Source organism: Molossus molossus, unplaced genomic scaffold (assembly GCF_014108415.1).
Source record: "Molossus molossus isolate mMolMol1 unplaced genomic scaffold, mMolMol1.p scaffold_m16_p_4, whole genome shotgun sequence".
Taxonomy (NCBI): Eukaryota; Metazoa; Chordata; class Mammalia; order Chiroptera; family Molossidae; genus Molossus; species Molossus molossus.
This window is the reverse complement of record NW_023425377.1, coordinates 118,179,958-118,252,046: the sequence shown is the minus strand read 5'-3', so window position 1 is coordinate 118,252,046 and position 72,089 is coordinate 118,179,958.

The window sequence follows — 72,089 nt, the reverse complement described above, 5'->3', positions numbered from 1 at the left end:
TATTTGTGGAAGAAGCTGTTTATTAGAATGAACATCAAACTGTTGCTTTTCCAGGATAAATTTTCTTTGTAATTGCTACTGGCATTAACAGTCTTCTTTGAAACTGCGCGTAGAAAACTGACTGATGGATTGATATGCAGAATAATCAAAAGAGCTACTGGAGATAATGACATTTCTTTATAAGAAACTGCATGAGGAAGATTTTCCCTTTGAGCAAGATGATGACTAACTACGGCTAGAAAGTTTCGAAAGGGTCTTCCTTCCCCTTTTCCGCCTAAGGCAGAATTATGAGCTCAAATGGGCTTTGTCCCTTGCAAGATATTTGCTTTCCTGAGCAATTCTTCGTTTAATGGGCATCACAAGAACTGAATTCTATCGTGGGAAACAGCAGCTCAGCATTTGCTCACGTTCTGACTGCTCTGGAAAACAATCAGATGTTCTTGCACACAACAGTCACAGCATTTCCTTTCACTGAGTATGTCGGTCGGCGTTTTACAGGCTGATGAAAGTGATGGGATTGGAATGGTGGTTTTTGCACGCACTGTCCTCCATTCATTTTTACACGTTCCTGCGAGTGTAACGTGGCAGTAAAAATAAACCCACGTTCTTACTGCGACAGTGTGTGAGCTTAAATAGCTCCTGGCACTACCTTTTTCTCACGTTATTAGCATTGTCTTTGTAGGCATTTATTTAGGTTTCAGGTCTAATCTGATGAAGAAATAGGTCAAAAAAATATATGACTTACTCAAACAGCGAACACCCATATTGATTAGCATTCTTTCTTACCACTTGCAAACAGATTTTTCCCTTCATTTCTTCTTTCTTATACCTTTCGGTGACCTGTTCCCTCCCTGGGTTATCCCCAACATCCATCTCTTTTATCCCTGTATTTACCTTCCCAGGCAGAATCAGAGTTTAGGATGGTAAAACTGATGTTGATTAGAGGAAAAAGATGATCTGATGCTATAGATTAATGCTATCGTCAGTTTTTTCTCAAGTACTTGTTGGTTTTTTCCTAAACACACACACACACACACACACACACACACACACACACACACACAAGTGCACAAGACTCCAACTAGCCTTCTCGAATGGTCCTGACCAATAGACACATGAGACACAAGCCACACATCTCATTTTAACATTGCTAGCGATCACATTAAAAAATAAAAAGTAAAAAAACAGGTAAAATTAATTTTAATGATATACTATTTAAACCAATAACTTCAAAATATTATCCTTTCAACATGTAACCAAGACAAACCATTAGCGTGATATTTTTACATTGTGGTTTTTTTTTTCTGTCCTGGGTCCTTAAACCCAGTTATTTTACACTGGCGGTATTACAGGGCAAGTGTGCGGGAGGCCCGGCGGGCAGTACTGACTTTGCCAGGGGGCGTCTGAAGAGCAGCCATTCCGGGCCCTGTGCATTTTCCGAGTCCATTTGTCCAGCACACCTCTCAGCTCTGTGAACCACTTCCTATCAAGCCAATACACGTTTTTTCTTCTTAATTTTTTTGTTTGTTTGTTTTATTTAGCATTGTTTTGCAACTGGGAACCCTGATTGATATGAACTTGTATCTCTTTCAACTCGTTTTTTCCTGCATACATTTAAAGCATCCTTAATGAACAAAACTATTATTAGTTTGTTCTAAATAAATTGTAGTCAGCCATGCTTATCAAATTAACAGCCCAATTAGCTAGATATACTGCTGCATGCATAATACACGGTTGAGCTGAAATGCAATGATAAGACTCTAGCTTTAACCTTACCCTTTATTTCTTTCCTTAGCAGATTTCTTGATGCTACCACATAAGTTTTGCTCTTTTCCAGGCTCTTCTCTTTTTTACACTTAATTTGACTTGATTTTCGTGTGCATAATGGTAAAAAGGCACTCTTAATAACTCTTTCCAAGATATTCTTTAAACAATGCTGGGGATTTATCTGCAAAGTAAAAAGTTGTTTATGGATCCACCTTGTCTAAAATTCTTTCAAAGCCCACATCCTCCTGGCCTTATAAATGTTCGGGTAATATCCAAACTCCTCGGAGTGAGTCTGCGGCTTTTCAATTTGGGACCTTACCTTCATATCCAGAATCATGTCTAAGTGCCCCTCATTTCAAAAATGACAGTCATATGAATTTTCTGTGACACATTCTTGTCACAGAGCAAGACACACGTCTCACATTCTTACAGCTCAGGTAAGCACTTAATTTAAAAACTTCCACAATACCTTTATCACAGTATTTCAGTATTTATTATATGGTACTATAATTCTTGATTCATTTTTATGTCCTCCCTTATATATATTAAAATTTCTGGAAAATAAACTCAGTAACTGTTTATTGAATAAACTGAAAGGTAAATAGGCAAATCAGCAAGAAAACAAATGTAACAAAGATATACATATCTGTTTTAAAGTTCATCATAACTGATGAGATCATTGTTCCACTCTGTGGCATTCGTTGGAGAAAAATCACTTGCACTTTGAAATTGGACCTGAGTCAGAATAATTGTTCTGTCACTTAGGAGTCTTATGATTTCAGGGATGTTTCATGACCTCTCCGAGGCCAAATTCCATGATCTCTGCCATGGAGATAAAATTAGGAGAGACATAACAAAATAGTATATAGCATGCTCAATGTAACACTTAACTTTAGTCAATTTGACTTTGTGTCCATTTTAATATTTGTTAAGAATATTTAATATTTTGATTATGTAATAAATCTTAGTTCATAATAAATATGAGTTCTTAATGACAACTTTTTGTTTGATCATTGTAAATTCTGTGAAACAAGGTGTCAATACCTAAATTTGCATTTATTTTCTATATATCCACTTGTCTAGAAGCAGTAAGGCCCGATTTGCTCATTTGCACTAAATTTGGTATTTTGATCTTTTCAATAACTCTTTCCACTTAGGCATCTAATATCTTTGTTCAATTTTTGTCTGTTTTCATATATGTATATGTGTGTGTGTGTTTGTCTAATGTAAATAAATCCACTTTCCTTTCTCATTGTTTAGTATTGTTACCTTTCATTTACTTAAGTAAGTGCTAAGAATGTATCTCTAGAAGCACTTATTTGAATAAAGAATAAAATGCCATGACCTTTGGTCTTAATGACATTTTCTGGCACAATGAGAATCACACTATCTCCTAGAGTTAGACGAATTTTTAAAACTTTGTATGAACATGTGTATGTTCATTTAGATGCTAATTGGTAGTGGCCAGGAGGGCCTAATCACTTAGTTCCACTCCTAATTTCCGGACTTCTTTGATAAATCTCTCTAAATTCTTAATGTCTTTAAAGCAAACAAAAAGATGTTTAATATTCTAATTAGATGCTTTCCTGGTGGTTCAAAGAGGAACTGTCCTGATTGAATTCCTTTTATTTGCTAAGATTTTAGTCATTTTCAGAGTATGTTTTCTATTATTCATGCATAAATGAATTTGAAATATTTTTCCAACTATGACTTTAGTATTAAGATCACGCTGTGTTGTTATTATACATTATCATGGCTTCACCACTGCACCTGCTCTATCTCGCAAGTAGTCATGAGTACAGCCATGATCTGACATTCAATTTACTGGGTAAAAAGGGTAAATTTTGGGTTGTTCTTTCTCTCATGTTTGTTGTATAAAATCATATATGTGAGATTAAACATGTTTGATTTTAAAAATACTGAACATGTTGGTAATTGAATAATAAATTATGCCTGATTATAAAGAAGTAGATGGATTGTCAAAATATTCATTCCTTATAGGTGCTATGTGTGTTTCAATATCATCATATGTTACAACTTTAATTCTTATTAAATTTTATAAAATATATTGACTTTAATGTCATTTCAAGAATGAGTTCCTATGAGGGGACATTGATGGCAAGTAATGTCACAGAACTGACCAAGTGCAATTGCCAGGTATTGACATTTTACTGAAAGTAGCAACTTTTATGACAATAGTAATGTAATTTACAAAAAAACAAGTACCTGAGTTAATTTAACTGAGTAATATTCTGTGCACAATGAAAGAGGAAAATAAATTCCATTATATTCATGGACTTCTGAACATGTTATGACATAAGATAATTGCATTTCTTGAAACAGTCACTTCAGTTTTATCCATTACCTATAAAACCAAAGTCTATTGCTTCTTAGCATTTTGTCATATAGTTAACTTACAGAGGTGACCTTGAAATTGAAGAAATATAAGAACTACAGGTATAAAATTCAGTTTTTCAGCAATTTCTTAAAATTGAGGACTCATATTAATATTATTGTTCTGAATATTACTATTGTACATTTAAAAAATCCATGAGTAACACCACATGAATTAGGATCATATTTTCATTCAGAAATATGAAAAAAAAAGACTATTTGGGTTAATTAAAAATCAAACAATGATCTATTGTCTTTCGGCATAGGACACAGAGGCCTTAAATCAAATCTCTCTGAGACAATACTTCTTTCTCCTATATTTTCAAATTAAACACTGTTAAAGCCCAAGTCTTTCTTTTTTCCCTGTTATTATTACTCCTCATGCTAAAACTCTTATTAAATGAGTAATCACTAAAACAATAACATGTTCACAAGCAGAATTCATGCTAGGGTAGAAATAAGGGGCTTGGAAAGTGGAAAACAGAGGTGCGTGACCCAAGCTTACCCCGAGAAACCTCTTCTACGCTGAAATGGGAAGATGCGTACATGTCCACTAGGTGATGAGGGAGGATCGAAACATAACAAACATGGAACATGCCTGTGTGGAGGGAAGCGGATGGGGGCACAGACCAAGGACAAAGTCGAGAGTGGTGGGAGAGACAGCTGGAGGGGGGCAGGGAGCAGACCCTGGAACCGCGGGTCCACCATGTCTAAGACTGCACATTTTATCCAAGGACAAATGGGGACCTATTGAATGCTTTGACTTTTTAAAAAGTAGTGGGGGTTTCCCAGGGTATATTTGAATTTTAAAAACCACTTTCACTGCAAAATAGGGAAGTATGAGAGAGGAGGTTAAGAGGAGACCCACCGTTCTCCTATCTTCCATGGATTTATCTAGTTTCACCTGTATTCCTATTCCCTAGACTGTCTTCCTTCTAAAAGGTTCTTGGAATAAAATGTAGCACTGATATAATATTTATCTTTGCATAATGTTTTTTATGCTAGGCATGGAGAGAGCACATATGAATCTATTGTCTTACTTCCAGTATGTAAAAAGTGGGTAGATTTATCTGGGGACATTTTCTGGAGTTCATAGGTAGATGCTATTGATTCCAAGTTGCCAAAGACTATAGAAACCATATAAAGTTACCAAATGCCCAAAGTGTGCAATTATTTCGGATTTGAGAGGTAAGGTCATATCTTCAGGCTTTACTGTCTAAAATATTTACATATTTCAATATTTCTTGTCATAAGGGATGGATTATGATGTTGGGAAACTGCAAGCACTGACCCTTGTTATTTATTTATTTTATCCTCACCCGAGGACATTTTGCATTCATCCTCAGATAGAGAGGGAGGGAGAGAGGGAGGGAGAGAGAGAGAGAAACATCCATGGGAAAGAGACACATTGACTGGTTGCCACCCACAGGACCCCAACCGGGCTGGGGACAAACTGCAACTGAGGTACGTGCCCTTAGCGGGAACTGAACCCAGGACTCTCTGGTTTGCAGGCTGACGCTCTAACCACTGAGCCAAACCGGCCAGGTTGCAAGCACTGACCCTTTTTAAATGTTTTTATAAATGTATTCATCAACTGGCCTTGTGTCTCTACATGCCTGTCACCTTCCCCCAATACTGGAATTTCCAGTCAAGCCAGATTTTCTTTGCCCATTTTACATACTTACAGTGAAACTCAGGACACCAGAACTACAGAAGAGAAGCTGTATCACCTTTGAAAATCACTGATGAATTGCAGCTTCCTAAATATCATCAAGACACATAGATATTCCTTCTTTTCCTCTAAAAAATAAAATTCAATCAATATGCATTCTGTTTGAAAACTGAGTCCCAGGTGTGTGTGCATATGTGTTTTATCTAACTATATATTTTTTCTGTTAGAAAGTTAATACTCATTAATGTAAACAAAAACATAAAATTATTTAAAAATACTGAAACAAGATAGAGGAAAGAATTCTGATCAAATTAACGCTTTAAAGAGCAATTCAAATAATTTTGTTGAAAAGCCAATAAAAAAAGTTTGGCATGCAGCAAGTTAACAAGGTAGAAAGAGGACCAGCAGGGAGTATCAAAAAACACAAAGAAATACATTTTCATGGAAAGGGAAATTATTTTATTTAACTGTATACCAAATCATGAAAAGAAGAGAGAGAGAAGGAGAGAAAAATTTTATTTATTTTTTCTATTTTAGAATATAGATTTTGATCTGTCCTTTGGAGTGGGCATTGATACTTCCAGAGAACTCAGGGAAGGAAATTATTTCAACTGCTCCCTTCGAGGCTAAACCATCCATTGTGTTTCAAAAGACAAAAGCTCTCTTTTCAGTAGGATAAAGCCTTCTTGTGTTGTTAAGAACTGGGGCTGATTCTTTCCCTCAGAATCTTTATTGTGTAGGCTATGTTTTAATTGATAAAGTCCCTGTTTTTATAAAAGTTAGAGATTACTAATCACAGAAGTAGGAATAAAATTCCAACTATGGTAAATTCCATAAAAAGAAGTACACAGTAAATTAAAATGTTTCAATTCTGTTATGAAAAGTTATAGAAAGTATAGATAAGAAAGTATAGACTGAGCTGAGAGATGAAAGATGAGAGAGGTCAGATCATTCTGTTATCAGCAATTAGACATGGACGATGAGCCTGGTACAGAAACTCACCAGGATAGAAAGCCCCGAAGTCTAACAAGGGGTAAAACTGGAAAAGCAAGAACTCTGCCCCCAGGGTAAGCTATCCTCCTCTAGCATATCACTAGTCATGCAGTTGGCCATTCGGTTTAGACTCCCCTGACTTTTACTCCATAAATATAACATCTAGGCCTGAGTTGTAGTTCATCTCCAGGCCAGAAAAGCAGCAAAAACAGACAAGGACCAGCTGCACTGACTAATGATACCCTGCCCTGGCTCCAACACCCTTCTTCAATCCACTGTCTTAAGTGTGTTTTTGTTGCGGCCGATAAATTCTTGCTTGCTTTGCTGCTACACTTGTTTCTTGATTGAAATCTTTCCTTCAAGAAGACAAGAACCAAGATCTCGTCATCTTGCCAGTAATATATGTGGTGCCATGGCCCATATTATTCTTACTGTGATGCGTGTTTTTCATCACTGGTAAGCTGGTTGTCCTTGCCACCTTAGCTTGAAGGACCTAATTAACTGTTTCCTTCTTCCCTGCAACCTGTCATTTGTCCATGAGGTTTTCTCTCTCTCTCTCTGAGGATTGCCACACTCTGCAGGCACACCATGAGCATGAGCATTTAAAAGCCTCAAGGGCTGTCACCACTGGAAGATTCCCATGACAGAATGAGTTGGTCATGGACCAGGGAAGTTTGCACTAGGCACCCTGCCAACTGCAAGACAATGTCCATGCACCCAGGAATACTGTACAGTCACACAAAGTCCTTCCCTGTGGCTTTTCCCTGTCAGGTTACTAGTTTCAATGGGGAGAGAGAGATCCTTGCCCTTTGGCTGGAAGGATGTTCTTTTCTTCCCTTTCTCTTCCTTTGTGTTTGGAATTAAATTCAGGCTGACTTTCTTTGAGCTTTTTTCAAAATCCTCCAGGTGGAGCTAAGGATTAAGGGTTGAGAAGAACCTAGGCTATAGATAAGGCTCAAGATAACTAAGGACAGAGACAAAAGGGGGATTGCTGGTTTTTAACTTTTGCTTTTCAATTGGAATTGCTTTCTGAGGGTCTGAACAAAACATTTTTCTACATAAATGAGAGCTGAACTTGTTCACTCCAAAGATGAGGGGCACATCCCCCCTCTAGCCTGAATCTCAGGTACTTGTAGGCAACTAAGAATCCCTGTGGAGGTGTCAGAAGGTGTGCCTTACCATGTGCAGGAGCCCTGTAGAGAGTCCCAACTCAACTATAATCAATTATTTGACTTGTCTGAGGAGTGCCCATAAAGGTTGGTTTCCTAGCGCACTGAGTCCTCATGGCTGCATTAGACAGCCAGGGAGAGAAACTGAGGCATGTCAGAAGGTTTGAGATGAATCAGCATATAAAAGCTCCTTGGAGCTCAACCCACAATATCCCCAGAAATTTGTGCATACCCTGCAGATCCCCAAATAAAACTAAAATCAACATGGGAAATTGTGCCTTTGGGGCTAGAAACTCTGAGACCCCACCCCTATTAATACTTACAATTAACAGAAAGACGTATTTGCAAGTACTGAAATGAGAAAAATTAACTATAAGTGATTTCAACTTAAGATGGTCAAAATGTAGCTCTTTTGAAACCTAAATTAATTTTTGCACAATTTAGAAATAAAAGCCTGTTCTCAAACTGAAACTGGATGAACGAAAAGCTTATCTCGACGGGAAGTTAGAGGCTTCTAGAAGAGGCACAGATAAATTGCACTTAGGTTAGAAGAACCAGAAAGACTGGTTTTAAGTGAGAGGGGAAACAGACATTGTATACATTTCCCTTGTGTTAGAACAGAGTTAAGCAATCTGCCAAAAGACTTCCCTGACTTGCTCTGGGGTCCCAATGGAATTGCGAAGAAATTTAATTTAACTGTTAAGTGAATATGGTCCTGGCTTTTCTGACCTATTTCAATTAATCTACCTACTGGTTTCTAGGAGCAAACAACAGAATTCCTAGATGGGCCTGCTGGGAAACCCCTGCAGGAGAAGTCTGTTTTCACTGGAGAGCCAGGTCACCTAAAGAAGGGCTATGGAAAACTGAAAAGGGACGAAAGAGAGCCCTGGGCAGACTCCTTCTGCGCACTTAGTCATCCCCAGTGGGGCCTCCACTTTTTCTGGGAATTTCAGAAATTAACAAGAGGACAACAGTGAGTCACGTCCTTGTCAAGCACTGCCTTACTAGGTCTCTTTATGCATCTGAGGAAGGGAAAGATAAGAGACGCACTGGCAAGCTCAGTTGCTCAAGATTAGGTTGTGCACCCAAACCCCAGCAACAAGGGGTCGGAGAGGAAGGAGATCCCATCGGTGAGTTGAGAGACATGATCTCTCACATGAGACTGGGGTGGGTTACAGAGTAAGGCCAGCTGAGTCTGGAAACCCAGGCACGAAGCAGGGGACACTCTCCTTTGAGCCCACTATAGGCAGAGGGGGAAGACAGGGATGCCTGTTTCTTCTATACTCTCCGCTATTCTTTTCCAGATAGGAAACCAATCCTCCATTCATAACTCTCTCCTGGAATGCATCCTCAAGAATTGGTTAAAATTTGACCACCTAACCTTAAAGAAAAAGAGATTAGTCTTCTTTTGTAATTCAACATGGCCCCAGTACAAGCTGGGGAACAGATGGCTGGGCCAAAGAATGAAGCTTTAATTTTCACACCATTGTCCAGCTAGATCTTTTCTGCCATCATCAGGGCAATGGACTGAAGTCCTATACGTTCAAGCCTTATAGCCTTAAGGGACAACCCAGACATTTGTAAGACTGTGTGGCAGTCCCAGGGAAATGGACAGAGGTCCCATATACCCAAGTCTTTATGGCTCTCAAGGATGACCCTAAGCTATATACTACCGGTAAACTACACCTCTCTGCAATTGCTACAGAGCCTCAAAGAGAAATGTACCCAGATGGGAAAAAGAAACATCCAAAATGAGCAAATAAAAGTGTCAATTCTTTGCCAGCAGTTGGGTGGCAACTCACATCTCGAAATATTAAAAACTACTATCCTTGTTTTACAAATAAAGACTTTTCAGGACTAGAGGTATGGTTCCAGAAACAATTCAAAGCCCACCAAATCTTATCTGGACCATCTTTTAAAACACAAGTTTTTGGAAAGTAATCCCTATTGTAAAGGAAAAGAACAACAATAAAGCCATCTGAGCAGATCAAATTAACTTATTTCAGCTAAAAAACATTAATCGCTGCACAAATTTTAAGTTCACCTGCCAAATTTCCAGGTAACTTGTATTAGATTAACATGCTGGGATTTCATGTCCTAACATTTCACATCACCTGATCACCTTATGATGAGGAAACCTTCTCCTCTATACCCGAGTTACTCACAGTCATTAACATAGGGTGAGGAGAAGCTCTTATAGCTGGAATCTGAGGCTAAATTAAAGCACATTAAAAACAAACAAATTAGGAACAGTGAGGAATGACAATTCTATTAAGATAATATTAGCTACTGTTTGTTTAATGTGTATCTAAGTTACACACTTTGATAAAACTTGTACATACCCTAATTTTATTCTCAGAATAGCCATATTTAGATATCACCACTATATTTTGGATGTTAGAGGTTATAGAATTCGATCAAGTTCATTTAGCTATATTATGTGGGTTCTCAAAATTCACATCTGATATACTTATCAACAGTGTTGAGTGATAAAAGCAGGTTGAAAAGATGCCATGGAATTTGACATTTGGATGCCTTCTAAGGCCACTGTTCACACAGTGGTGGGAGAGGAAGTCACGTGCTGAGGGACAAGAAGTGGGAGAAAGGCGAGAAAGTGAGCAGTAAACACTTGTTTTATTCATAAGAAAGTGCATTGCAAGGAAAATGGTGGAGATTGAGGTCAAGACAAAGGAAATTATTTTATCCTGAAGAGATTGAGTAATGCATTTGAAGGTAAAGAAGTAATGACAAGAAGTAGATTGAAGAATCCAGAGACAGAAGATATAAGTAATGTCAGAATTTTTTAGAGGCGGCAGGCAGCGCTGTGATTGATAACGGCCTGGCGGAGTGATTCGCCTGAGACAGGAGAATGATAGCTCTTCCTTTGATGCAGAGGGGGGACGGAAGACCCGCTGAAAACAAACATCCAAGCAAATAACTGCCAAAGCTCCTGTTTTCCTTCAGAACAACATAAACATTCCTTATTCTGAAATCCAAGCTCTCCATTAATTGGTGTTAATTCTCACTTACCTCTCATCATTTCACAAAATGATCCTTTGTACAGGCTAAACCACTGTATCTACTGCTACTGCAGTCTCTCGGTACAGCTCCTGTTTTTCTCATTTCAGTGTTTCTTTCTTTCATATTAAACAGCATCAGCATTAAATATAAAATATTCTTTATGAAATTTGTAAGTTTCTGTATGAATCAATTCAATTCAGATTCAAAGTAGGTAAATTCAGATTCAAAGTATATAAAGTGTATTACTTGGAAAGCAGAATTTAGCTTTCTGGGCAAAAAACACATGTTTGAATGTATAATTGTTTTAATAATCAATAGAAATGTAGCTTTGTTCAATTATGTTCAATTAAGCAAACATTTGAGTACAAGACACATGTGAAGCACTGAGTATATAGATATAAATGAGGCACAGAAAATTTTCCTTCAGGAACTATGTTAGATTTGTATTGAATACTTTAGTTAACACACTCATTTTTATTCTCTTAGATTAAAAATATAAACTCATGCTAAAAAATGAAACTAGACCATCAACTTACACCCTACACAAGAATAAACTCAAAATGGATAAAAGACTTAAATGTGACTCATGAATCCATAAAAATCCTAGAAGAAACTGTCGGCAACAAAATTTCAGACATCATACGCAGCAGAATTTTCACTGATACATCACCTAAGGCAATAGAAACAAAGGAGAAAATGAACACATGGGACTACATCAAACTCAAAAGCTTCTGCACAGAGAAAGATACAATCATCAAAATGGAAAGGCAACCCACTGTATGGGAGAGCATAATTGCCAATGATATATCAGATAAGGGGTTAATTTCCAATACATATAGAGTGCTCATACAACTCCACAAAAGGAAGACAAAAAACCCAATTAAAAAATGGGCAGAGGAACTAAATAGACACTTCTCCAAACAGGACATACGAATGGCTAAGAGACATATGAAGAAATGCTCATCATCACTAATCATCAGAGAGATGCAAATTAAAACAACAATGAGGTATCACCTCACACCTGTCAGAATGGCCGCCATCAACAAATCATCAAACAAGAAGTGTTGGCGAGGGTGTGGAGAAAAGGGGACTCTAGCACACTGCTGGTGGGAATGCAGACTGGTGCAGCCACTATGGAAAACAGTATGGTGTTTCCTCAAAAAATTAAAAATTGAACTTCCATTTTACCCAGTCATCCCACTTCTAAGAATATACCCTAAGAAGCCTGAAACACCAATCAGAAAGAATATATGTACCCCCATGTTTGTAGCAGCACTATTTACAATAGCTAAGATCTGGAAACAGCCCAAGTGTCCGTCAATAGACGAAGGGATAAAAAAGCTGTGGTACATGAACACAATGGAATACTATGCAGCTATAAGAAAGAAAGATCTCTTATCCTTTGAGACTATATGGAGGGACCTGGAAAATATCATCCTAAGTGAAACAAGCCAAACAGAGAAAGACAAGTATCATATGATCTTACTTATTTGTGGAATATAATGACAATAACAGTCTGAGGGATGGGGTTGTCCCAGAGATGTAGAAGTGGGGTACAAACTGACAATCCCCAGAAGAGGGGGTGGTGGGGGAGAGATAAACCACAGAACTTATATGCATGTATGCATGAACAGTGGACATGGACAACAAACTGGGGACAGGGCAGGGAGGGAGGGGGAGGGGGGAATCAGTGGGGGGAAAAGGAGAAACATCTGTAACAAAAATTAATAAAGAAATAAATAAATTAAAATAAATAAAAATATAAACTCATCTTACATGTGAATAAGTATCAGGAGAAGATATGAAAATCATCATAAGGATAACAACACTTTTGAAAGTAGCTATGTGCTCTGGCCAGTTTGGCTCATCAGTTAGAGCATCAGCCCGCAGACCAGAGAGTCCCAGGTTTTGTTCTCACTAAGGGCATGTTTCTAGGTTGCAATTTGTCCCTGGCCCCAGTTGGGGTCATGTGGGTGGCAACCAATTGATGTGTCTCTCTCACATTGATGTTTCTCTCTCTCTCTTTCTCCCTCTCTCCCTTCAGCTCTATTTGAAGATAAATGCAAAAATGTCCTCAGATGAGGATAAAAAAAAAGTAGCTATGTGCCAGGCACTGTGGCAAACCCTTAGATCAATTACTTATTCACTCCTCACAATCACACCATAAGGTTTTACATCCTTAGAATACCCATCCTTTCATCACTAGCAAAGTGAAAAATTAGAGAACATAAATTATTTGTACAGCACAAAACTAGAAAGTATATTGGAATCCAGCTTGTCCTGATATAAGGACCAAAAATGTGTCTTAAATCTGTAAAAAAAAAAAAAGCCCATATGAATAAACAATATATTTATATAGGTCCTGATGTGGAATTATGCAAAAGCTTGTGGATAAAAAAAAAAGAAATGGTGTTTATAAAGAGTAAGAAATCTCTGTCTTTGCACTATACAGTTAAAAAAAAACAGTTGAACCTAAACACTAGATAAGATTTTATATATTACTATGTATAAATTTAAGAATGAGCATGTATGATAATATAAATGGGATATGAAAGACTTTTTTGACATGGAATTCAAGTTTTCCTTTAAGAAATCGATAAGACTGAAATGTCTTTGAAGTGGAATGTCTGAACTTCCCCATCAGCCTGCTTTTCACATGGGGTACAAGCTGCTTTTCATGATGTTCCTTATTCACAACACACGAACTGAATTTGACTACATCCTCTTCTCATTTCCCTTTTCTGTTTTGCAAAAAGTGTTTTCGTCTTTGCCTGGATCTGAAACGCTGAAATTTCCATCTTAATCACTCTTCCTCGGCAAGGCTGTTACCATCAAACACTGAAAGTACTGTTTGACTGTTTTACGTATTTTTCCATAGTAATTTCCTTTTGATTGCTTTGCCCTGAATTATTGTTTTCTTTGTATATCTATCAACATCTACCATGTTAGATACTCAACAGTCAGACTAAGTTCAGGATACAAGGAAAGAGAGAGGGTTAGCCATGCCCGCTCACACACACACACACACACACACACACACACACACTCATACACATTTTTCTAAGTAAATTATAAATAAGGTGCTCCTAGCATCTCTAAATATAGATAGCATTTTCACTTTTTTTACAGCTGACTATCATCTCTGATGATATTTTATATAATGATTGGTATTATCAGACTTTATTGAATCTATACACATATTTTCACACAGACATTCACACACATACACACAAGCATGCTCTGGGGTAAATCAAAACACTGGTGAACCTTCCTAAACTTACTTAATGATTGGGTTTATTTTTCATTCTATATAAAGAGGATGTTTCATCATTTGTAGTGTAAAAAACCCATACGGATCCATATTAAACATGAAAACAAACCCACTTTGGTCAATGACCGTGACAGACATGCTATTTTCCACATAATAGACATATCTTCCATTGCTTACCCAACAAGATGTAGAACGTGGGAGTGTGGTGAAGCCAGCGAAGGTTGAGCCTTCCAGAAAAAAGGGCCATTGAAGGCTTCGGATAACAGATGACATATAAGTTGGATTGTGAAAGGCAAGTAAGACATGAAAGCATAAACGTTTTGGGTAGAACTAATATTGTGAGAAAAGCTCACTGATATCAAAATCAAAGGAAATAGCACATTTTGTAGCCTATCATTTCCTTGAACGGTATCTATAAACTATTTTCACAAAGCTGACTCCTCCTTGTCACTCAGTTCTCAGCTTAAATGTCACCCTGCTTGCAACCAAGCCGTATCCCCTCACAGACTGAGTAGGTCTTTATCTCAGCAACCAGTTCTAGTATTTTCTTCTTACACAGATCACTACCTGATGAGGATGGATAGGGAATCCCTCCAAAAAAGCATCATTTGAGCAGAGACCTAAGTGAGGAGAAAACCACATAGTGACAATGGAGAGGAACGTTGCATCAGAGAAAACAAAGGCACACAATAGCTTGATATGCTCATGAACCACAACAAAGACAATTTGGCCCCCGTGGCAGAGGAAATGAGGCAGAAAGTGGCAGGACATGGGGTCCATGGTTGGGTAATGAAAGATTTATAAATCATCAAAAGCAGTTAGGATTATAATCTGAATATCATAAAACACCATGGAAGGGATGTTAATAAAAGAAACAATATATCATTTATGTACATTTTTCAACATGTGATGTATGGGAAAATGACTGTAAGGTTGGTAAGGCAGATTTAGTTCAGCACACAGAAGAAGATACATATCTATATACATTTGCAAGCTGTTGGGAATGGTAAGGAGAGTATTGATAAATGTATTTCCAAATATGTTCCAGCCATGCATGTTCATCCAATGAAGAGATCGGTGTCCTGGCTGCTTCAGGAAGCAGGATGATCCATGATAGGATATCACAGTAATCCAGGTGAGAGATCATGAAACTGTGGTCTGTCAGCTCAGGGTGAGAGAAGGAACCCTTAGTGGTCTTAAGGAAGATATGGCTGGAAGCTCTTCCAGAGAAATGAATATACTGTACTCTCAGCTGTGTTTTTAGTTCAAAAGCCTCGTCTCTTAACTTAGTAATAAAGATTGGGTGAATCTTCAGAGCCATGACAAAAGAAATATCAGCAGAACTAAAAGATTTGAATGACATATGCAACAAAGTTGACCTAATCAACACGTTGTAGAACATGTACCCAACAAATGGTGAAACTCATTCTCTCCAAGCATACATAAAACATTTAGCAAACCGACCACATATTGGACCATAAATCAATCTGAACCAATTTCACATGATGAAATAGAAAAGAATACAATCTGCAATCATAGAAGAATGAGTAAAAAACTCAATCACCGAAAGATAAACAGAAAAATCCCCAAATGTTTTCAAATTAAGCGATGCACTCTAAAAACAAACAAATGAACAAAAATACCAATGAGCTAAAGAAGAAATCACAATTAAAATCAGATGGTGTTTTGGGATAAATGATTATGGAAATACAGCATATCAAAATTTGTAAAATGCAGCTAAAAAAAGGCCTTAGGAAAAACAGGTGTCACAACTTCAGGTCCTGTAAAAATTAAAGAGAGAACAGTGGATTTAATCAAGTCTACTCCAAAATTACATTGAAATCCTAATCCTCAGTGACTGTATTTGGAAATGGGGTCTTTGAAAGTGTAATTATGTTAAATTTAGGTCATACTTGATTAGGGTGAGCCTTAATCCAATATAATGGTGGCCTTATAAAGAAAAATTTGACAACACAGATGAGAGAAACAGAAAAGAAAGCCATGAGACAGTGGGGACAGAGACTGCAGCGACAAGCCAAAGAATTCTAAGGATTGACAGAAATTACCAGAAGGTAGAAAGAAATCAGGAAGCATGGTCCTGCTGACACACCTTGATTTCAGACTTCTAATCTCCAGAACAATGATAGAATAAATTTCTGTTTTTTCATGCAAAAATATTCTCAAAATAAAGATTTTTCAGATTTCTGGAAATTAACCAAAGCTTTGCAACTATCTTATGAACACTTGTTCATAAAAATGTCAGAAACTTTATGAAAACAGTGAAGCTTACGGCATTTTAATTTGCCCTGTCTCCATCCCCAACTTCTCGGTTCTGTGGTATCCTCAAAAATCAGCTACCTTACAACCACAGTAACTGAGTAATAGCCAATGGAGTGGGAAGAATGACGTTAAGTCTCCCCCAAGAAGCCCTATTATCAGTGAACTTTCACTCTGACATATCTGTCAGCTCCATTGAAACACCCCTTTTGCCAAATTTATCATCATTAGTTTAGCCTGCCTCCGATCTCATTCCATGGGAAAAGCTTTATTTAACCACAGGGCATTTGTGAAAAACATTGAGTAGCGATTGTTAAAATCACATCTGCCTGAAGTGGCAAAACTGGTTGTGACAAAAGAGGTTGCCAAGAACCATAGATAAAATCTGGCACATCAGTTGTCCCTAGAGGGCTGTTAAAAGCTCTAACATACTCCTGGGGCAACTAGGAGGCCATACGCATGTATGCATGTGCCGGCTGTGCACACGTCCAGGAAACACCTGGATCTCTCAATTCTGGCTGATGCCAAAGTCATTGCAAGAACTAAAGGCTAAGACAGAGTTGCAAACTGCTAGAGGATGCAGGCAGGGACCAGGACCAGCTCATACACAGAGCCCCACAGTGGGGGGGAATGTGGAAGATCATTGGATCAGGACTGAGCAGAGTTTTGAGTGCCCGTATATGAAGAGGAAGACACTTGGGAGAATTAATCCAGCAAGGTCACTAATCAAACTAGTAGAGATAATTAGTGTTTAACTTATTTTATTTATTCCTTTCCAAAGGAGTATAAGCTTTTTCTCAACTAGTAGATTTTACAAAGAAGTGGAAAAAAAGTAGAAGTTAGGTAGATGAGGAACAATCAGAGAAGAGACAGAGAGAGGCAGCCAGGGAGGGAAGAGCAGAGCTCCATGTGAGCTCTCTTGGAAACCAGTAGAAGAAAGGGCCACCGGGAGAAGGGGTTATCCAACGTGGCAGATACAACTGACAAGCCAACAGCAGAGGAGTGGGACACGAGCCCAGGAAAGGGAAATCGGGTGGCCTGGGAACCCTGAACTTCTGCAAATGCCTGGAGTCACACAGGAGCATGTCAGTAATGTCAAGACTTCACTGGGAAGAGCATCGAATAAATGGATATCTACTTCTTAATAAATAGTGTGCATAATTAAATTCATTTTAATCTTGACAATAGATCGTTCCTAGAGTTCCATGCATCCTATAATGCTTTTTCATGCTAACTTTAATATAGAATATAAAACAAATTGAATTTTAAAGAGGACTTTTTAAAAGTTGTATAGAAGTACGTCCAGCGTTTCTACATAGCATGTCTAGTCAGGACAATGAAAATCACATAAGGAATTTCAACGAAGAGAAATTAATAGAGAGAATTAGTTACATAGATGTTGGAGAGCTTAGAGAACAAAAATGTAAATGGAACCACCACAGAGATAATAACTGGAGGAAACAGCACCCGCCCGTCGGGCACCGAGAACACAGGGCGTAGGCTCAGTTAGTCACACCTGGGAGGAGACCTACGAGTGGGTGTTGAAACACTGAGAAGGAGCTTCTCAAACCAAACCGTGGCATGACCCAGCTCCTTCTAGGAGAGATGAAAGAGCTATGGGCCAGGAGTAATGGCTTCTGTGGAAATAAGAGGCAGTGCTAAACCAAACTGACAGAAACCATAAATAAAATAGGAGGAAGGAAATCCTTTCTCCCATGCTTCTGAAAAATCAGAGCTTAATAAGCTCTACTAGGTGAGCTTAATGACTTATATTTAATATTATTATATACATATTAACATAACTATTAATTTGTAAATAATAAAATAATTTTCATCAGGTAAGGGTATATAAACAACAAAAGTTACATTTATGGCATTTATTATAAAATATTATAAAAGTTAGTATAGAAATTTTAGTAAGCACTCATTTATCCAAAAATAATCAGAAAATCGGGTCTTCTGGGTAATTGAACATTCTTGTTAATTGACATTTGTCAACTATATCATACATGGATTAACAGTGTTCAAAGAACTAGAATAAAATCACACACATTTGACATACCTCAGAGTTATAAGTCTAAGGCTCTTCCTAGCTAAATATTTCTCTCTTTAGAATGTAAAAGTACTCAGATATTAATTAAAGTGTCATTGATTCAAATTAATCAACAACTAATTACAGTTGTATAACATTTAGGAATAGAATTTGAAGCTAATAAAATGGAATTGTTATTGACTCTTGGACACAGCATGGAGTTTAATTATATATTGCTGAAGTAAAATTAAACCGAGCTACAAAATCTTATGGGGTAAAAAATAATTTTATATTTTTAGTTGTTGGTTTTCTGGGTTAATGGATGCATAGGCCATCATATTTTAATATGATGACAGGGACCTCACTCAGGGAGATACATGTTTTAATATAATTATTGCTTTTCTTTACATCTACATACTTTAGTATTACATTTTTATTTCTATTTGAATTTATCTGTTAGTAATGTTTTAGAATGTAAAGAAAGTAAGCAAGCAGGAGTTCCACACTTGTGCCATGAGAACCACTTTATGGTAAACTAGTTAAAGAGAGAGCATGTCATTCTTTCTTTTCTATCGATTATCGCTAACCTACCAACTAGTTCGGAGGATTTACACAAATAAAACAGCTAATTAATGTTTGTTTTAAGCTTTTAATCAAGACATTTCTACTGTGGAGATTTCATTATATGCTAACTGCTGGGTACACACAATCTCACTTAATAATCAGCAAACCTAAAAATTAGATATTGTCATTCCATTTTTTACAAATGAGGAAACTGAGCTCCTGTGTCAATAGTTAATAAATTGTAAGCTGGTATCTGTCACCAATTCTATCCAGATAAAAAAATGTAATCTTTCTAGTCTGGTCCCACTGCTACCCTGAATACGTGAGCACATTGGTTCAGAGTGATTATATTTATGCTATTGAGAAGAATAGCTCTCATTTCAAGGACAGTTCATGAAAATCCTCTTGCTAAAAAACATATGACCAACACTGTTCAATTTTGATTCAGTAGAGTAGCAATCTCTGTTTGTGTAGAAACTTGGCATAAGTATGAAGTGGTTTTTCTGCCCACTTTTGTTGTAAAAGATGCAATATTAGTGTTTTAGCCAAAATGGAAGTTTATTGCTCTCACGCAAACATTCGAAGAAAGGAAATTCAGGTCTGCAATGGAGGCTTTGCTCTGTGACCCCCTCAGGGACTCAGACTACTTCCACTGTGGTGCCTATTCCTGTGCTAATTCCCATTTTAGCTTAACCTCATCGTCCAAGACAGGGTCCAGCCCCAGCCCCAGCCACATTCTCTACATTTCATATGGTGGGAAAGAGCAAAACACTAGTGAGAAGAGACAGGAGCCTTTCATCCTTACAGGTGTATGGAAGCAACCACAGCACAGTATCTGATTACAGCATGGGCCACCCCAAAGTATGAGAAGAGATGAGAAGTGTAAACTATTTGGGGAGGTTAGCCACATGTATACTCATTTATTCTACTACCAGTAAGAATGTTAAAACAAATAATAGGAAAAAATCAGGAGTTTGTTCAAATTGTTCCAAAATAGCAGCATGTACAGACAAAATTATATATACTAAAATTATATTATTAAAGGCTAATTGGTGAAAAGTATTGAGATGATAAACCACTAATTAGGCAAGCAAATTTTGAAATAATATATAATTGTTTTATCATAGACACAGAAAACAAAGATAAGAATTTAATAATGTACATAATATTAAAATAAATTATTTCAAAGTAATAAAATTCTGGGAATGAAGGGGCACTATAATGTAGCAATGAAAAATTCTGGCTTCTGAGGCAAACTTCCTGTGTTTGGAGTGTGACTTTAACACTCATTGGCTGTATATCTCTGTACATCTTATTTAACCTCTTCGGGCCTCATTCCTCTCATATGCACAAAGGACATAGTAATATTATTTACTTAATGAGGTTGTTATGAGCATTAAATAAGTTAATATATGTAAACATCTTAAAATCATACGTGGCGCAAAATTCAATAAATGTTGGTTATCTTTACATCTGAGTAGTTTAATTAATTCTTACTTTGTTAGCTAGCATTTTATTTTATTTTATTCTATTGATAGATTTTAGAGACAGAGAGGAAAGAAGAGAGAGAGAAAGAGAGAAAAAATTATTCAATTTGTTGTTCTACTTATTTATGCATTCATTGGTTGATTTTTGTATGTGCCCTGACTTGGCATCGAACTAACCATCATTTTAAATATGTTACACTTAATGTTTTATTTTAATAAAACTTACATATAAAATATGTACATGTATATATATACGTGTGTGTGTGTGTGTGTGTGTGTGTGTGACAAGTAAAAGGATTATAAGCTCCAGGACAAAGGCAGCTCTATATGGTTAATGATCATATAATCCTCCATCACTTCTGTGGTTTATGTTTTTCCACCAGACAGAAAAATAATATAATAGTAACCCATGATCCATCTGCCTTTCATCACAATCATGTAATAATTTTTTTTATAGATTCAAATATGATCTTAATGTTATCTCTGTTTAAAATTATAATTTCAGGTAAAAGATTTTCTCTCCCTCCCTGTTTGGCTAATATAGAGTAAAATTATGCTTTAACAACCAAGATCTAACATAAACTATTTTAATTGGCAAAAAGGAGGATTTCAAATTAACTGTGTAGATCTATAAATAGAAATAGAGGGTTGCTATTGACCGTAGGGGTGTAAATGAAGGATAAATATGGCCAAATAAACATCAGCTCCCCTCAGTGATCAGAGAAATTTAACCTGAAACCATTTTTTGCCCTGAACTAGTCAGAGAACTTCAGCTCTCTAAAGCAGTTACAGATATGCTCCCAAAATAACTCCTTCAGAACATCATAATTTGAGAACTACCCCACACAAATTGAACTCTGCAACTGTGTCCTTAATTCAGACTGCGAAGTCAACCAATGTAAATCGTCTCTCCTCATTTCTTCTTTTGCTGAGTAGAAATTTTCTTCTTGTCTCCTAAATGAGCCAAACTCTATAATTCCTAGTTTTCAAATTGTTTAATAAAGGCTTTTAACAAGGAAGTTGCCTCAAACTGGTAGGCCATGAATGTTGAAGAGCTGACATGTTGATACTGCCTTCTCTGTTACTTGCCAGTGCTATATTTTGAGCAAATAATTGGATAACACCGTTCTTTCCTCCAAAAAGTCTCAGGATTTTACAGTGACATTCCCAGTCAACAGTGGCTTTGTCAACAGTTACGTAAAATGTGAAGATGCCACCAGGAAGTTCTGTTTCACACTTCAGAGTTGATGGGCATGTAGGTGTGGAAAACTAAGTTTTGTACTGTAGCAAAATTTGTAAAGGAATTTTTTTTTATTTTTTTGAAAGCAAAAAATAGGATTCCCAGAATATCATCTGTAGGCAGTGAACAACCTAGTGATTCTGAACACTTCTGAGAAAGGTTTGTTTTTGCATCTGTTTCAGGCAAAAGAATTCTTCTGCTACTAATGTGCAATATTTGCAATGGAGAAAACAAAATCATTTTGCGCATGGTAGATGACCTAATGTCAATTCCAGTCTTCCCGTGCCTCACATGTAGAAATTTCAGCTATATAAAGTTGAAAGTGTCCCAGGATTCTTTAAGGAACCACTCTCAGCCAGAAGCAATGTAAATGGCCTAAAGTACACCAAAAATAAAATTTAAAAATTTCCGTGAACTTTGGACAAATGAGCAAAGAAAATATGAGTATTCTTGACTTAAAATGTAATTTTGACTTAAAACAATGAGCATGACAATACTATCTTTCTTTCCATTACAATCAAACACAACAGTGTCATTTGATGTAGACTGTCAAATAAGACACAATCTTAATTATGTTCCAAGTGCAGGTTTTTGGCATATAATTTTGTCAGTTTCCAGAAAAATCTCTTCCTAAACTGTTGGATATAAGATAGTTTTATGTTACTCAATCCACACAGGGAAAAAAAGAAGTATTCTCCATAAAACATTGGTGGCATAAGAAGATGGCTCCTGTCTCTCAAACTACCATCTTACTGAATATTGGCTTTCATTTTCAAAGTTTAAATCATAGATAAAATTATTATTTAGAACTTCCTTTTTTTCTCTAATAGGATATGTTAATAATCCTGGGTCAAAATCAAACATATATAAAAAAAAAAATTAGACATTATTAACATTAAAAATACCCTGCTCATAAAGATATCCTATTAAGAAATGAAAAGTAAACCAATAACTGCAAAAAACATATTCCCTGACAAAGAACTTTTATATAATAAATATAAAAAACTTTTAGTAATAACTGTTAAAGGGCAAATGTTGAAATTCTAAAATAAGCAAACACCTTGGCTGACACTTCACAAAATGTGTGTGACTCTTCCATGAAGAAATGAAGCATTTACTCATCAGGAAAGTGCAAATTAAAACCACAGTGAAACCCTATGTCACACTCACTTTGCTAGTTAAAATAAAGAGCCATAAATATTAGTTAGGATGTGCAGTAATTGAACTCTAATATATTACTGGTGGGTGTGTAAAATGATTCAAGCACTTTGAAACACTATTTATTACAAAGTAAAACTACACCTAACTGTAACCCAGCATTTCCTTTTTCATGAATCTATCCAAAAGATTTAAAACTCTTTATCTATAAAACCATGTATACAATTACTGTTAATTTTATCTTTATTCATTTAACCAAAGAGACTGGAATAATGTCTATAAACAATTAAGTGGATAAATGAATTCCGATAAACTCATTTACTGAAAAATAATCAACAATAAAAGGAATTATTTATTAGTTCATAAAACAAATGAATCAGCATCAATCACATGATTTTGAATAAAAAGAAGACTAACACAAAATGGTACATACTGTATATTTTCATTTGGTTGATGATATTATAGCTCTACTAACTTAATTTATGAAAATGAAAATCAGAAGGACGGTTGTGCCTGCGTGGTGAGGGGAGTTGGACTGCAGAACATGAAAAAACTTTCTGAGATGATCAAAATATTCTAAATCTTGATTTGGGTATTAGTTACACAAAGAAACAGATTTTTATAACTTATTGAACTCCATGCAATATGTATACTTTATATAAATTTTAGCCTAATTAAAAAAAGTTTGGAGGGAAGAAAGAACTGGCAAATAATGCACTGAATACTTACCATATGACTCAGCAATCCCATTTTTAGTAATTTCCCATATGAATTGGAAACTTATGTTGACACAAAATCTGTACACAATAGTTTATACCAGTTTTATTTAAAATCACTAAAACCTGGAGACAACCCAAATATCCTTCAAAGGATGAATGGATAAACACACTGGATAACATCCACATAATTGAATGCTACTCAGCAGTAAAAGAGAATAAACTATTGATTCATGCAACAAAAGGAATAAATCTTAAATACATTTTGTTAAGTAAAAGAAGCCAGCTCCCCAAGGCTACATATTGTATGATTTCATTTTTATGACATTCTGAAATAAGCAAAACAACAGGGATAGAAAATAGATCAATGGTTGTGAAGAGGAAAGAGTAGAGGGAAAGGTTCTCAGGTAGAAACATTTGGGGATGATAGAATTATTGTGTATAATAATGTGTGGTGAATAACTGACTGTGCATTTGGCAAAACTCATAAAATTAAATGCATGGAGCAAATTTTCTAACATTCACATTTGAAAACAAAAACATGTCACAGGGATCCCAGAACAGAATAAAGACTGTATAAGAATTAACTTAGTTATATTACAAATAAATGATACCATCACCTTGAAGGAAGGAAGTAAAGGAGCTGACATACATACTTTGGAAAACAGTCTTTTGACTGAATATTGCAAACATAACAGTGGGGAATTATAACCCACCCACCATTCTTGACATTGTCTCTGTAAACGCTGACTCTGACTAATGTGTAGGTTGTAGAGAAACAGCATGTTTGTATAAGAACCCAGGAGCTAACTTCAGAAGATACAGACTCCAACCTTCAGTTGTCCCAGATCTAGGAGAATTGCTGACCTTCAACTGTAAAACCAGGATGATGTAAAACCAGAATGACACATACCAAACCATCACTTCACCAGTTTCAAGGTCCTTATCAGAATGGACTGTGCTGGTCTTCATGTAGAGAACTTTTCAATCCCCTCCCCTTGATCTCTTTGTTCTGCTTTCCCTCTCCATCCTTACAAAATCTCTTGCCTGCACTGAGATGCTGAGATGGGCCTTGCAACAAGAGTTCCTCATTCTCACAGGTGGCTGACACTTGAATAAACCTCCTTCCTTTTTCACCAGCACCTGTTCCATGAGCTTGGCTTTTGTGACAACAGGCAGCAAAACCTTGGTTTTGGATACACAAATTTAAGGACAAAAACAACCACAGAGAAATACTACACTCTAGTTAGTAAATTTCTTCCACTTAGGGATATGGATTAGCAATTCTGAAAGTAAATGTGTACTGACTGTGGTTGACCAAATAAGTAAATACATTGTAGATCATCAGAACAAATTTTTATACAGTTTAAGAAAGAAATTTCAAAGAGGCATGGAGGAATGATTGAATAGTAACAGTAGTCAGATATATTAGTATGAATTCATGTTTTATTTCATTTTGGGTGTGTATGTGTTTATTATATATTTTTCATTTGTATATTATACACACACACAGAGAGATTGGTATTAAAACAAATATGGAAATATATGCATTGATGAGTTAGTACCTATATATTTCTCAGCTCTATTAACCGAGTAGGCCCAGAAGTGATGACACCCCTGTAATAATGAGTATTTATAGCACCAAGATTATAGTAACTAAGTACCACTCTCCAATAGCAAAAACAAAAGATTCTTGGAAAAGTAGTTGGCAACTGATTCCAAGTCTAGAGAAGGTAAAATACAATGAGTCTGGAACAACTTCAGAAAGAAGATAAAGAGGTGCTAACAATAACAACAAAAAGATTAAACTAGTTTTAAAGAATCACATAAGAGACCATCTGAAATTTCTCTCAAGGGCAAAGCTCAAACAGTTTGAAGAAAAATATAAGTAATAATAGTACTGGCTTTAGACTAAAGCATAAAAAATATCTATGAGTTTTTACTAATAAAAATAATTGGTTGAATCAATACCTGTGTGAGGAGAAAAACTCCTACAGTTTAAATCCCATTTAAAACTGTGAAATAAGTGACGAAATAGAAAACAAGCCTTAGAGCACTACAGCATCATAACTGCAGCATCCACTGATGAATGTTTATGTTAGTGGCTCAGAATTTCAGTTAAAACCGAATATTTACAAAGTTTTAATGTAGTTCCTCATAATATTTATGAATTATAAATGGAGAGGGATTTACAATGTAGAAACCTGGCAGGCATCACCTTATCCAAGTGATCAAGGTTAACATTACCAGTAGAAAGCCATGATATCATGTTTCCCTTGACATGAGGCAATAAAAAAATCAGTTCATCTCTGTGGTAATCTTTCCTCAAATTCACCACCTCAGTGAAATGAGAAAACTTCAAAATAACCAAAGTTGTAAAACATTCTACAAAATTCTTTAAAATTCCTGAAAAGCAATCTTGAGTTCCTAAATCATGAAAGACAAGGAAAGACTGACAAACCATCACAGATTGCAGGTGTCAAGGAATCATGGAAATTGAACACAATGTGGGACCCTGGATTGAATTATGGACCAAAAACAATATTAGTGAACAACCTGGTGAAATCCAAATAAAGCCTATTGTTTAGGTAACATTTATATAGCGATATTAATCTCTTAGTTTTGACAAATGTGTTGTGGTTATACAAAATGTAAATGTTAGGAGAAACTGAATGAAAAGTATGCAAAGATTATACTAGCTTAGGTACTCTTTTGTAAATCTAAAATTATTTCAAAATTAAAAGTTGAAAAAATATATTTAAAAATGTTGATTCTTTGTTTCAGAAATGTGAAAAGATTATGGGGATTATCTATTCATACTTACGTTATAACTATGTATCTATGGCATTTCTCCCCAAATTAGAAGGTTATATTAATGGCGGAAAGAACTGTGTTTCATCATTGTATTCATAAACTTTAATACAGATTAGATGCTAAAATACACATTCATCACATTATATAATTCTATGTTTCTGTACCCTTTAGAGAAACACCTACTAGAATTTTAAGTGTAAAAATCTTTAATTTTAGGCAGTATTATTAGAAAAATAAAACTACTGTTTGTTATGATTCAAGAGGTCTATGAAATAATATGAATGTCTTTTTAACTAAAAGCTAATGGTGTGTGTATTTAATTATTTTGGTTAATCAAAAATAACATTCTTAAAAATGTGAGTTCAGTGCTTCTACTTTTGAAAAGCTTTCATCATTTAATAAAATTACTGATTTCCAAATATAGTTGGTGTTAATTTTTGTTCTCTATATTGCTTTATAGTATAATTATTTGTTATTCATCATTGATTAAGAACTTTACATGTGAAATTATTTGAGAATAGATATATTTCAGTACATGTTATTACCATAATTATTATAAATGAATAATTATAACTATTAAAACTACTAATTATTTGGTAACATATATCCTAGGCACTCTGCTAAGTACTTTATAATATATAGTATCTCAATTGATTTTTACCAGAAACCTATTAAATAGGCTTGATTACTCCATTTCATTGATTGTTAGTATCCTAAAACTCAGAAAAGGAAGTTGAGAGGAACAGAAATGGCTAAATGCTTAAAATGGAATATAAGTCAAGTCATTTGACCTTCTACCAAATTACCAAGTGAACATCTGTTTGTTGTGACAATTACCAGGCACGGGGGTTCACATTATTTGTATTCTACCATATAATAAAATAATTCTAAGTCAATAACTTACTTTTTTTTGTAGTCATTTACAATTTTCAATATGCTTTGACAAATGTTACCACTTAACAACCTTGAGCAAATTAAGGCATATTTCTGCTATGACTTGATATGATTAGTCAAGGTCACAAGAAAACCCATTTGTTGGGACTGGTAGACAGTGGGTGTTCTCCTTCTGGCCTCCCTGTTTCTTTAGAAAACAGTAAGTTTGTTCTGTCTTTGTGGCATTAACACTTAGTTTCTCTGTGAGAAATTAGTTTATTCTACATATTTTCATGGCAAACTTTCCTTTCTCTTTGTCATCAGGTCTCCGTGAATCAACCCCCTTCCAATATATCTACTGGTATTGATCACACCTATAATCTTACTCTTCATATAAATTTTCTTCATAGAGGTTGTGGGGAGAATCAAAATATTTTCTACTCACAATGTTCTTCTGGCTGGTCTAATAACCAAATAGGCATGAAACAGATTACTAAGAGAAAATATCCAAATTTAATAAATACCTATATATATGTATCTGAAACCCACATACATGAGAGAATCAGAGACCAGATGTGCAGGAGATAAAGGCGGTTCAGAGATAGAAAGGGAATATGAGTATATGAGACATCCTGAACCAAGGATGAGATAAGGACTTTGAAGGCTTCAACAGGTCATTACAGCATTTCAAAAGCATAACTTTGGTAAATAGATATTTGCATTGTCTTGCATCTATGTTTCTCTCTCCCTCCCTCCTCCCTCTCTCCCACTTTATCTGAAGATAAAGGGAAAATATCCTTGGATAAGGATTAAAAAAAAATAGCCTGGTAATTATTTTGTTTGTTCTTTTGTGTTGAAAAAAATTAAAATAGCAAAGAAAAAATAATAAAGTCCATCTCAATAGACTCCTAGTACCCTTATAAGACTTACAGAAACTATTTCCTGGAAAATGTTATTTTTGTTTCTGTCTTCACAGATTAAGCAATAGATATCTACATTGCACTGAGATAAGCAAGTGCTTTTTAAAATTATTTGTCAGTGAAATTTACTATGCAACTTAATTTTATTTATAAACTTTAAATTTTATGCTAGCTGACGGCCTCACTGTGAATTATGTGATATCTCATTTATACTAATAAGGCACTGTCAATTTATCATTGACAGTATTTTCCAAGGGAAAAAAAGGACAATAGAATAGATTGGTTATACTGTGTCATCATCAACACTATCACTCACAAATCCATGTGTTATGGGCTTATTTGCACATGGTGTTTTGGAAGGCACCTCCTCAAACACCTTATTCAGTGAGTAAATCATGAGTTAGATGACAGAGTCTTCCCGAAAACAATCAACTTTAAAACAAATGTTGAAATATATGGTTATACCAGAAAAATGCTTGCCTTAAAATTCAGGACATTATGGGAAGTCAATGTAGATATTCAAGATTAAGTTCAACATAAAAGCATGCACTATATTTTGAGAGTGATGCTTATCAGAGAGCTCTTACTCTTCTAAAATGCTTTTGCATTCACTTGAAACAAATTAGAGCAGAGTGATAACTTTTTTCAAAGTATTTCATTCATTAAACTCATTTATACAGAGCCATTGATTTGGCGAGAGTTCAACACAAAGCTTTAAAGTAACATGTCCGTTTTTAAAGCTCTAGGGTTTATTTTCAGTCTTTCCTCAAACCAGTTCCTTTTTTGCTATCTCCGTGTATCAAATAGAAAAACTTAAGAGAGAAGGGAAATATCATGGATTTGTCCTGGCACTAAACACCAGCCCTGATTTCATTTTCCTTGATCTTAGTGGGGGATAAATCATCTGAGTGATTGAAGTACAATATTTTGTCTAGTTAGCCATAAATCAGTGCCAGATTTAATCAGACCCTTTTAAAACACATCTCCTTATTTTTTTTTAACCCAGGTAATTATTCATATTGTATAGGCTCATTATTTTTTCTAAGAATTGCACAAAACCAAACACTATACAATTAAAAAGCAAATCTTGTCAACTGTTTATTATCGATAACATTTTTACTCCACAAGTATCAATCCAAATCATGATGCACATTTCCCAAGCAGCTGTGAAACGGATGTCGTTTGGTCATCAAGGTAATCAAACCTAACACAACTTTCCTACATCAAGGGGACTTATTTTCATCTGTGATTTTGAAATCGTTCACTAGCTACAGAAGTCTGAAAGCTGACATTCCTGCATCTCCAGTTTCCAAGATCACCAGCACACACAGTGCAAAAAGGGGCCTCTCTCCTTCTACCCCTATTTCTATAAGGACTCAAAACCATGGCCTTCTTGTGATGGAGGGTGACAGCCATTGTTTGTCCCTACCCAGCAAAAAAAGTTTTTCTCCTCTTTCTTCCTTATCAGGAGATTCCTCTGCAGCCTCTCTTCTAGCTGGAGGTGTACAACAGTACAGAAAGGATAATGATTTTCTTTCTGATAAAAAAAAATAATAAAAGAAGAGGTTGGAGAAGTTCTCCCTCGCCATTTGTTTTCAGTGTTCATTCAGTGAAGACAAACAGTAATTGAAGTTGCTGCACCATCTTGTGACTATTTGGGATGGGAAGCCATCTAAAATCTAAGGAAAAAAAATATATATAGTGCTTATATAAAGTATAACCTAACACAGACTGATAAGCTAATGGGTGTTCAAATAAAATACAAAGATAAGTAAGGTAAACGCTGAGTTGTACCCCTTTTCCCTAGAATTAGTTATGTGTGCACTCTGTATAAATTATTTCCACAAATCCAAGTAAGAGAGAATTGTTTGGACCAAATTACAACGTTAGTGCTACAACTCCATTTCCACAACCTATGTAATAATTTATTTTATAATTTTATGAATGTGGTTTTCACTTTAAAACTGTTTGTCCAAAAGACTCAGCTGGCATAAATGACTTTTGACTAAACAGTAGAGCATCTCATGGTAAGACATGAATTAGGGTTGACTAAAAGTAAAGTGAGAGATTAATTTTATTAATTTTACATCACTGAACATTAATTTCATGTCACAATATAAATCATTCTCTAGCTTTCTATGTATTTCTGATAATATTTTAATAAATAATCAGATTAATTCAAATTAATTAATTAACAAAAATAATGGATTGCATGCCTGCCAAAATATTTCAATTGAAATGAGATTATATGATTATTAATATTTACATCAAATTGTTATTTCCAAATATTCTTCATTGCTGAAGAACATTTTGAAAAGGAGAAACTTACGGTCCAGCTTATCGTTATTATTATTTTAGGAAATAGTTTCAGTGCAAAGAACATTTAACTTGTTCCTTTCCTTTTCCCATTTTTCTTATGACTGTTTTCAAATGGCAGGAAAATTGCCATCATGACTAGCGTTAACCAGTTTAAATGTACCAAGATATATCAGATGGTTTTGAAAGGGAAAGTCAGTGCGCTGTGTTGAGAGATCGGGCTGATGTTCTCACGACGACGTTTGGACAGATGATTATAGCTGTTCAGTCAATGCATGAGTCACATCACTGCCAAGACTTCCTCCCTCCAGTCACGGATTAGTGACCTTTGGGCAGCTGCCTATACAAGAACGAGAAGATGCATGTGTCTCTGTCTGAATCCTCTGTCGTGATTCTAATTGACTGCAGTGATATCTCCTGGTGACAGCAGAGAAAGCTGACAGCTGCAGGCCGTGTTGTTGCAGCCAAAAAGCCACTCTGGTGGAGATCTTCGATGAGTATATTAAGTACTTTTACTAGCTCAGCTGGTGAAGTTACTTTAGCTCATTTGGCATGAGCACCGGCCCGAGAATAGTAAATCAGCTCTTAAAAGTACTTCTTGTCATCTGAATTGTAAATGTTCAGTGAGCTAATACTAATCCTCCTTTATAAATAGCGCTGACCCTTTAGTACTGTAGTGTCATCAAGAAACTTTTTTGTTTCATTTTGCTAACTTTCCTTTTCCTTTGCTTAACCCCGTTTGCCCTTCTGGGTGCGGCAAGTGGAGATCTTAGAACAGCTCAAGATGAGATAGCAGAAAGAAGACCACACGTGAGCAAGCCAATACATTAGTGTGCTGGGCTTGCACAGTAAAATACAGTCAGGAACTAAGACTTTACATTGTGTATAGAGAAGAGAGTAGAGACAGTGGCTGTCAGAAAACAGAGCAAAGGAAACACACTGTTGGGTAACCCACAAAATGCTACTGTTTTGAAAATAACATATTGTCAAACTTTTCTCCAAATTAATCTGGTTGTTCATAGCACTCTATCTGAGATGAGTTAAAGAAATAATAAAAGTTAGTCATTTTTTATATACTTTAATTCATCGCTGGTACAAACTGATCCACCAGATTATAATGATTTAGTCCTGCTTTAGGTATAACTGAATCTATGTTTACATATTTCCTCAACCTAACAATACACAGAATACTCCTCCAAATATAATCACAGACATCCAGAGATCTGAACGCTCTATCTAAAGTCCGGCGTTTTTTATAGACAAGTAGTGAAATTGCAAGTTCTCCAGCCAAGAAAGCATGCAATTAATATCAAAGCTAACTGAATTTTTTCTTACCTGAAATATTTGACAGAATGGGCAATGTTTTCATGCCTTTTATATAGCCAGTGCCTTGAACATAGGACCACAGAAATAGTAGATACTTAATAATTCATTGCCACATTGAAAAAGTGAATAAATGACATTTATAAGCAGCAACACATTCTTACCATTTCTGAACTTAGTTAGAAAGCAAAATTGGCAAAATCAAATTTGGATGGTGCATTGGAATCTACAAAAAGAAGATAATGTATCTCTCCTTCCTAGGATGCCCATGTAAGTGAATTTAATTACTTGTTTTACCGAATTAGAAAATCTCTAAATATCCCAAAGATTATTAAGCTTCCCTCGTTCATCACATTTTAATATCATCAAAGTGCTATAAATTACATAGTTTAAGCATTTTTACTAACATAGTTTTATTTCATATAAGCATGATTTTCTTATTAAAACTGTTTGTAATTGCTCCCAAAAACTATGAATCCCATTTTTTCAGATGGAAATCTTGTTATTTGGCTTAATTTAACATTGATATGCTTTATCATACTTTATCTTTATAGGAAAAGCAGAGTACGTCACTTTATGCACTGATGTAGGCTTACAAAAGAATAAACCAAATCCCTGAAAGCCATACGGTTATAAACAATAACACCCCAAAGAAATAACCTGGTCTTTAAACTGGGTTTCAGTAGAGTGTTCCCCAAACCAGTGCCACAGAGGTGTTCATTATTTTTCATGTTTAAATATGCTATTTTAAAATATTTTAAGTATTGCTCACTTTAAAATGCTCAGTTAATTTGCCAAGCTCAAGGCCCTGGGGAGCACCTTACGCTGCCCATGCTGCAGATCAAAAACAGTTTAATTAGGATAAAAATAATCAACAGCGGCTACAAGGTCTTCTCCTGAGCTCGGGTTCCCTCACATACCCCACACGCCATCTATGTCCCAGACCATTCTCAATAATAAAGCAAACAAACCAGAAATGTCTATAGATCATAACATGACATGTTTAATAACTATTTGGTTTGGGCTCCGGATCTGCTGAATTGCTTAATTACTCAGGTTCAACTCTCCTGAGTGATTTCTTATTATCTTGGCTTATAATGACACTAAAATAGAAGTTAAAATGCAGAAATATATTCAAGCACTAAACTGAATAAAAATGAAATAATATGTATGGACAATTCATGTGCTTTTTGGAATCATGGCTACAGCTTGCATCTCGTCTACCCTATTATTTGCTTAGTGTTTCTAATTAGCAACAAAAGTTCACAGTTGACAGGTTAGGTGAAAATTATGTTAACTATACAGTCCCCACCAATTTATTTTTCATTTTCTAACATCATAATGATGTGTAGCTAATCCAAACATGTAGATTATTTTTCTTAAAAGTGACACGGGGTGTGGTGTTTAGAGCTTCCGTTTTCTCCTCCGAGACCCAGCTTGAAGACAGGGTTCTACTAGTTACCTTTTTCACTTGCTAAAACTTCAATCTGTACCCACCTACAAATAGAGAAAATACCTTTAACTGCATGTTTTAACAATATTTTACATTAATAACATATACATTTAAAAATAACATTAATAAAGCATTTATGCTTATTTTATGTGAAAACCTGTTTTGGATTTAATAAAGGAAATCAGTGCTAAAGCTGAGGTCTACAGAGTATTTTATATATTTATTTCTTTATTGATTTTAGAGAGAGAGGAGAGGAGAGGGAGAGAGATAGAAACATCAATGAGCAAGAACATCAATTGGCTGCCTCCTGCACGCCCCCTACTGGGGATTTGGCCCACAACCTGGGCATGTGCCCTGACTGGGAATAGAACCGGCGACCTCTTGGTGCCGATGCTCAAACACTGAGCCACACTAGTGGGGCGAGAGTATTTTATCAATGTTTCACTTCATCATTTAGGAAAGATACGGTTAAAATATTGTGAGACGATTTGTATTGTTGAATTCGCACAACCTAAGAAACCCGTCCTCCAGCAATCCACAATAACATGCGAACTCTAGAACATGAGGCATTTGCGCTAGTGCATTTTCAGTAGGCAGCACCAAGGAGGCGTGCACACCACTCTTTAGGGGCAATTTTGGCAGTGTCACTATCTTTCTGCTGGAGGATCTGTTTCATGGTCATGAAACAGAGACTATTTCTCATTTCACATTTTACCATGAATTTACTAACAGATTTCAAAAAGTCCCTCAGTAAAAAACTTGACTGATTATAAAATACCTTTGAGTGATGCACCAATAAACCTACAGAAATGCTGCTTTATAGACATGGAAGAAGCAGAAATAAAATTAAGAAAAACAGTGGAAACAAAGACTATTATAAAATTAACTGATATCTGAAGAAATTAAATTTATTTGAAAAAAAAAGCATATGTTTCTTTGAGCTCCAACTTTCATAGGTGTATTAGAGTGATTAGATTGGCCCAAATGAATGAAAATCTGAGTAATCATATCAATGATTATATTAAAAAGATATTTAAGGATGTAATGGAGCATGACTTCAAATTGTGAAAAACAAAATACTTGTTAAAAGGACACCTTTGAATACATTAGCCCATATGTCATAAACCCAATTTTATATAATTTTTTAAAAACTTTTTAATTTTATTAATTTATTTTAGTTACAAATGTTTCTCCTTTTCCCCCCATTGACCCTCTTCTCCTGATCCTGCCCCCACACCCGTCCCCAGCATTGTTGTCCATGTCTATGGTTATGCATACCTGCATATAAGTTCTGTTTCATCTCTTCCCTTCTCTCCCCCCCACTTCTGAGGTTTGTCAGTCTGTACCCTACTACTATGTCTCTGAGTCTATTTTGTTCATCAGTTTGTTTTGTTCATTATATTCTACAAATAAGTGAGATCGTGTGATATTTGTCTTTCTCTGATTATCTTGTTTCACTTAGGATAATAGCACCTATTGATACGATCATATGGTTTTTATCTTTCATTTTGTTTATGTGGTGTATCACATTTATTAATTTGCAAATATTGTACCAGCCTTGCATCCCTGGGATGAATTCTACTTTATATATTTAATTTTTTATTGTTTAAAGAAACAAAAATGGTGGAATTCAATCTTTATTGACAGCACAGTGCAAGATATGAAATTCCACACAGAAATAAGAAACCTACTGAGAGGAGAAGCTTCATGCATATGTACAGTTTGGAACTATTCAAGTGTAGTTTCTCTGTAAAAAGTGCTACAATAACAAACCACATTTAAAAAGAGTTCTTAGTAGAGAAACAGTAGGACAAACTTATACCAAACATAGTACATAACCAACAAATTGATGCCTCAGCTGTACAACCTAAAAGTTAAAGTTCCCAGGAGTGCCATCCTGAACTTGGAACACAGAGCCTCCAGGAGAAGTTTCTGGCACAACATTTTGATCTTCCTCTACAGAGAAATACTTCTCAATCAATTGTAGTGAAGCTTTGTACACAGACTAACTTTCATGGTTTTGCAGAGCTTCAGTTTTGTCCGAATCTCCACATTCTTCAATCATTACACTAAGTTTCTCAGTTTCACCTAGTTTTTCTGCAGCCTGAAAGATATTTGAAATGACATCCAGAAAAACCAGAATAAGTTTGCTATCTTTCTCAGTTAAGAGATTCATCGGTGGTTCTCTTATACCACAGTGAACGAGGTATACAATCTTTTCAACTGTTCCACCACTTGTATAGTTAGTCACAGGCTATACAGCTTCGTTTTGTGTCTTAAAATATGTCTTAGAGAGAACAACAATGAGGAAAGGTACTAATCCATGATTCACAACTTGCTGGATCTGGTCCTGGTGGCCAGCTGTGATGTCCGGCATTTTCCACGTACCTTCCTTCTGAAGACTAGCTTTGGCGTTCTTGGCAAGTGCTCTCATATCTATTACAACCTGAGTCTGTCCATCTGTCCCAGTTACAATATTTCCAATGGCTCTTAGCCCAGGAGCCAGGAGCCACAATTGGCAATTCAGTAGCTCCTAGCAGTTTCACAAGTTGAGGTACATAAACCCAATTTTAAAGGGCTCTAAAAATTAGCAACTGCAACCAAAGTCTGTGTATTGGAGCCCTTGTTTGTTAATATTTTATACATTGGTTTTATTGTTAAATTATAAGGGAAAATAGTATATATCGAGACTATTGTCATCTTTAAATATAAAAAACAGTTAACTGGAAAGAGAAGAAATTTGACGAGGGAAAACTCAAACCCGAGAAGACAGCGGAAAGTAGTAAAATGACAAAAAAAATAAGCAGGCAGACTACCACACTCAGTAGTGTTCAAACTCAAGGGATCCAGGAAAACAGTCTGTTACCTACAATACAACGCACATCAGGAGCATCTGTATGGTACCACAGGGTTTTCTGAGCCAAAGTCCCAAAGGGAGACACATGGGCCCAGATGGAGACTCTATTTAGGGTGGATTGTGCCACTTCAAAGAAGCCTAGGTTCCTGGGCTCAGCACTTTTTGTAAAAAGCAGCAAGTAAGCCAGTCCTTTGCCCTGGGGAGCAAGGAGTTGCCTAGTAGCCACATGTGGTTTCCTTGATCTACTTAAGTGTCTATGTGACTAGTTAGTGAAACTGTTTTTATCAGAATGTAGACCTCGTTGTTTGATACACAGCAAAGATGGACAAGGACACCCAGAAACCATGGCAGCCTGCTCTCTCCACAACAGCAAACATGTCTGCATCAAACTAATATACAGGAATTAGACTCTGTAACATATCTACAGCAATTTAAAAAGCAGGTTACTATGATAATTGGTAATCACATGAGACTAATTGTTAACTAATAGAGTTAACTGTTTTACCCTTCGAAGTAGCATGCTCTTAATTTATTTTTCCATTTTTGGATTTTAGGAAAATGATTTCACCTGTTTAGATATAATCTAATTTACAGACTAAATTATAAAATATAAACATTCTTTCATTAAAATACTTGCATAACTTGATGCATCACTATAAGAATTCTGCAGCAGGAAGCTCTGCCTGGTTCTAATTCAGGTAAGTGTGTCTGAAAGTTTGGTGATGGCCCCATTACTTCCCAGATGATAGGGTGGGTCAAGGCATTATAAATTGAAATTTCATCTATTGGCAAAGTTTTATAAATGTTATACTATGAGAAGGTCAGATATTATGGAAATGCTAAGAGTGATATCAAAAATAAAATCAGTCCTTATAACCATGCATGTACCAAAAAAATTAAAAACAAGCAATATTTGAGAGTTTTCGTTTTATTATATTATAAAATGTCCTTTTACTCTTCATAGTCTGATGAGGGATACATACATCTGCACGCATTTGTGATGAAGTGCAAGAACTATCTATGTATGTACAGAGTGCTAAGAGACCACAGAGAACACATAAAACACAACCCGTGGTTGTGATGGATGGTGACACTGAAATTATTCCTGGAAAGGGTGTTATATTAGCACTCTGTAAGAGAAGGCATTACTGAGTTAACAAAGGAAATAAGGACACTTCAAAGCAAAAGAACAATGTGATAAATATCAATGTTGAACCAGCTGAATTGTAGCATGAAAACTCGGACTAGAGCACTAAGCCAGGTCCCTGTCATAAAGGCCCCTGGAGGTCATTAGTTTTGACTTCAAGACTTTATCCATAAAGGCCTAAGAACCATACAAAAAAGTTAAGTTGAAGAATGATATCCCATCATATGTTTTTTTGAAATAACATTTCAAAAGAATTTAAGGAACATCTTAAGTCAAGTCAATTTAGGAAGGAAACAGTGGTAATTACTCAAATGACAAATGATATGATGGCTAGAACTTCACAGCCAAGGTGGTTGCAATCAGATAAAGAGATCATGGAGGACATTTGAAAAGATGGCATCATGGAAATATTTGATGGTCAAGTAGTTGTGTTTGGTAGGAATAAACAGGAGTTCAGGAGAATTACTAATTTTAATATTAGGTGGTCAAAAACATGATGAACAAGAGGGTAATTTATGGAAAAGATCAAGTTGAAGACATTAAATTAATACTGTCCACTTTTCACCCTTTTTTTTTTTCTGTAATAAGGTCATGCATTCTGACTAGTTGTTATGTCCCTTTCCCTGGGGGAGGAAAATAAGACCAATTTTATTAACTTTAAGCATACTCAAATGGCAAGTTTTGGTCAAGACAATGTGAGTGGACATGATGTTTACCATGACTTTATCCAGGCAAATTTTAAATGTTACAGTGATATATGACTTGTGTCCTGCATAACTAATCTTTACAATGAGAACACCCCGGATAGTGGTCCCAGAATTTGAATATGCAGATTCCAGTCAATTTTAGCAGAGACACGATCTACCTATGGCCCTCATGTAATGTAAACAAGATATGTTAGTTACCATAATCCAATGTGAACATAGTGGTGTTTGTTATCACAACACAACTTAACTAATTAGCAAATGTGTTTGCTTCAGTTTAACATGTTAGGTTTGAGTTAGTTACTGAGAAATCTATGAAAAAGTGTCAAATAGAAGTCATTAAGTACAGAAGGTACAGAAAAAATAAAATCAGAGGCAGAAAATAAAGATTCAAAAGAGGAAAATGTACCTCCCAAACGGTTTTGTCAGTAGTGAAGATGATTATTAAGTGAGTGCTTTTGTTTCTAGGCAGTATTGGCAGCAGATAAGAAGCCATCTGCAACACCTCTCTGAGGAGCAGTCATACATAGTACAGCTCTACATTTCGGTTCCCAAAGTGAGAAACCTTGGCTCCAAGAAAACAAAGAGCAAGGGTGCATGTGGTTGAGATGATGAGTAGATTGTGTTCAGAGAATCAGCTTTGTACAATAATGACTTCTGGAAATCCCACTTATCATTATACCTACTGTCTCTCTAGAATTATCAGCGCACTGGAATTGTTTTGTATTTTTTTTATTAACTTTGAAGAGTAATCTAGGAGTAACATCAGAAAAGTAGTTGACTCTGTTTTATTAATGACATATAAAGTATTAAGCTATTTGATTTTTAAGAAATATTGACTTTCATTGTATTTTAATCAGTTGGGGCTTTAGGCATTAGGCAGATGATAGCAGCCCTCTGGAATTTTTCTGTGTGAGTTCACAACATTAACGTGTTCTGGTGTCTCATTATTAAGGAGGTTAAGCTCTTATTTTATCAGTAATGTGGATTCATTTTATCTTTTCCCAACCCTCTGACCTTCTAGGATTAATTCAGCTGTAAGACAGTGAAGTATTTATGGAATGATAACCTTACCAAAAGTAAAGTTCATCTTGGTTCCTGGGTTATTCATGTGAATAATTTTCTTCTATTGTAAATATCCAATTAAATAGGCAATTTCTAGAGGTCACATGGCCTATCTTTATTATAAAAGTCACATCTCTGATCATACACTATTTACACCCAAACACTTAAGGAATCAGAAAAAATGAAAATAAAATACTTGAGTTCATTTTTTAGCATTTTCATGAAAGAACAATGCCTTCTTTGTTTCTGTATCTCCAGTATCTAACCCACTCATGGTTTATACTAAGCATCATGAAATCATTAAAGAATACCTTTCTCAGCCAAGGCAGTTCAATAATTTTCAATGATGTATATAACACCATGTAAGAAGTACATGAGGATAAATAACAAAGGTTCGATTTAGCCAGTACCATTAATGAGTTGATTAATTAAAATAAGTTAGATAGTACAAAATTTTAAGATTTAAACTATTTTGAGTCTAGCACCAGGAATATGTGGAAGGATATATTCAAGCTATTCAGGCTAAGCAATGCTGTGCAGAAAATCAACTTATCCTAGAGAGATTAGGGAAAACGCTTATTTCACAATCTGAGCTGCAGGTCAATTTTCAGAAGTGCAAACCAGAAAAAAAATAAATAACCAAGAAGACATTTCAATTTTTTAGCATGGATACGATTTTGATACTCAATCTGTGTTTAAGTATACAGGGAAAAAATAGTTATGTAGGACTGTCTCAAAATTAAGAATGGTAGCCATTTCTTGGGAGAAATGTGTTCAGGTCCTCTGCCCATTCTATAACGAGATTATTTTTAGTGTTAAATTGTATAAATACTTTATATATTTTAGCCCCTTGTCAGAGCTATTGTTTGCAAATATCTTCTCCCTTTAGGTCTGGTGCCTTTTTTGTTTTTGTTTCTAACTTCACTTGTATAGTATGAGACTCTTACAGATGTCCCCATTTTCTCTTCTGCATCTGGCCATCACCACACTGTTGTCTGTGTCTATGGATTCTGCATGGTTGTCTTTTTGTTGTATTAGCTGTTTCTTTTATTGTGCAGAAGACTTTTAGCGTGATATAGTCCCATTCATTTAATTTTGCTTTTATTACCCTTGCCTTTGAGGTCAAATTAATAAAATCCTCTCTGGGATCAAGGTTCATGAGTTTGGTACCTGTAGTTTCTTCATTATAATATATTGTGTAAGGGCTTATATTTAATTTTTTAATACATTTTGAGTTAATTTTTGCATATTGGATAAACAGTAGTCTAGTTTTATTCTTTTGCATGTAGTTTTCAATTTTACCAGCACACTTATTAAAGAGGGCAACAGATATCTGAAAAGATGCTCAACTTAATTAGCTATTAGGAAAATACACATCAAAACTATAATGAAATACCAACTCACATCTGCTAGAATGACTATTATCAACAAGACAAGTAATAACAAGTATTGGAGACATTGGAGAGAAAAAGGAACCCTCATACACTGATGGTGGGAATGTAAAATGGTCCAACCACTATGGAAAACAGTATGAACGTTCCTCAAAAAATTAACAGTACAGTTACCATATGACTCAGTAACTCTTATTCTGGGTACCTACAATGAAAATTTGAAAACATTTACTTGGAAAGATATATGCACCCCTATGTTCACTGCAGCACTATTCACAATGACCAAAACAAAACAAGAGTGTTTTTCAACAGATTATTGGAAAAAGAGATGTGGTACATACCTACGATGGAATAGTATTCAGCCATAAGAAAAGATGAAATACTGCCATTTGCAACAGCATGGATACATCTTGAAAATATCATACTAAATGAAAGAAGTTGGACAGAAAATGTCAAGAACCATATCATGTTACGTACATGTGGAATATAAAACTGAAAGTAACAAGCGAACAAACAAGTCAAAACTCACAGACACAGACAACAGATGGTATGGTGGTTCCCAGAGGGAAGGGGGTTGTGCATAGTACAGGGTATAGGGGTTACAAATAGGGTGACAGAAGAAGATTGGATTTAGGGTGGTGAGCCCACAATGCAATACACAGATAATGTATCATAGAATTTTATACTTGAAACCTCTATAATTTTATTTACCAATGTCATTCCAATAAATTTTAAAAGAATGATGAACAGGATTAAAAAAAAAAGACTAGAATTCTTGTAGTGCTCTTTTTATATCAACCGTCCAATGTGTCTGCCTCCCAGAACAAGGTGGGTTTTGGTAGATGTCAGCTGTGGCGGAAGAGGGACAGGTCATCTGAAGAGATCTCAAGAGTCTTCCACTAAAATTAGGGAGAAAATCTCTGCAATTTAGTTCCTCTATGATTCTCTCTCCAATTCTGTTTAAGAATATGAATATTGTGTGGGCAGGTGTTTTATGTGGTGACAAAATAAGCCAATATTTTAAATTTAATTTAAAATTTTATTTAAAAAAATTAAGGTTTAAACTTAGTTTGTCAGAGCTATTTTTTTTGGAAATAGACATTAATACAAATAAACAAATATGTATAATTGTATAATCTGCATACATGTAAATGTAGCCCAGTTTACCAAATGTTCCATACTTTGTCTTTATTTTGAAGGTGATAAGCAACATAATTTGTGGAGATAAAAATGTGAAAGGTAGCAGAGAAGAAAAATCACTGGCTTAGATGACAGATAGAATACAAAATTCTGCAGATTGTATGCTCTGCCACATCAAAAACTATAATTCTTTAGATAAAAGAGGAAGAAAGCTGAATTAATTGACATACTGTTATTTATGTCATATATGCTGTTCTATTTAATGATTGTAACGATTCTTTATACTTTTTAAAATTTATTGTTGAGAGCATTACAGATGTACCCACATTTTCCCCTCATTACCCCCTTCACCCTGCTTCTGTCCCATCCCTGGCCCTCACCACACTATTGTCTGTGTTTATGGGCTATGCATATGTGCATATTAATTCTTCGGTTAATTTCTTCCCACTTTCCCTCTGCCATTGCCTGTGAAATTCATCAGTCTGTTCCATGCTTCCATGTCTCTGCATCTATTTTGTTCATTCGTTTATTTTGTTCATTAGGTTCCACATATATGTGAGATCATGTGATACTTGTCTTTCTGTGCCTGGTTTATTTTGCTTAGCATAATAATCTCCATGTCCCTCAATGTTGTCTCAAAGTGTGAGTGATCCTTCTTTTTTATCGCTACATAATATTCCATTGTGTAAATATACCACAGCTTTTTTATCCACTCATCTACTGATGGGCACTTGTTCTGTCTTCATATCTTAGCTATTATAAATAACACTGCTATGAATAGGGGTGCATATATTCTTTCCAATTGGTGTTTGGGATTCGTAGGATATATTCCTAGAAGTGGGATCACTAATTAGAATGCTATTTCTATTTTTAATTTTTTGAGGAAACTCCATACTAATATTTTAGATTTGTAGACAGTGAAACTGAGGATCAGAATTCTCAAGGAAATTGTGAAAGATCAAACAAGAGTTTTGATACAGCCCTGGCCGGTTTGGCTCAGCGGTTGGAATGCCTGCCTGAGGACCAATGAGTCACAGATTTGATTCCGGTCTAGGGCATGTGTCTCGGTGGCGGTTCACTCCCGCCTCGTCGGGTCATGTGTGAGAGGCAACCAATCAACATGGCTCTGTCACGTCGATGTTTCTCTCTCTCTGTCTGTCTGTCTCTCTCCCTCCCACTCTGTCTGATGATAAATGGAAAAATATCCTTGGGTGAGGAATAAAAAAATAAATAAAAAAGAATTTTGATACGAACTTACCCGGTTTACCATTTTATTCATGCAGCAAACAGTTAAAATAGTCAAAAGCAGGCCAGGAACTGTTCTAGGTAAACTATGGATTCCTGGGGTTTTTTTTAGTTAAATTATTTAACCTTTCTGAGCATCAGTTTCCCCATTTATTAAATACAGATAATTCTGCTATCTCCCATATTGTTAAAATAGCATATATTAGCCCTGGCCGGTTTGGCTCAGCGGTTAGAGCATCAGCCTGCGGTCCCGAGAGACCCGGGTTCGGTTCCCGCTAAGGGCATGTACCTTGGTTGCAGTTTGTCCCTGGCCCTGGTTGGTCGTGCGGGTGGCAGCCACTCGATGTGTCCCTTTCACATCGATGTTTCTCTCTCTCTCTCCCTCCTACTCTATCTGAACAAAAAATGTCCTCGGGTGAGGATAAAAAAAAAAAAAAAATAGCATATATTAAATTGTTTTATAAATTATAAAACTATTCAAATATTAGTTTTAAAGTAAATAATTACTTTTATTTATTTTTTTTTGCATTAGTATAGCTGTACCTGCAATAAAGAATAGGATTTAGAAAAAACATTCAACAGTTGCATCCAATTGTCTTAGTTTGTGAGACTGTTGTAACAAAATACTACGACTGGGTGCCTTATAAATAACCAAAATTGATTTCTCACAGTTTTGGAGGCTGGAGGGGCCAAGCTCAACATATTGGCAGATTCAGTGCATGAAGAGAGCCGCTTCCGTGTCCATAGACAAGGATTTTTCAGCTTTGTTTTGCTTTTGCTGTGTCCTCTCATGATGGAAGTGACTAGGGATCTCTGCAGAATCTATTTTGCCTTTTTTAAGGGCACTAATCACAGTCATAGGTACTCTGCCCTCAGGACCTCATCACCTTCCCAATGCCCCACCTCCCACAATCATTGCTCTAAGCAATGGGTTTTCAACGTACAAATTTTAGGTAGACACAATCACTCATACCATAGCACCAATTATATTATATAAAGCACCTCTATGGGTGTAGCACTTAGAGAAAACAAAAAATAAAATTATTTGAAAGACACACTATTAATTTAAATCAGAAGGGTTTTCAAAGTTAGAAGTATGTATTTTTCTGGAGATATGAGTAGATGTGTAATTTTAATGATAAAAATGTTGACATCATCATGAAGTATTGCTGGTCTCTATTTTGCAGCGATTTGTAATGGTGGGAAATTAATCTTGACGGTTCATTGAAGTGGGCAAGGCATTAGGCAACAAGAGAGGGTACTAACATGAAAACAACAGAGAAAAAGAAAACACAATGATGGAGAAAAAGAGAGATGGAAACAGAAGGAAGGAGTAGAAACAAAGAGAAAGAAGTGAAAATGAGACATAGAAAACACATCCAGTGGAGATCTTAGCATCACATACACCATTTTGATTTGCTGTTTAGGCAATTTCTTCATATATGAATATTGACATTGGTCAGACAATATATAAAATAAGAAAGTACAAATCCATCATAAGAAATAATTAATACCGTGCACAATTCAATTGAGATTAATATAAGCACCAGGAATTAAGATATAGCCCTGGCCAGTGTGGCTCAGTTGGTTGGGCATCATCCGGTGCACTGAAAGGTTGCTGGTTTGATTCCCAGTCAAGGCACATACCCAGGTTGTGGGCTCAGTCCCCAGGAGGGGGCGTGCAGGAGGCAGATGATCAATGTTTCTTTCTCACATCGATGTTTCTATCTCTCTCTCTCTATCTGTCCCTTGTTCTCTAAAAAATCAATAAAAATATATTTTTAAAAATAATTAAGATATAAATTAATACATTGACTTTTTTTGGTAGCCTTTTATGTAAGTTCACATAATGTCTTCAATTTTTATATTTTTGATGTTGTAATTTTTTCAGAAAATAAATTAGTATATTAACCAAGTAAACAATAAAAGTTATCAAAACTCAACAGACTATAATCATTTTTATGATTATAATTTAGACATCAAATTAAAGAGTCATTGGAATTATTTTGTATCATGAAGCCAAAGTTATAAGGCATTTTTACAGAGTAAGAAAAACCCATAATTGTTTTTATGGGCAGGGTGGGTAAAGAGGGAGGAAGCAAATATTTATAGTGAATGAATCCACACATTAATAATTTAGGCTGACTATAAGGAATTGGTCTTTGTTTTGCTATTTATGTATACTGGACTTCTTAAAATATTTATTTTATACTATAAGCAATTAATTATATATTAATGACATGCTACAAAAAGTGAAAACATAAATTATAGGTAATTGGAAGGGACACAAAAATTATATATTCTAGTGGCATTAACTTTTATAGCATCAACACTATTTATTCAGATAATGTCAGATGTGAAAAACTGATTAGCTAAAACAAAATGCTGGGTAAAATAATTTAATATGCTCTCATACATATATAGGTCTGAAGAAAATTAACAGAGACCTGAAAAAAAAATGGAGTGTGGTTCTAGAAATGTTATTCAGCAATAAACTTGCCAGATACCATTAGGGAATAAACAGACCCAGGTACTAGTTCTCTTTCTTAGAAAGATTAGAAGCTTGGGAAGGTGGGGAGATGAGTTGAAGAATACCACACACAAAGCTCACTTTAGGGTTAGAGAAAAAACCACGAAAGAGTGAGAAAAAATAAATTTGCACCAAAGAAAAGCAGATCACAAAGACAATTTTAAACCTGTTTTGTTATTTGGTGAGGGTAAATAAAATAAAATAAGTAAATAAGCCCTTTTGAGATATAGTGGACACTTGAATGATGAGTTAGTAACAAAGTCTTGGTTTATAGTACAAGGAACTGAGCTTGTGCTGCCACCAAAAACCTGAGGATCCAAAATCAAGCACAAAATATACTCAAGAGTCACCACAGATAAAAATTACAATGATGATTACAATAAAAAAAATTATAAAACACAAGAAAAAAGCTTCAAGAGTCAGAGTCATCTGAAACAACCAATAAAAGAACCCACCCTACAGGTTCTTCCATAGTTAAATATATTACTTTAAAAATGTAAAATAATCATGTTTTTATGTTGAAAGAAATAAAATGAGAAAAAAAAAAATTGAAAGCCCTAAACTGTTGTAAATGGTTAGACAGACTTGGCACTTAGCCAAATAGAAATTTGAAAAACAATGCACAAAAGCACATATATACAAAGATGTTTAAGTAATAGTGGTGTTAAATAGCATATTAGACAGAGTTGAAAATATAATTAATAAAATTGAAAATGGAAATAAAAAAAGAATACAGAATGGAGCACAAAGAAATAAATGTATGAAAAATACATAATAGAAAATATGAGATATATTGAAAAAATTAGAGGATCCAAGGTCTATGCCATAGTTTCTAAGCGCAGAGTTTTTTAAATTTTTTATTTATTTATTTTAAATCAAATTTATTGGGGTGACATAGGTTAATAAGATTATATTGCATTGAAGTGTACAATTCTATGGCACATCATCTGCATATTGCATTGTGTGCCCACCACCCAAAGTCAAAGAAGATTTTTTAAAATAGTAGAGTCAGTTAATGAGTCACCATTCTTCAGATTCAGAGTCTAAACAACCTTAAGCATTTTAAACAATTAGAAGAAAAATTTGATGAAGGAAAGGAAAACTTTTCTCAGTTCTAAAGAAAGCTGGAAAAAAATGAAGTGAGGGAAAAAAAGTAAAGTGTTAAAGTCTTTCAAATTAAGATATCTCATCCTTATTTAATTCTTTTTTTTTTTTTCTAAAAGAAAACTAGCAGAAACAGCGTCTTCTTCCCCATAGAGAAAGGTATATGTGGTTGACAAACTATAACTCCAGACCCTTTCTCAACGCCCAACACAGAGGAAAGCCATCTCTATTTTTCAGAAAACAGATTGTGAAATTGATACTAAGATACCACTAAAAATTTCCAACATCAAGAAAAATGTCTTACTGAGGGGGAAAAAACTACAAATGTTCACTACTAGAAAATGATGTAAAGAGATTTTTAAAACTAAGTAAATAATTATCTATGGGGTATCTTATTCTTTCAAAATGTAAGTAGGAACTGTCAGTTAACTCCCATAACAAAAGCCATGTAACCTGAAGATTTATGTAATTAAAATGAAAGAAAATAAAATATATGGAATTATGCATGTTGAAATTTAAAATGGGAATGTACAGTAAAAGTAAAATTTAATCAAAATCTATTCATATTTCTCCAAATTAATATACTATAGCTATAGCTAAGAATCAATGATTACTAACATTAAAAAAATTTAATTTAAATTAATAATTTCTTTATACTATAAGTAAATTAAAAAATGTAGATCATGTGCTTTTCACAACACTACTTAAAGATACACAAATGTTTTTATTTATCAGGTTTTAGATATTCACTATGATCTCTTGTAGAACAAGAAGATGGAAAAACAAATTACAGTTAAAATTTTATTGTGCATTGTTATAAATAGTTAATATTGTGGAAATTGTTTTTACATAAAAGTAAATTATTAAATCACTTAATAATTTAAACAAGAGAAAAATCACCTTATTTAAAATATTTGGCATGTTAAATAAGCTTAATTAATTAATACAGGAACGAACAGGCATGTATATTCATTCATCTTTCAAGTATAATTTGAATCCCATGTTTCAGTTTAAAAATTGCTTTATCTAAGTACATAAAAGTACATTTTTAGTGGTTAATGTAAGGACTTAAAAAGCTATAACTGGGTAACGTGTTTAAGGTATGATCTACATTTAAATGATAACCAAAATAACACAAACACTACCACATACAAACTTGCTATAAAAAAATAGTCAAACTTCTAGCTTTCCTATCATTTCAAAGTTTGATATTCTTCCATAACAGTAATCAGTACCACAACAAAAACAGCAGCATTTAATGGCACTATTAACTCAAGAACCTAAAACAGCATCTACATTAATTATATTCATTATACTTAATTGAACATAATCATGTAACCTAACAATTCCTTGTGCACTAATTAATAAAACAGCATGTCTTCTAAATCAGAAATATAAAAATAATCTTTCTTTAGTAGATCATTTTTGGTAAAAATGTGTACACCACAATTTAGTGTATACAGAAGATACTGAATTATATTTCATTTTAATATTATCATTTTAATGTACCTTAATGTTACATTTTTAGTGAAAATGACTTAAGAATATGGTGCCATGTTTTAAGCAATGGAAGCAAATGTTTTCTGATAATTATTTGAAGATTTTTACTGCACATTAGCATGTGATCTGGGGGAGTCCTTACCTTCGATAGTTATTCCAAATGTCGTCTATTTAATCAAATGCCCTAACCAAACCCTTTCAACAAATACGTGATAATGCGTCTCATCTAGGAAAATACATCAACTTTTCCTCTACAAATAAGCTATTCTAAATGTGCTTATATTATTATATGTTTTACATCTCTCTGAATGAAAAATGTGTCCCTCCAACTCCAAATCTCTATCCCCAGTGAAACAATTCTTGACAAAGTTAATAATGACTGCCATTATTATGATATCCCACTGATTGCTTTCTATTTCTTTTTTTATCTTTACAACAACTGACTGCAATTTTCTTCTCAAACTCCTTTCTCTTGCTTAGCCTCCAAATTTACAACTTCTCCTGCATGAGAGCTCTCATACTCAGCATCAACTTCACCACCACCATTTATGTGCCTCCTTGGATAACTGTCTTCACTTCCATTATGTAATTTTCCCTCGGTTTTTACATTATAGTTCTTCAAATCCATAGATTTAAAAAACTACGCGCCAATATCTCCCTTAAATAATATTTTTTCTTCCAGTAAAGAGACCACATGTAATAATGATCATAATTACAGACTTTACAAATGCCAACTAAGGGGAAAACCCTATATAATCCATAATGTTTACCACAACCCAATATTTTGGTATTAATAGTCTTGTTGAATGGGAATATCGAGGATCACAGAATTTAAGTTGCTTAAGTTTTCACAGCTTGTAAACTGCAAAACCATGACTGAAATCATGATTACAAATACATGCTTTTCTATCAAGGCAGGTTGCTTCTCTGCTTTTAAAAGACAAAAGAATGTCTTTGATGTCTAACAGGAAACTCAAACCAATTCCAAAAATGATTCCATCATTTCTATTCCTCTACCTTCTCAAATAAGAGCAAACCTCCTCCTGCCTTCTCCATCACAGTGAGTGGTGCTGCATTTCACCCACTCATTCACACCAAAAATCAGTGGATCATATGGGCTCCTTCATATATAACCTTTCACCCAATCATTCACACCAAAAATCAGTGGATCATACGGGCTCCTTCATATATAACCTTTCACCCAATCATTCACACCAAAAATCAGTGGATCATATGGGCTCCTTTATATATAACCTTTCATCCACTCATTCACACCAAAAATCAGTGGATCATACGGACTCCTTCATATATAACCTTTCACCCACTCATTCACACCAAAAATCAGTGGATCATATGGGCTCTTTCATATATAACCTTTCACCCAATCATTCACACCAAAAATCAGTGGATCATATGGGTTCCTTCATATATTATCTTTCACCCAATCATTCACACCAAAAATCAGTGGATCATATATGCTCCTTCATATATAACCTTTCACCCACTCATTCACACCAAAAATCAGTGGATCATATGGGCTCCTTCATGTAAAAACTTTCACCCACTCATTCACACCAAAAATCAGTGGATCATATGGGCTCCGTCATATATAATCTGTACACAATTCCTATGGCTTCCCTTTGATTTTTTTTTAAACCTAATCTTTCCTCTTTTAAGAAGAGGACCATTGATAGTACTTTATTTTGGGCCAGTAGCAGCCCAAAGACTAGTATCTCTGTTTCCAAATTTTCTCCTCTGCAATCTATTTCTCACATAAGAGTGTTTTGTTGTTGTTTTTTAACATAAGTTAGATCTGGATACTTGTCTCCCTGAAACAATCTGTTGCAAGTGGAATCAAAATTAAATGTCTTAAGCCACTCTACAAAGGACTGAATGAAGTGGTCCTTGAACACCTCTCGTTCTTACTCTGGCCCCCTGCTCTCTGCATTCCAGCTTCCTGGCCCTCTGTGTAATCCTCTAGTGCAACAATCAGCTTCAGGGCTTCCTACTTGATTTAAGATATTCACTTCATTGGCTGCTTTTAGCCATTTAGCTCACAAATTACATATTTACCCAATCTATGCTAGACTCTTCCTCTAGTAATTTTCTATGAAAATGCCCTGATAAATTTTCTTTCAGGCACCTCTTACTATATAAAAATAATGGTTACATATGTGTTCATTTATTGTATCCTTCCAATAGAATATAAAGTTTATGAGAACATGAATCATATTCATCACATATTTTAGATTCTTAAAACAGTATCTGGAGCAATTCAAATATTTATTGAATAGTAACAACATTGTGAACTTACCTGTTTGCACAAGCTTTCTTCTCCACACGAGTTTTATTTTACTGCTCTGCATAGTCTTTGACCATCACAAGTTAAGGAATAGTCTCATCTTCTGCAATACCTTACCCCTGCATCAGACATTTAAAAGCAGAGTAGTATAACCATAGCGTCTGAGACATGTCAAATGGACTGTTGAACATCTCTATCATGCAATGACCTCTTACTACATGGTGGTTATGTTCCCTTTATTTTAACATCTCCTGAAATAACCATGTGGCAGTAAGCCAATAATTCTAAAATGTCTCTCTAATTTTTCATACATACGGATGTTTTCTTACAGACCGTGTGTATTCCTTTGTCAGTGGGTTTGCTTTTTAAGAAAAATGCATGTACTTGATTGTTTTTCCCATGGCTGTAAGCCACCTCCAGTGTTCACAAACTATCTGATAATGTCTTTCTTTTCATAAGTAGAACCAGATACAAAAAAAAAAAAAAAATTAACTAAGTTAAATTATTTATTTAATTTATTTACAAACGTATACTGGTCATTCACTATGTCCCTAGCTTTGAGCTTGTTGCTTTTGATGCAACTATTAAAAGGAAAGACAAGATTTCTTGTCCAATTCATAGTCAAGTAAGTAGACAAACATTGAATCTGTGACAGGTGTTTTGATGAAGACGTACATGGTACCATGAGGGCAAATAACAGTTCCTAACCAGTCTAAGACTCCAAGAAATGATTCCCAAAAGGATACAAGATATCATTGAAGAATAAGTAACAGTTAGGTGTTGAAGAGAGTCTAATGACATGGAAACAACATAGAGAAAATCTCTAAGCAAAACAGCAGCCAGCTTGCTGAGGAAATACAGGAAACTCTAGCATATGTGGAGCACAGATTGAGAGAGGAAGAAATCAAACTGCACACAAAGTCTTAAGCCAGATGATGTAGGACTTTGCCGGCCAAGTTAATGTCTTAAAGTTTAAGGTTAAGCATAATGAAATCTTTGAATCATTTTGATTCCATAAGAAGGATATGATCAGTTTGTATTTTCCAAGATCATTTGAGTTTAATGTCATAAATCAATTGGAAAATAGATATATTAGAGACAGATGACTAGTTATGAAACTACCATAATGGTCAAGTTAAGATATGGGTGTTGGCATAAATTGGAATCAATACAGGGCTACTCTACAATGAGAATAAATTAGATTTGGCTAATTAGAGGTATGGTTGAGAAAGAAGGATGAAACCAACTTAGATTTTAAAGAAATGGATTAGCTTTGGATAAGACATGATTCCTCGTCTACTCTTAGCAAAAGAGGATGGAGGTAGTAGAGGAGGAAATTTAAGCCTGCAAGCAATAAGTTTAATGAATTAGTTAATTTTTCATTTTTCCAAGGAAGTAGGGGAAGGGCAGTGTGGCAGGTAGGAGTCATTAAATATAAAGACAATGATAAAGAAAGTTAACTCTTTACTATAGAAACCAAGAAGAGAGTCATTGATACAAATAATATAGGATTCTCAAATAGTGTTGAGAAAAAAACTATGAGTTTATAGTGGTTCTACTTTAACCAGCCGAGAGATTTTCTCCAGTGGATTAGGTCTCATGGTTGTACCAAGCTGTAGAACAAGAGCAAAGATGGTTAATATAAGGGCTACAATAATTGAGTAACATAATCACTGGCCTGGTTTTGCTGAGACTGTCCTAGTTTTAGCTATGAAAGTCCTGTGTCCACAGGAACCCTTCAATTCAGAGTAAACTGTGATGGTTGATCATCTCCAATGTTAAAAAAAAATCTATCCTAGCAGAGTGCGGAGAACGAGGTGAAATTAGAGGCATAAGATGAACTTGAGGACCCAATGTGGTATAGGAAAATATACTAGGGGAGGTAAATAAGTGAGGAAGTTGTGAAGAATATTTTTGCTGAAAGAGGAATGTCCAGTTTTATTAGTTTATTAGTCCTGCAGTTGCAGGTGCTAATTTCTAGGGGGTAAGTAACTGGTTGAAATTTTGAGAGATAAATTGTTATTCTGGCAGCTCTGCTGGGACAGCAAGTAAGATTTCTCCCAGGTAAGTACCAGAGATCCCGCTGGCTTCCTGAACTGGGAGTTCCCAAGGCTGAAACTGGGACTCATTTTTACTTGCTGTGGTGCCAGGAATTTTCCCAAAGGGTTCTACTTTTTGTCCTGGCAAGCCCCAACATTTCACTTAAGTTGAATAGAGAGATTCTTTGTATGGATACAGGAAGGATTGCTGCCTCCCATCTGGGTTAAGCCTGATCCGCTCTGGATTGCAAGAGACCACCCACAGTCCTTGCCTAGTCTCTAAACCCAACCAGCTCTGGGTCAAGACATTGCTCTGCTTCAGTGGTTTCTTAACGCAAGGCATTCTGTTGGATTCTATGGCAATACAGATAAGGAAGCACAGTAAGCTGTAAAACTCTTGTTTGTCTGTTGTGTGCATCTGTTAATATTGTACATAAGAGTGTCTCTGTTGATTGTTGTTTTGTGTCTCTTAGATGCTTGGTTTAATTTTTTTGAAGATGGAGGCATATCTCACTTAGCTGGCGGCCACAGCTGCTTGTGGAGGGCTGCATCCATGGCAGGGAGCAGGAGTTTCTGAGTAGCTGCTGAGGGTCTGTTATCTTAGGGACCCTCCCTGATCTCCCTCTTAAGGCATTAACCACCTGAACCGCTTAGCTAGTGAAAGAAAACAGTTCTATGGGGAGTCAATGGGCTACAAGTCTGACTGGGTAAATCAAACCAGTGTGCATGCTGGGAGTCCTCTATCACTACCGGCTGGGTTTTTGAACCATCTGGGACTTGGCAGTTAGTCATCTATGGTATTGTTTGGGCAGGGGATAAGACTGTGGCTTTAATCCCAGGTCTTCCATGGGAGGAGGTCAGCTTCAGTTTGAGAGATCTCGTCTGTCTGAAATGAAACTTTGTTACAGTTGTTCTTCACTTGCTTTTTTATTTGCGGCAGTGGGGGAGGTGGTGGTGGTCAGGGGACTTGGTGTGCCCTTTGCTGTCTTAGGAACACAAGAAATTCTCTGTTTCTACCGTTTGGGCTTTGTGCCATTTAGACCTCGCGAAGGTCATTTTCTGTGCCCGTTAGTGTGAGACAAGATTCTAGGACTAGTGTCCCAGTCTTTCCACTTGAAAGTGTTCATTTGTTTGCTTTAGATGTTGTTTTGTTTCCTTTAGATGTTGTTTTTGTTTCTATTTTGAAATGGGATAAGATCTCTCATGTACAAGCTTTCATGTTGTTATACCATAAGAATTTTACTCAGAAAGAAAAATATGGGGAAATACATCTTTTAAACACTCCGCGTCTTCCTTCTGGAAGGCCAGAGCTGCAGAAGTGTCCTTACTCAGGCTGCGAAGGCAGCCGTGGGGGGTGGGGAGCACTGCCCTCTGTAAAGAGAAAAAAAAAAAAAATGGTATTTTTACACTGAAGCCACTGGAGGCCCGGGGATTGCTGCAGTCCTAGGACGATCTGCAGGACACGGTATCTCCCTCCTTCCCCCGCGCCCTCCTCTCTAGCCCCCTATGAACTGTCAAGGTTATGTGTCTCTCTTATGCCTCTTAAAAATGTAAATATATATATATATACACATATATATATCTTTTAAAATTATTTTTCTTTATTGATGTTAGAGAGAGAGATAAAAACATGGATGAGAGAGCACATCGATTGGCTGCCTCCTGCGTGCCCGCGCTGGGGATCAGGCCCACAACCTGGGCATGTGCCCTGACCGGGAATAGAACTGGTGACCTCTTGGTACATGGGTCGATGCTCAACCACTGAGCCACCCTGACCAGGCTGTAAGTATATTTTTCAATGAAAAAAAAAAAAAAAGCCTGTTCTGGGAGTTATAAAATGCGTTCATAAATTTGCCAAACTAAAGAATGCCAATTGCTTGCTTGTTGTTACTGAAAATTAAGATTTCTAAGAACTAAAAAAAGGTGAAATGAAATACTCAAGAAGGGAACAGAAAGGGGGAAAGGAGAAAAAGGTTTTTCCTGTATCTGCCTAGCAAGCAAAAGTTCTGTATATTATTGAAATAGATATGTTATATTATGATAACCAAGTACTTGATTTCTTAAAAACCCCTCTTCTTAATCTTAGGTATAGAAGTTTTGCTATCCTGTGTTTGTGTTTGATCCCTTTTGGTGTCACTTTGGGTGAATAAATAATTTAATATTGTTTCATAATATTAACATATGTTATTTTGGTCAAATATGTTTGACAGTCTTCCCAGGGTTTGAATTTTAAAAGACCTCTTTTTTAAACCTAGAACTGGCTTTGGGTTATTCCAATAGTCCCCTGGAGTGCCTCAGGGATTTGTTCTCTTTCCTTGTAAAGAATATAGTTTAAACAAATTAGGCCTATTTAATATACTTTAAATATCTAAGGAGCTTTGTCAAACAAGGAAATAATAACTATATTTTATTTGTATACACATTATTAAAATAGATGTTCTGGAGATTATTTAAAAGTCTCCAAAAGTCTACAGATTCTCATATACTTGCATTTATAATTCTAATTGTTATTCTGGAATGTTGTGTTTTGCAAAGAGGACAGGGTTCTGTGTCAATTACATTATAATTAAATCTATAACCATGTCATTTAAGTTTCTTTTTTTTTTTTTTTTGGCATTTACAGAGAGTCATTGTTTTACACTGATACATTTGCAAAAATTATTACATCTTCTGAAAGACGCATGGAAAGGATTCTGATTTATTTTAAATTACATATCTCTGAAATAAACTTTCAGATCATCCTTTTGAAATGGACAAAAATTACTAGAACTCTACACGGTATCTAGATTTATAGAAATAGTAGCAAGAAAAATCCAGAGAAACAAAAATCAACTATGGGATTAAATGAACTAAAGATAATTATAATTGCTATCACCTTTTATTGAAGTATTCTTAGTTTTTTTATCTTTTGTTTTCCAGACATAAGAAAACTTAATTTTGAAGCAGTTTGGTAAATTATACCTTAATAAGCAATATTGAGGCATTTGTCTTTTTCTTCCTACCTAATCCCTCCGGAATTTGGAAACTCTTAATAAATAAGTATTATTTTTCTCATGGCAATATATTCATTTGCATATATCCAATAAGAATTTGATTTCTTTATACCAGGACATAAATCCAATTTCCAATTGTGGTTTTATTAACCAAGACTTTGACTAGAATGTCCTGTGTAGGAATGACATGCCGGGACTCTAGATGTCCCCCGGAGGCTATGGGGAGGGAAGACGGTCTTTGCAGCTGATAAAGGCCCATGGAGAAATGGCCTGGTACCTTCCTTGTTCATGTGGCTCACGGCATTCTTTCCGGTCAGGAGTGAAGGCTGCTCTGCTAGGAGATGGTAAAAAAGAAACTTTCGACATTTTGGGGGCCTCAAGAATTTGAGGCATCCACCCAAGCCTATAGGTTTTATAAGCAAAGCCAAATGGCAACTGTGTGGCTTGGCTTCTATGCCCTGAGGGGCTTCAAAGCTCAATCTGCAGATTCCTTGTGAAGGTCCAGCAAAGCAAATTTATAGAGCCTATGTGATCAATTTGACCATTACCATTCTTATTCTGTTTATGCAAATAATCAGGCCAAATTAAAACAGGACTTGATGCAATCTCTTTGAAAATGAGGATAATCTTGGTGAGAAAAATTGTGTTTCAATAAAAATCACCATGTCCATTTGTAAAATATTGGACTCCAACGCAGTGAACTGTCTTCCAGGTTTTGTTTTAAGACTGTGTCTGTGTATGCCACACACACCTCAGCACCTGATGACATCACGAAAAATATTCCAACTGCAGAAAATCTATCAAATTGTCACTGTGTGATTTCATTCCAGCAGAAGTCTTACATCTGGAAAGCTTCTCAACTGGTTTATGATTTGTTGTATACATTAACCTTTATATTTTATTTTCTTGATTCTGTTTTCATATATAGAATATATGTTTGTGTCCTCATTTACCTGATAAGCTGCTCACACAATAAAGGCCTCACTTTAAAAACCATCTGCATCACTGTCTCCCAAAAAAAGAGACTCAGTAGTTTAGACTTATGATTAAAAGTCAATGACACAGGTGGGACACACCTGCCTCCAGGGATTCAGTTCCTCCCTGGAACACTGTTAAAAGAGTCTTTCCCTTTCTCACATGAGTTTTTACCTCTCACTAGACTTTGTGTTGCTGTAAGTCTACTCACTTTCGAATTTTACCTTTTAACCTTCTTGTCAAGTTTGTCATTTCTAGAATATAACTAAGATGCCAACTTGTTCAATACACCATCCTCCTGGATATTGCCTATATCACCTCCAAGGGAAACCAGATTGACCTAAACTTTGCAAAGTCCCACTTTCCGGCATAAAGACTCCCCTTCCCCTTTTGGCTCCCTCCTTCTTTTTCAGGGAAAATCTCGAGACTCTGCCCCTCATCAGGACAAAGCAGTTACAGAAGAGACCTGGTACCCTTTCCCCAAAAGGATTCAGAGCCAAATCCATAAGGGAAAAATATAATAGGCCAGGAACAATACAGTTCAGCAGCAGACACTTTCCGTATAAAACTAATCTCATAAATATAAGATTTAAAACTAACAGGGGGAAATGATAGGAAGGGGGCAAATGATAAGAATAGAACCACAGTCGTTTAATAATTATTCACCTTACTACCTGTATATAAGAGGCTTCCCTACAGACCCTGGCAAACTGGAGGATGTGTTGCAAGAAGAAAAACAGAGATGTGAAAAGATAAGACAGCTTCAGAGCCCGGATGGCTCCATTACTCAGAAAAGAACATACATTTTGAGAGCAGACCAAGGACAAAACCTGCTTTGACTTGGTTGCTGGTCCTGAACCCTGACCCCTCCAGGAGTGTGCCTTAGGAATTCTGACCATTCTCAGGCCCCAGGAATGGGTTGAGCTGTTTTTAACATAAAAGAAGAGTAATTACTTTGTTAAAGGACTTTAAGATCTCGGAAGGAGTTACTCAGACCACGTTCCCTGCAGCCCTCGCCCTGCCCTGGTCCCCTTGCACACGGCCCTTCTTCCGTATTTCTCTATAATCAGCCGGCTGGTAGGAGACGGGAGAGCAGGATTTTCAGGATGACCTGCTGCTCCCTGCATACTGCTGGCATCACTGGCATAAATATTCTTCTGTGATTCAACCTTGTCTCTGCTTAATTTGGCTCAAGTGGTGACAAGCGGCCTCAGACCCATTGTGAGGTAAGAAATTCAAGTCACTGAGAAATTGTATTGTTGGATTGGTTGGCAAATGCAGTATTAATACTGCGCCCCATGGGATACCATTTTCAATAAACTGTAGCTACTATTGGTGCTTAGGGGTAAAACATAGTTTAACCTAATGGCACGAGCGTTGAATGGCAACGGTTTATGAAAGATTGGCAAGGAAGCTGCTAAGGAAATGACATCATTCACCATACCCTGGACACGATGTACCCCGAGTATGAAAGGACGAGCAGCTCGGCCTAGGACGAAGGCAGGGGAGAAGTCTCCTCAGGAGAGTGTGAGGCTTGTGTTAATACAAGACGTATGAGAAATGTTAGTTGAAGAGATTGAACAGATAAGAGCCTTCATTAAACCTGAAAAGTGACTTCTAGAAGCAAATAAAAATGCTATCCAACTTTGTAAGGGGGACCATGAATTTTTCTTTAGCATTTTTTCCATGATTACCAAAGAAAACTAAATTTCATCAGGAGGAATAGAATGCTTCAAGCCTCATTTTCAGTTTCTTCATTTTTCTAAGTGCCTAGCCCAGTGAAAAATTGGACCAAGTATATAGAATGATCTGTATATGTTATTTAACAATTGGATTATGCCCATATAATTATAACTATACTCAGGGCATCAAGACTTTTTGATGAAGAAAAACCCTATAAATTTTGTTGTTTTGTTTTCCAAATAAAAATAAAATTCCAAGGTAACCACTACATAATAATGTGTGAAAAGTCAGTTTCTATGGCAAAGTATCATAAATTATAAAATGTATAGTTGTCACAAATATTAAAAGAAGATAATTATCTACCTTATATTTGGGTCTTTAGGATATTACAAAATAAACTTCCTAATAAATTTCATAACCTCCCTATGAATAGCATAGTTAAATTGCATAATATTTTATTTTAAAAGTATAAATTTTCAAATAAATATTTAAAATAAGTCAAAATTTTTGAAAACTTATTTGATACATATTTTCAGTTTTCTGAAATGTAAATAAAGTCACTGGGAACAGCCTTACTCCAACCAGTTTCTTAACCAATCATATAAAGTGGTATAAAATTGACTCTTAATTACGGTTGGAATCAACTCATCTTAAAAACAAAAACAAAAAACAGTTGACCAATAAGACACCTCACAATTGGTTTGCATGATTGTTATCAGGGAATTGAAAAGCTTCTGGTAGATTTCCTTGGTATAACTTCTATGCAACTCTGGAAATTAAGTATAAATTAGAAGTTAATTAAAGTAAGTGGTATGCTATTATTTAAAAGCAAATACATAATTTCAGGTGTATAGATATATATGTCAACTACTTTTATACATTAATGTTCAGATAAAAATCTTTTGAGTTTTAATTTCTAAAGCTCAATAAATGAGAAAATAAATGTTTTACAACTTTACCAAATAAATCAGTTACATGGAATGCATGGTAACATGATTCATCAGCCATGGCACATCATATTTTATTTCTATTGGGTGCATTTATTCAACATAGAGATCAAGCAGGGAGAATAAATGACAAATACTTCTTCAGACACCATTTGACCCAGCAAGTGTTAGCCTCTGCTGGTAAATCACAGTGCTTGAATAATGGGGTTAATTGTAGGCTTTTTCTGCTTCAAAAACTCAGTTGTGCTCATCAAGAGAAAAAAAGAAGTTCAACAGTGATATTATATTAACAAGTAATCTCACTGTTGTTCATTATTACTGTTGTTTATGAAAACTAAAGCCTGCTGCTAGGAGAAAAATACTTCTAGTTTTGAAATGAGGGCCAAAGGAATCAATCTAAAGAGAAATATTTAGAATAGAGTAATTGGATATCCTAACCCCCTGGTTTCAAATACTGGTCAGATATAAGAATAATTTTTAAAATTGAAGTTCCCAGGTCACATCAACACCTTAAATAAATGAGACTCTTTGGAGGTAGATCCTAGGTTTCTGTATTTTTCTAAAATACCTTCAGATGATTCTTCTGTGTATCAGGTTGACAACCAATGGTCTGTAATACCCTCTTCTTTCCTAAAATAATCTGATAGAGATCTATGAAGCTGTGTGGTCAGTAAAATGTTATTAATATTTTCTTTATTACGAATCACTCTGCTAGATCTGTTCTTAGTCAAAACAGCCTAATAGTCTGTTGAAGGTGCATACCAAGCCCATGATGAAACGCAGATGTCCATGAAAGATAAGAACTTCTAGCATGCACAAGTTTATTATTTTGAGCTGTCATGTGTCTTGAAGGCTCCTCTTTCAAAAGATAACAATGTGCTGTCTTCCCATGGAGTGTTATTGACGAACTCCTAATTATTTTACTCCATGAGCGTTCACAAAAGGTATCCTTCTCAAAGGATGACAACACAGTACTGAAACAAAAGTTGGTACCAACCAGCAATGGTGAAGAACATTAGTGTTCATCTCCTAACCAGTGTATGTTATGCATTGGTCGTAAGTGCACAGGGGACAAAGCCCAGATACAAGAGTATGACTCTCTGGCCCAGACTTCTGTTATGGCCCTCACTTTAGGGACTGGCCTGCTGAGCAGGCTTTTGTAAAATCAGGAAAAAATTTGACATCTATAAAGAAAAGAGAGATATCTAATTAAGGAGAAGAAAGTTATAAAAAGTGGAAACTTACACACCCTACAAAATGAACATAAAAATTCAGTGGCATATACAATGCTGCTAAGAATAAGACATCTTATAAAATAAAACAGAAATTTATCAGAAAGCCATTTCCAAGCTAGGCTGCCCGAATGTGCTAACATACCCAACACCATTGATATGCTTTGCCTTTCCTACTGTTTTGAATCATCCTACAAAAAGGTATAAAGAAACCATTTTGCAATCTGAGTCTCTCTAGTAAGCAAAAAAAACAGAGTAAATATGGCTCATTTTTCTAAAATATGTTTTTATTAATTTTCTAGAGTGAGAGAGAGAGAAACGTTAATGAGAGAGAACATCGATTGGCCGCCTCCTGCATGCCCCCCACCAGGGATCAAGCCAGTAACCCGGCTATGAGCCCTGACTGGGAATGGAACTGGGACCTCTCAGTCCATGGGACTCTACTCAACCCACTGAACCGCACTGGCTGGGCTGGCTCATATTTTGATGACTAAATGTCTAAATTTTTACTTCAAGTAGAAAATATCAAGATGGTGTCACATTTTCAAAGATAAGATGTGGGTAAAAAATAAGGTAACTGTGTGTAAGAGAAAAAGGGCTAAATTTAAAAAAACAATAATTTTGTTACTCATGCAAGGAATTCCGATATTGGTTTTGATATACTCTAAAATAATACTGTTTTATTACACTTATTTTTTTAATAACCCAAAGCAATTCTCTCCTATGGAAGTCTGTAGATAAACTGAGATGAGTGTGATAGTAGGTTCTGACAATTAGTAAACAGAACCTTAACAATATGAGCAAACACTTTATATATGGACAATTTTCACAGTGCTCAAATCTTTTTACATATCAGTCAGACTCTTGTAAGACTCACCGAGTAATATATTATCTTACTTTTCAAATGACACAGGACGATTGAGGAACTGCCCAACGTCACATAGCTAAGTAACAGGATTCAAACTCAAGCATCTCAAATCATGAAGATATTGCAGAGCATGTTTGCAAATAGTTTTGACCTCAAAATCCCTTTTCTGTTTTTGGTGCCGTTATTTGTCCGTGAAAGTCAAACTGGGAAAAGAAACAGTAAAGACAAACTCCTTGACATCTTTGAAGCATACAGAGGAAGTCACTGTCATTTTACTTGCCTGCTTGCCTCTTCCGGTCCCCAAACCTGATTATTAGATATGTAGTCACTTTGCTCTGGACAGATCTCTAATTATCACAAGGAGTTTCATAGAATTCTAAAATAACAGTAATTATCATTTTAAACACTTAAAATAATTATATGTCATACAGCATTTGGGGACAGAAAGGGATTTCAGGCTATTAACTGTAAAGTTGAAGGTTTCAGCCCATCCGAAATGCCAGAAATAATTATTACTCAATTTCAAGCTGAAAATAACCAAGAACAACACATTCTCTCTTAGAATCCGTAGACGATTTGAAGGAGTCATATCTAGGTTTCTATTTAGTGTATGAATCTTGCATTAAACATTTTTAATACAAGAAGTGATTATAACGGAATCAAAGTCCCTCGGCAAGATGCTTAAACGAAGTGCACTGTTTAAGTCAGCTCCCTCACTGTGATGGGAGCTTTATTTGATATGCACTTTGCCAATCACTTGGAAATTACAAATATGAAAATGGAGAATTTGCCATGTATGACAATATTCAAAGAATATTTATGACTTTCTGCTAATAACAAGATATCTTAAAAGGACAGAAACTAACTTCCCTCAAATGCCTTATAAAATGTAGTCCTAATCTAGTGTTAACTCTTATATGGTTAGAGAATATTGTGTAGGTTCGAAATATTGTCATTTTTAATGATCTCTTCGGCTTTACTTTCTTCTTCGATTATACCTGCGGACTGAAACACAGGTTTTCCCCACTATCTGAAAGTAGAACATTCTTATGACACCTTTCATAAGCTACAATGGTGTAAACCAAAGAAGCAATTTTCATAAATTCATATGGAAATTATTTTTTGCATTCTTAGACCCCAAAAGTAACCTACTGAATCATACCAAATAACACATAAAACCTAAAATAACACCAACATAGCAAAACTAGTGCCACTCTCGCTGCAATACAAACACTAAATGTTTATTTGCTTTTTGCCTTTTTTCCTAAAACTGAAAACCTCTTTGGGTTTCCTTTACTGAGTGAAAACAGGAACTAATGTAAGTCTTTCGCAAGAGCAAAATGGCATAATGTGAACTCTCAAAAACCAGGGGATATCTGTACATCAAAGTAAAGCTAAAAGATCGAAATAATCATATTATAGGACTTCTGACTTTAATGCTGACATGTAAAAGCTTGGGATTTGTCACTCCTGCCCTTACCACCACCACCACAGATGAAGATACTAGAAAATAATGCCTTTTGTTGGACACATCAGAGAACTGAGGAAGCAGTCAGAGAGGGGGTGGAGGGGACTGGATGAAAGAAGGTGAAGAGAATAGCCCATGGGCACAGACGACAGTACGGTGAAGGCCAGAGTGAGGGGGGCAGGGGTGTGTGGAGGCGGGCAAAGGTGGGGGAAATTAGGAGGCATCTTTAAAAGAAATTCCTATGAATTATGTAATGAATACCTATGGCTTAAGATGTCATAAAGATCCATTGTTTTAAAAGATTATAAAAAATAATAGTAAAAAACCATTACTGGTTTTCAAGCTGGGCAATAGCAGGATAATAGGCAAATTTTTTTTATATTTTTTTATCCTCACCTGAGGACATTTTTCTATTTTTTGTTCAGGTAGAGTGGGAGGGGGAGAGAGGAAGAGAGAGAGAAACATCGACGTGAAGGGACACATCCAGTGGCTGCCACCCGCACGACCAACCAGGGCCGGGGACAAACGGCAACCGAGGTACATGCCCTTAGCGGGAACCGAACCCGGGTCTCTCGGGACCGCAGGCCGACGCTCTAACCGCTGAGCCAAACCGGCCAGGGTGATAATAGGCAAATTTTAAGAACATTCAAACCGCAGTATTTAGGATGGATGTCTGTCAATAACCTGAGAGTTGATATTCCCATTAAGCCACTGCTAAAAGCTACTGGAGATAATGTGTTACAACGGGGTAATGCAGAATGTGTTTTCAACCAGTCTGCTTACATTTTCCAATGCCTTCAATGAGAGCTTACAATGCTTTTTATTTCTTTTTTTGGGTGTGTGTTTGCTTGTATATTGCCTTTTGTTTCTGTTTTTTAAATCAAACTTTCCTCAACACTGCTCTACTTAATGTGTTGGTTAAATTATTTGCCTTTTTTCATGTTTTATATAGCCAGATGGGTTATATTTGACTCAATTTATAGTTCAATTATTCATAGGAGACAAATCTTTGTCCACAAACTAAATGCATTTTCCAATTAGTCAATAGATTTTTAAATTTGGCTTAATACACAGGCCATTCATTCTAATGCAGCAGTTATGTTCACAGATGATATGCATGTGTTTTCTAATCATGTTGGAGGGTGCTTTTATTTTCTTATAAAAGGGATAAAGGTTGGACGTTGGTGGTAGATAGGGAGTATGTTTGAGATGGAGTAACATTAGAATCCCAAAATGAATTAAGAAGTGATTATGATTTCTAGGCATCGGTGAGTAAAATATATATTCAAAATGAATATATATAAGAAATGGTGACTTTGGTTAAGCAAGAAATTCATGGTAAATATTAGAAGAAAATGAAGTAGTAAAAAATTCAATGAAAATGTCAAAGTAAATTTTTAAAATCACACATTGAATAGAAAATAATATGATGCTCCAATTATGCCATTAAGTTTCAAGTAGTTTCAAGTATTTTTTTTTTTATCTCAGTTTACTTTGGAGTGGGGGGATTAGCTGTTTTGCAGAATGAGTGTGAAGAGGGCTCATTAAATGAACACTAAGTACTAATTAGAAACAGGTCAAATAAATACTTAATAAACCAAAGGTGCTGCTCCTCATCACAAGGTGGAATGAGCTAGGAATTTTTTTTCTAGTTTAATTTTTTTTTAACTTGACTCCAGAGAAAGGCATGAAATCATCTGCCTGTGCTGATAAATGGCCAAACCTGAATCAGAAAAGGAGCAGTTGGGGTTTTGTTTAATAGAATTAGTCCATTTGGTTTGGATTCCATCTTTAACTGTATGTAAAACTTTGCTTGATATTATTTTCTAAATCCAAATATTTTGAGACATCCAGTTTGTGAAGTCAACAGCTGCTACAATTCCAAACATAAGACATGAAAAGAATCAATCAAATACCTTTCTTTCTTCTTACAAGATCTTAAACATCATATATTAAAAACTGAAATCTCTTCTATCTACAGAACAAAGATTCTAGTTCCAGGCAACGTGGATATACCTTTCTGCCTGAGGCAAATAAACACACTTAAAAGAGAGAAGAGAAAAAGAAACAGCATTTTTTAGACATTGAACCTTGGGTAAAAAAAAAAGACGGTGATCGCTGAGAGTGAGAAAACAAGCAAGGACCCTCCGGCTGCCTGGTTGGAGAGAGTTTCCAGGCGGAGTGCAGGCGAGCCCAGCAGTCTCCGAGTCGAGGAGATGGAGACAGGGATCCATAGATTCTGCTCGTTTTCAGGACTATCCGTGAGAAAAGAGGTGCACAGATTGAGAGCTTGGGCAATTTGTCAACAAAATCCTCCTTGGACTATAACTGAGTACTGGCCAGCAAATTCCGATGAGGAAACTACCCAAGACTGGAGAATGAACCCCACAAAAAAAAACCAGAGAGAACAATTCTGAGAGCTTACACAGGGTCAAAAACACTCACGTTCCCACCAACCAGAGTTGGCATCAGGCAGAGTACTCAGAAATGAATGTCTCAGTGTGGGTGAAAATAATCTTGAGACAAATGGGTATTCTAATTTCATCTAACAAAGCTTAGAGGAAGTTTCAGACAAATCAAAATATTTCTAAATAACTGCACTACAGAATAAAGCAGAAGACTACAATACAGCAATTCAAAAGTCCTGTACACAGTTCCCAAACAGGTAAAATGTGCAATGTCTGGGACCCAATAAGAAATTACCAGACACTGTCCAGCAGGTGTGGCTCAGTGGTTGAGCGTCCACCCATGCACCAAGAGGTCGCCAGTTTGATTCCTGGTCATGGCACATGCCCAGGTTGTGGGCCCGATCCCCAGTGGGGGGCATGCAGGAGGCGGCCAATCGATGTTCTCTCTCATCAATATTTCTACATCTCTCTCTCTCTCTCTCTCTCTCTCTCTCTAAAATTAATTTAAAAAAATTTTTTTTAATTACCAGACACTCAAGAAGAAGGCAAATATGAATTAGTAATTCACAGAAACAAATGCAGAAATGACACAGATGATTGAATTAGTAGTGAAAGATATTAAAACTGTGTTCCATAAGCTCACAAAAAGAGGGAAGATTAATCATATTAAGTAAAAATGAGAAAAATGTATCCAGTTTGAATACATGACATGGAAAATATGATGTCTGCCATAAAAATGCAATGCATAGGATCAACAACAGATTTATATAATACAGAAGAAAAGATTAATAAACTTAAAGATGTACTTGTAGAGACTATCCAAAATGAAATTCAGGGAGATAAAAGACTGAAAGAAAAGATGTATAAAGCATCACTGAACTAAGAAACAGTTTCAAGCAGCATGATGTACACGTAATTAGAGTCTTTGAAGAGGGAAGCACAAAAACATTTGAAGAAATAATATCCACGTCGTTTTTAACTTTAGTGAAAGGTATAAGCTCATAGTTTCAAAATGTTCAAAGAACCTCAAGCACAGCAAACATGAAGAAATATATATCAAGGCACATGGAGATGATAATGCTAATGACCACGGTAATTAGAATACCTTAAATGCAACCAGAGAAAAGGACACATTAGGTACAGTAAAACAAATATTAAAAATGACAGTTACCATCTCATTAGAAAAAATGCAAGCTGTAAGACAGTAAAGTTGTATATCTAAAGTACAGAGAGGATAGGAAAATATTAAACTGTCACTAGGAATTTTATCCCTATCAAAAGTATGCTTCAAAAATCATGGTGAAATAAAGATCTTTTAGACATACAAAAGCTGAAAGAATTCTTCCCAGCAGACCTGCACAATAAGAAATGTGAAAGGAAATCTCCATGCACAAGAAAAATTATGTATATGAAAATCTGAATCTTAACAAAAAAAAAAGTTAAGAACACTGAAAATAGTGACTATATAAATACATACACTTCGTTTTCTAAATTTTTATTGATATATAACAACATTTTAAGCAAAAATAATAGATAGATTATGGGGTTTATAACATATGCAGATATAATTTATATGATAATGGCACAAAAATATGGGATAGAGAAGAAAAGTCACTCAAAAGAACAGACTATAGTTCACTTAGAATATTTACTAGCAGTGAGTATATTTTAGGCCATAAAACAAGCCTCAATAATTTTTAAAAATATTTAAATCTTACACAGCATTTTTTCTCACTATAATGAAATTAGATTTCAAATCAATAACAGAAAGATCACTGCAAAATGTTCAAATAGTTAAATGGAACATATTTCTAAAAAATCAAGAGGGAAGTATTTTTACGGAATCGAATCAGGAGACTGCCACTAAAGCAGTACTTTGGGGGAAATTACATTTAAATGCCTATAGAAAAAAAGAAAGGTTTTGAATCAGTGTTCTCAGCTTCCACCTTAAGAAACTATAAATAGAAGAGCTAATTAAGCCCAAAGTAAGCAGAAAATACAACATAAAGATCAATGAATAAATAGAGAAGAAAACAAAAAAATAACACTCGAGAGAGTAACTCTAATCAAAATCTGATTCTTTGAGAACATTAATAAAATCACTAAACCTCTAGCCAAAATTTAGCAGAAAAAGTGACAGAAGACACAAATTATTATTATTAGAAATGAGAAATGTAACATCACTATAGATTCTACAGATGCTAAAAGAATAAACAAGAAAGTATTATAAATACTCTTGTCCTGTTTAATTCAACAACTTAAATTATGTGGAAAAATTCCTTGAAAGATATACACTACCAAGGCTCATTCAAGAAAAGATAAATAAAATGGATTGATCTGTATTTATTAAACAGAATTTGTTGTTGTAGTTAAAAGTTTGAATTTGTAGTTAAAAATCTTCCCACACGGAAAAGCCCAGGCCCAGATAGCTTCACTAGCAAATTCTACCAAATATTTGAAAAGAAATAATACCCATTGAACACTCTCACACAATTATAAGAAGAGATCAATGGAACACACATAGCCTTTAAATAAACCTACATATATCGTCAATTGCTTTTTGAAAAAGGTGTAAGGATAATTCAAAAATTAAAAATTAATCTTTGCATCACTTTTTCCTGACAAAAGCTTGCATCCATACCTACCATCATATATAAAATTAAATTAAAATAGATTTTATCCCTAAATGTAAAACCTAAAACTCTAAAATGTCTGGAAGAAAACAATGGAGAAAATATTTGTGAGTTAAAGTTAGTTACACCAACATTTCTTGATTATGACATTAAAAACATGATCCACAAAAGAAAAAAATTATAATATTTACTTTATCAAAATTTTAAAAATTGCTTTTCATAAGACCTTATTAAGATAAGGAAAAGACAAGCTATAGTATGGGGGGGGGACATTTGCAATAATATAGATAATAAAAGACTTGTGTCTAAAATATATAAACAACTTATATTAATAAGAAAGCAAACAATGCAAAAATTAATGGGCAAAATATTTGAATGGACACTTTGCCAAAAAAAATATAAGTACAGTGATACCTCGGTTCTCGAACATAATTCGTTCCAGGAGGACGGTCGAGAACCGAATTGTTCGAGAACCGAAGCAATGAAACCCAATAGGAAAGCGGACTCCACAAAGCGTGACTCTCTCTCTGCGCTCACACTGAGGACGCGAGCAAGGCGCGCTGGGCCGAATGAACGCCATTCGGCTCAACTCGGCTCATCTCGGAAGTTCGAGTTCCAAATATTTGTTCGGATTCCGAGACAAAAGTTTCTCGAATCCTGATTTGGTCGAAAACCGAGGCGTTCGAGAACCGAGGTATCACTGTATGGCAAATAAAGGTATGAAACAATGTTAATGCAACTAGGAAAAGTGAACATTAAAGCCACAGAGATATCACTGCACATCCATTAGAGAGTCTAACATTACAGACTGACCATTCCAAGTGCTGGTGAGGATGTGGCGCAACCGGACCTCTCACGCACCGGTCCATGGCAATGGGAAATGGCGCAACCACTTTGGAAAGTTGGACAGTTTCTGGAGAAGTTTAAAGGCTTCCCATATGACCTGTCTATACTAATCCCAGTTCTTTCCCAAGGCAAAAACAAGCATGTGATATTTATAGCAGGTATCCAATAGTCCCAAAGTAGAAATGGCCAATATGTTCAACAACTGGTAAATGCAAAAATAAATTGTGGTGTATTCATATACTGGGATACTATTCAGAAATAAATGGAATAAATTTTTGATATATGCAAAAACAGCTTTCGAAATAGTTATGCCAGATTAATAGGCCAGATAAAAAATATTAACATACTGTATCTTTTCATTCATATAAAATGTTAGAATATGAAAAACTAAGTATGAGTGACAGAAAGCAAGTAGGTAGTTGTCTTGAGATGGGCTGAAGGGTTGGTGGACAGGAATAAGATACTACAAAGGGGCAGCATAAGGAATTTTGAGAGCTGAGGGCTTAATTTATTATGTTAAGAGTGATGATTTCACAAAGGTATCCATGTTTCAAAACTTGTCAAATAATACGCTTTAAATATGTGCAGTTTATTTTGAGTTAGTTACACCTCTATTGAGCTTTTAAAAATACTTTGACATGGCATCTTTTTTTAGCTATAAATCTAATCGTCTTATCCTCTTCATCAGATTGGTATCTTGGAAGAGTCGTTCTCTCCTGCCTGTGTTTCTTTCCTCACCTTGCATTCACCCTGTGGTCCATGCCAATCTGGCTTCGGCCCCAAGCTTCTGTCAAAATCGTGCCAAATAAGTCACCAATGCCTCTGCATTATTCCACCAAATTACTCTTTTCCTGTCCCACTTGCCTCCTCAGTGGCATCCAACACTGTTAACCACTTCCTTGTTTCTTCAGGCACTCTTTCTGTTTTGCTACTAAAAAATCATTTCCATCCCACATTTTGGCCAATCTCATTCTCCAGTGTTGGCCCAGTCATCTTAACCTGTTCATTAAATGTTGGTGTTCCTATGAATTAGACATATCCCCCCGCATTTCTGATCCTAATCTCCACTCCTTTTATTTCAATAAGCTCCTTTCATCTCTATACTCCAAACTGTTTCAAGCACTTGTTCATAGCCTACCACTCTTCTCTGATCAAGTCCTGTCCATCCATATGTCTACTTAGATATATAAAAATACCTCAAGCTTCAGAATCATGTTTTTATCCCCTTCATTTTCTGCGATGGAGCCAGCACTGAGTTTGAAAAATGCAAATCTCAGTTGCTGATGACTCTTGAAAACACATCAATGGCTTCCCAGTGATTTCAGATTAGAATTTAAATATTTAGCACGATCTGTAACATAGTCTTGCCCTGACCTTCTTATGGACTATCTTATACACCCTGCTCCTAATTCCTTGAATTCTGGATATACTGACCTCATTGAAATGACTTAACATTGCTCTCTCTCCGGACCGCAGGCGGACGCTCTAACCGCTGAGCCAAACCGGCCAGGGCACATTGCTCTCTCTCAAACCAGGCTGCACTCTTCTTTCTCATTGGCTGGCACTCATCCCATTCTGCTTTTCATCTTCTCACGTTTTCTTCCTCAGATCTCAGCTCAAGTACATTTTCATTAGGAAAGGCTTTCAATTTCCTGTTACCTGGTCTATTTCTTTTCCTTTACAAATTATGATTAAGAAGAGATATGCTTGCTTAGTGGCTATATACACCACTAACCTAAAAACCCCATGAGGCCACCACCATAATCATATCTATTTTGCTAATAACTGATTCTTCCTTGCCATGATCAGTGCCTGACATATAGAAAGTATGCAAAGACATAAATCAATATTGTGTGTGCTACAGAAAGAATTATCGCAGTTAAGTCTTTTAATAACTCATATAGGACACAAAATTATAGTCTCAAAAGGATATGCTTAGAGACAAGAAGTTAGAAAATCAAATTTACCTTCCATTGTTTCTTAGACATGTGATTTCAGATAATCTATTTAACTTTCTAGGCCTAAAGGACCCCATTTTTGTAATGAGTATAATTAATAATGGCTTTTCCTTGAGGTTTTTATATATAATAAATTAAGTGATCAATATAAAACTCTCCATAGAGATCCTATAAAACAATATGATCAATATGTTTTAAATATTATTACACATATTTAAAAAGTGTAAATGGAAGCTGTAGGCAATCAACTTTTGCATAAATTTTAAATTAGAGTTAAATAAAAACTGGTCATGTCTCAATATGGTAGACTTTCAAAGATAATGTTTAGTTTAAGAATTTGAATGCAGTAAGGTGAGCTTCAGAAATCACTAGCCCATATTTTAACAGCACGCTTACATAACACCCATTTGATTATTCTAAACTCTACTGAGCTCCCTTTTTATTCTCCTATCATTTTTTTCCATAATACTTTTTTTCATAATACTAAAATCAAAGGTATGACTTTTTTCCATATTGGTTACAATTATATATAACTCTAAAGCTTTATATCACATCATTCATCATCTAAAAAGTACATTAGCTTCCAATTTTATTGGCCTGCTTTCAGTGATTTAAGAGCAATATTATGAAGTAGGAGTCATAAATAATAATATATAATAATTAAATGATAATTAAAGTCATAAAGAAATATGTGGATTAAGGTCTTCTCTTAGTTTCAGGGTTACTAAATAACTGGTCATGTACATTTTTGGCCATTATTTATGGTGCTTTTGATGGATATAATCAGACAACTGTGTGAAATAAAATGTGGTCAATTTTTTTCTTTTTCATGGAAAGGTAATCAAACTATCACTTTCTTGGCAATGGAATAAAAGCTGTGTGAAACTTCAATTGCCAAAGACTCCAAAAATATAAAAATTGTTAGTGAGAAAAAAAGTGGCTTAACGTATATAACATAGATTAGAAAAGTAATACTAAAAATTAATAATATGATGACACAAAATATTTTTAAATATCTCTATTTTTTCCAATAACCAATATGTTTCAGTCGGTAAGTCAACAAAAATCCTATTAAATACAGTCATGAAAAGTTTAGCTAATATAACGATATATACTGTTTGTGATTCAAATAGCACAGGAAGACTATAATTTAATATTTTAAAATATATCTATAAGGGAATTTTAACTTTATTATACTAAAATATAAATAATGAATTCACTTTTATTGATATCACCATGACCTACCGTACAATAAATTAATAGCATGTTCGATTAAACTAGTCACATAATTTTGGCCACATCTCCAAAAGTACATGGAGTCTATTTCTCTTCCCCTGGCTTCTGGGCTGGACTCATAACTTCCCCTGGCCCCCAGAACACAACAGAAGTGACACTATAACTTATGACACCGGTCCTATAGCAACCTGCAGCTCTTGCTTTCACATGTTTGAAAGGCTCCTCTGGGACCCACCCTCTCCACAGGAGGATGCAGGGCAGGCAGGGAGGCTATGCGGAGGACAGTCCAGGTGCTCCTATCGGCACCCTCGACTGCATGCCCGGCCAGCAGCCAGCACCACCCCCGCCATGTGGAGCC